The sequence below is a fragment of the Camellia sinensis genome, chromosome 7 (genome assembly GCF_055761805.1).
Source record: "Camellia sinensis isolate YWXY chromosome 7, ASM5576180v1, whole genome shotgun sequence".
Taxonomy (NCBI): domain Eukaryota; kingdom Viridiplantae; phylum Streptophyta; class Magnoliopsida; order Ericales; family Theaceae; genus Camellia; species Camellia sinensis.
In genome coordinates this window covers 169773334-169845422 of record NC_138967.1, presented here as the reverse complement: position 1 = coordinate 169845422, position 72089 = coordinate 169773334, and the positions used below count along the sequence as shown (strand labels likewise).

The 72089-nt window shown below is 34.2% G+C and overlaps 3 protein-coding genes and 2 long non-coding RNA genes across 17 annotated transcripts; 1 reads left to right on the top strand and 4 right to left on the bottom strand.

Moving 5' to 3' along the window:
- Positions 1-17000: 17000 nt before the first annotated feature.
- LOC114294039 (aspartate--tRNA ligase, chloroplastic/mitochondrial) lies at positions 17001-30489 on the bottom strand. Of its 13 annotated transcripts, none has more exons than XR_014334798.1 (6): positions 30081-30489; positions 29876-29997; positions 29188-29286; positions 28999-29110; positions 28331-28388; positions 17001-17246 (listed from the first exon to the last, which is right to left on the bottom strand). XR_014334798.1 is itself a non-coding variant. In XM_028238134.2 (5 exons), exons 1-4 carry the CDS (start codon positions 30091-30093, stop codon positions 28999-29001), a joined length of 315 nt encoding a protein of 104 aa, XP_028093935.2. In that variant the 5' UTR covers positions 30094-30489; the 3' UTR covers positions 17016-17246. The 13 variants fall into 13 exon arrangements, 4 of the variants coding, with proteins under 4 accessions (XP_028093935.2, XP_028093934.2, XP_028093937.2 ...); XR_014334797.1 differs by having other exon boundaries at positions 17013-17246; positions 28999-29079; XR_003640333.2 differs by lacking the exon at positions 28331-28388 and having other exon boundaries at positions 17003-17246.
- Positions 30490-37279: 6790 nt separating this feature from the next.
- On the bottom strand, positions 37280-42036 carry LOC145795438 (uncharacterized). The gene is made up of 4 exons (XR_014336392.1): positions 41515-42036; positions 41257-41369; positions 39009-39089; positions 37280-37466 (listed from the first exon to the last, which is right to left on the bottom strand). It is a non-coding gene; the product is annotated as an uncharacterized LOC145795438 (long non-coding RNA).
- A 7592-nt stretch (positions 42037-49628) lies between these two features.
- On the bottom strand, positions 49629-54320 carry LOC145795437 (uncharacterized). The gene is made up of 4 exons (XM_082879766.1): positions 53905-54320; positions 53610-53798; positions 52354-52539; positions 49629-49906 (listed from the first exon to the last, which is right to left on the bottom strand). Exons 2-4 carry the CDS (start codon positions 53787-53789, stop codon positions 49736-49738), a joined length of 537 nt encoding a protein of 178 aa, XP_082735892.1. The 5' UTR covers positions 53790-53798; positions 53905-54320; the 3' UTR covers positions 49629-49735.
- Positions 54321-55937: 1617 nt separating this feature from the next.
- LOC114294034 (omega-hydroxypalmitate O-feruloyl transferase) lies at positions 55938-63952 on the top strand. The gene is made up of 3 exons (XM_082879764.1): positions 55938-56072; positions 56160-56618; positions 62940-63952. The coding sequence occupies exons 1-3, from the start codon at positions 56022-56024 to the stop codon at positions 63798-63800; spliced, it is 1371 nt and encodes a 456-aa protein (XP_082735890.1). The 5' UTR covers positions 55938-56021; the 3' UTR covers positions 63801-63952.
- Positions 58851-59288, bottom strand: LOC145795436 (uncharacterized). Its single transcript, XR_014336391.1, has 2 exons — positions 59171-59288; positions 58851-59020 (listed from the first exon to the last, which is right to left on the bottom strand). It is a non-coding gene; the product is annotated as an uncharacterized LOC145795436 (long non-coding RNA).
- Positions 63953-72089: the final 8137 nt, after the last annotated feature.

Here is a 72089-nt window from a genome sequence, read left to right as displayed (position 1 = left end):
CATAAAGGTTGCCGACCACCTGCCGGCCATCAAAGGTGGTCTGCCAGATATGGAAAGTGGCCTACCGGCCACTGATGCACAGGTTCATCTTGCTGTAACAGAGGACAAACAGAGCATATACAAGGTATTTTAAAGGATTGTCTGCACAACTGACCCCTCATTTTCATGAACAAATCCAAGGAGTAATAAACCTAAGCCACAATCCACTAATTCAAGCAATTTCATTGCATGATGGCTTGTGAATCCAAGAGTGTAAGTTCAATAAATGCAAGAAAAAAACATAAACCTCCTCCGTTTCATGAAAGATCAAGGGAAGCGGTTGACCTTGGAGACTTGGATAATTTTATCACTTGCAAGTATGAAATGGTCAAAGTTCCATGTGTTCAATTAACGTCCGATTGAACACACCAAGACACAATCAAATTCTTATCTTTGCACAATTTTAGTTTTAACTTTTAGTTACTTATTTTAACTTACCAACCATTCTTTAACCAATTAAGTCCATTAGTGAGTTGAGTCCTCTAAAAGGAAAGGAAGTGTCAAACAAGGGGTAGTTTAAGGGAAGAGAGAGGTGTCATGCTGTTGATAATGAACCCCCAAAAGAGGATTAAACCATTAAGTATGGACCTCAATCTCAAGCTTAAACAATCCCAAGATTGAAACAACCCTCAAAGAAAACAAAGAGAGAAGAAATGAGGGAGGTTACAGAGATTATACGTGTTGGAATTAAGTGAGAAAAACACTAAAATAATGCAATCAACTCAAACAAGTGGTGTCTAAAGGCCTAAAACACCAAACTTGTGAGGACTATTACATTACAAGCATGCAAAACAAAGCTCAAACACAACAAACACTTAAAAATAGTCTTAAAACAGGTCTGAAATAGCCCTAAAACATTCTGGAATTAAGCTAACAAAAGCTAGAAAAATAAGCTAAAACATAAAGCATGTTAAGCTAGTAAACAAAACACAAGGAGGGTAGGCTACCCCCTCCACTTTTGGACTTCAAAACATGATTTTAGCCACTGAAATAACTCTAAAATTCAGTATTTAAAAGCTCAAAAAAAGATAGTAAAAGAATGAGAAACACAAGGATAAAAGCCTTGAAAGTAAGGTGTAAAGAAGGGTGAACCACTCCTCAACTTTTATTGGCCTTAAACCACAAGTTTCAGCCCAAAAATATAAAGTTTTCATGACCCAAAAACAGTAAGAAAAGATGGAAAATAAGTGGTGTAGAGATGGTGCAAAAGCAAGAGAAGATATACCTCTTGAAGAGGAATAAACCCTTAAGTCATAATCCACTAATTTCACACTCTCAAGTGTTTTAAGAGCTCAAATTCAAGCTCAAATAACCTCAGTAAGAAGCTCTCTAGGTTTGGTTTAGTGTGTTTAGGCAAAGTCTACGCAAGTTGCAAGAGAGAGAGAGAGAGAGAGAGAGAGAGAGAAAGTTGTAAAGAGAGAGGATATTTTTACTCTTAAAGTTTTTCTAACCTTGAAATATGAGAGATAGATCATGTATATATAGAAAACATGAGCCCTAGGTTGAAAATATCTATTCAAAAACAGCTGGAGCAGTGTGGAAACAGCTGGAGGAAAATATTTGCAAAAAATCTATTTTTGGTCACCAGTGGTCGGCTTGGACACCAGTGGCTGGCAGGTGGATGGCAGGCCAGAAGTGGTGGCCGGTAGGCCAAAAGTGGTGGTCGGCCATCCACAAATGGTGATTGCCAGCTACCTGCCGGCCACAAGAAAAATCTGCTTCTAGGCCCGATTTTAAATGGGCATAACTCCTTCATCCAAACTCCTTTATCCAGACTCCTTTTCAGGTCATTCTTGAGTCAAAATTAAAGCCCCAGAAGTCTACTTTCCAATGGTGGCAACCTTAGATATAAATTATAAGTGTACAAAGAGATATGCCTATGTTAGTGAAGGTTGCTCAGTTTTGGTCTTAATCGGATTGATGCCTAACTTCAAACAGTCATATCTCCCTCATCCGGACTCGGCTTTAGGAGATTCTTGAGTCTAAAATGAATCCCAGGAAGTCCACTTTCCAATGGTGGTGGCCTCACAACTAAAGTCTAAGTGCACAAAAGAATAGGCCTGATTTAGTGAAGGCTGCCCAGTTCTCCCTTATGGTTTCACACCCAACTTATTCCCCAACTAATTTTCTTCCCTCTCCTCCAATTTTCTTCAACTCCAGACCTATAAATAAGAGGTTTAAAAATGTTTTTAAAAGAGTTCACTTCTCTTCCATTTATTTCCACTTTGTCCTTGCTCAATTTACTGAAAAGTGCAACATTTAACGAAATGCGAGCCTCAGAACATCGTAGAAACATTTTCAAAAATATTTTGAAAGAGAGGATTTTAAGGTCTAAAATAGTTTTGGTCCAAAGTGGGGTGTAAGGTTAGGATTTAGAAGCTCTTCTTGCTGAAGAAATAGAACATTTGCATAGCACAACTTTCATCATCGAGTGATCAATTTGCAGCGCCCAAGTCTTATAGGAGGTCAAAAATGGAGTGTCTACAGTTTCCCTTCTTTGACAGAGCTCGATGTCATGAAATGACGTAAGTGAATGTCAAAGCTCAAAGATGACCCATTTTGACAAGGCCGTAAGACTTGGGTAAACAAACAAAATGCAGATGCAATTGATTGAACCTGAGGGTTGCCTACGTATCCCTTTGCAAGGAATCAAACCAGCGTAGTTCAGGGGCAGAATGTAAAATGATACACAATGCAACAAAACAATGTAAATGATATACAATGTAATGAAATAATCAAACCACAAGCAGTGCAAAATCACATAAATACCATAAAGGGATGGAGATGCAAAACCAAACTATGTTTTATATAGAAAAGAAGTGGGCACAACCAAACGATGCCTAACACAGGCTAAGTGCCTACATTCTCAATACTGGCCTCAGCGCAGCATGGATGCTTACCCATAACAGAACTATATTTCAACGTGAAAGGGATGCGAGCACGCGCAAGACTATGTTTTTCGTAGAAAGAGAAAGAGTACAAGTAATTGGGTGGTATGATATAAGTGAGGACTGACCTGCTGGGGAAAGATAATGATCCTAAATGCTGAATGCAACAAGACAAAGTACAATGCAATGGATGAAATGAATAAGGCGCAGGCCGAATCACATCTTGCCTAGAAAAGGCATGGACACAAAACAGACTACGTCTAACACATAAAAGGTGTTGACACCCTCAATACTGGCCTCAACGCAGCATGGATACTGACACATGACAAATCCATGTTTTAACAAGGGAAAGGTACGAACACATGCCAAACTAAGCTTAACATGGAAAGGATGCAGGTGATAAAATGAATAATGCAGTAAATGCATGCGATATATGTTATATGCAATGTAATAGACAGTTAGCTGGGAAGTGAAAGTACCTTTACAGGGGCAATTGAAGATGACTCACCTTATGCTGCTGGTGATCTTCATTTTCTTCTCAGTTTTAAAACTTCCTCCTTCATCTTGCATTTCCAAACCACAGGTACTACTTTTCTCCTTGGCTATGTTCACAACTTTCCTTATTCTCCAACAGGGTGATAGATTATGTTGGTTCAGTATCCAGAATTGAGGCGCATACAAGCTACCTCAACCTATGGGGCTGCCATACAGATTTCAAGCCGATGATACACCCTTGGGTATTTAAACTAGACTTTAGTCTCAGAAATCCCGAACCTTTGCGTTCTAGGCCTCGGCCATTCGAACTCTAGTTTCTACCGTCTTAGTTAATCTCCTAGGAACTTACCGCAAACACAGGCAGGTGGCTATACCAGACCACCAGAAGTCGTTCGGGCACGGAAAACATCAAAGGAATTACATCTTTAGAGGGTTTAAGGTCTCCTAGATCAGTGAGTGCATAAGACAGTGCGGGGGGAAGTGCACAAGACAGCGCTATATAGGTGCACAAGACAGTGTGATGCAAGTGCACAAGACAGTGCGAGTGAGAACGAGTGCACAAGACTGTGCGATGCACAAGATAGTGCGAAATAAGTTTAAAATGCACTAGACAGTGTGATTGAGTTTGAAATGCACCAGACAGCGTGATATAAGTGAAATGCACTAGACAGTGCGATATAAGTGAAATGTACTAGACAGTGCGATTGAGTTGAAATGCACTAGACAGTGTGATATAAGTTAAAATGCACTGGACAGTGCGATATAGGTTGAAATGCACTAGACAGTGCAAAGTATGTTTGAAATGCACTAGATAGCAAGATGTAAGTTAAAATGCACAAAATAGTGCGATGTACGGTGAAATACACTAGGCAGTGCGACAGTGCGATTGAATTGAAATGCACTAGACAGTGTGATGTAAGTTAGAATACACAAATTAATGCACGAAATATATGCGAATGCATAAGACAGTGCGAGTGAGGTGCACAAAACAGTGCGACGCAAGTGGTGCACAAAATAGTGCCATGCACAAGACAATGCAATGGTGGACAAAATAGTGCGATACAAGGTGAATAAGATAGTGTGATATAAAGTGCACGAAATAGTGCGATGCAAGGTGCACAAAATAGTACGATGCAAAGTGAAATGCACAAAATAGTGTGATGCAGGTGAGCGATGCATGGTATGCAAAGGAAAATGAGCAGTATTCAGAGTAATGCGTCACGTATCTTATGAAATGAGTGTAGGGCAACTTGCCACAACTCATTGAAATGCAACACAAAGGGAGGCAACTCGACAAAACTCTGTTAAGTGCAGAACAAAGTTAAGAGCAAGAGCAACTAATCACATAGCTCAACTCAACCAGAGTGTATAAACATGTAAGCATAATCCAAAGCACATGTATTAATCAGTGGGAATATGGCAATCCCAAGAGAGTCTTGAAATGGTTGGAGACAATTTTCGAAAGCTAAATCATATCAAATCAACATGGAGGTAAACTACCCTAATCTAGGGGAAAGTGCTCGAAAAAAGGCTTTAAGTGGGGTGAGAGAAAGGTTGGATTCATGCCCCTTGTTCAGTTGATAACCCGATCAGATATACTGAAAATTGCGCCTAGTGTTCAACCATTGGCCACTATTTCAACATTATGCAAGCACATGTAATGGGGATTATCAGACCCTAGAACAGCTGTCAACTAATCAGACTCATGCTTCTCTTCTGACATATTGAGAACTTACTCCAGTCCCCTCCGAAGCAATGACAGATTCCTCATATACAATTTGCAATGATCATGAATGCGATGCCCCTTGTATGGGCACTCTCAGCTTGTTTATGAATTCCATGCATGGACTTTTTTTGAGTTTGGAGCGAACATTTGTGTATGGAATTTTGACCATGCCACTCTGTTGAAATTTGAGTGACCAACACGCTATGGTGACTTGATAAAGAGTGATTTTGAGCGACAAACACGCTGTGATGACTCGATGAAGAGCGTCATGCTATGGTGACTCGATACAGAATGACAGACAGAGACAAACACCACGCATGACACAACAGAACTCATAATTGACCCAAAAGCATAAAAGGATACAAGATAACTGATCATTCATAGTGCCCTTAGTATTAATTATGCTCCTTTTAAAACTCAATTTTGCAAAAACCCGAGCTTTGATTCTTTTTTGCTTAAGATAGAGATTCTACTAATAAGTTCAAGTATTGAAAATTGCTCCACTTGTTGATTCAAGTTAGTTCTTTCTTACCCAACACAAGTAGATGATATACATAGTAGTCGGTGTAGCTAATGGATTGATGCGAAGCTGATGACGTGAATTGGGCAAGATGATTGAGTTGAGATGGATGAGACGAATATGGTTAAGACCGAACTTCAAGATGAAGTTGCCTACGTATCCCAAGATGGCAATCAGGTCAACGTAGTGCATGGCTAAGCTTCACTCGAGTATTGACACTCTCCTTTTACGTTCTGACTTTTGGGGTTTTTAACCTTGTGAGCTATATTTGTTTAATTTCTCATTTTTCATGCTCTAACTTTTGTCTAGGTCGCCCTTTCGGGTTTTCGACCTAGCGAACCTCTCAAGGATAGCGTTACAACACTTGTGGTAAATTTGATCAATAGTCCTAACACTGGAACTGGCTTCGCCTTGATTTGAGCTTGGTTCTCTATTCTCTAATGTATGTCTTTTTCCTTTCTTTCCCCCCATTTTTAGAGCTGGTTCTTCTCACAATGTGGTTCTTCCTTGCATTGGCTTCCCCGAATTCAGACAGAAGTTCCCTTGCTCACAGTTGATTGGATTTCATTCCAATAGATGTCCCTGGCTTGATGGTTGAGTTCTTTTCTTTCTTTTTTTTTTTCTTTTTTCTTTTTTTCTTCCTTTTGTTTCTTTTGTTTTTTCTTTTTCTCTTTTCTCTTGTTTCTTTTTTCTTTCTTTTTCTTTTTTTGTTTTCTTTCTTTACTTCCTTTCTTTCCCTTTGAAATAATGAAAACACCAGGGGAGAGATTATATGATTTGTGAGTTCTGAAAGCCGTCTTGTACTTGTAGGTCTGAAAGCCGCCTTGTGCTTGCCAAAATTATTACCTAACGGCGAAGAGAATCCCCAGGACAATGTAAAATACCATGCACAAACCTGAACCTATCTTCGCAAGTTTTGCAAAAGAAATAGCTTAACATTTTTGAAATCATGAATGGCTTTGCGCCGATAAATCAGAATTCACTCAAACCATTCGAGGGATCCTTTTCAACATTCGAGCTTATTAACAAAATCTCATTAAAAAAACAAACTATAAGCCTTTTTCTATTTGCAAAAGGTCACACATGCATCACTATAGGCACAATAAAATGATCAGAAACTTGACTTTCACTTTATTATAAAGATGAAGACCTGGGGGTACACGAGAGCGACTCAAAGGAAAAGACTCAACTGACGCAACAACGCAAGAAAAGACAGAAAATAAAACTCATAACAACTATTTGCAGGACATAACTCAAAACAAAACAAGCATTTTTTAGACAAAAGGGGTTTTCTTTTTTTAAGTCCATCTGCAGAATTTCAAAAACAACTTCAAGTAGCCTATGGAAAGGTCCAGACCTGCCTTCAATTTAGCAATACATATCCACACCCAGAAGGATTGATTTCAAACTTTCAAACTGAGTCTCCCAGATTGTATCTCACAATTATGTTGTCCCCATACATCTTCTTGGCTGAAATAATTGCTGTTTCACACCATGCCTTTAATTTAGAAGATCCTTCCCAAGTACTTTTAATAATTACCCTAGCTGAGACTAAGATTCATCATTCTAACCACCAGTGCTGGCATCACTGCTTCATCAAGCTTGAACTCACCAAGATCGAGTAAACTTTTCATTTCTTCAAAGATTTTGTTTCTTTTGCTCAGATCAGAATCAGAAGATTCAGGAATGAACACAATGGGTTTGAGCTTAGTGGCGGGTATGCTGTGTTGGCTAGGGTAATGGTTGGTTGGTGGCAAGCTGTGTATTGGTTTTATGTTATAGAATGGCAATCCATTGCGGTCAGGGAAAGGGTTATTGATAGCTTTGGGATTTTCAGGTAGGATGATGACATTTTTGTCAATCAGGTCTTGAATTTCATGGCGAAGGCGAAAGCAATGGTCAGTGTGGTGATCGTACTACTAATGGAATGTACAATATTAGGTAGAGTTGTGTTTAGATGGGAGAGGGTTAGGGAGAGGTCGAGGATTGAGCGGTTTGAGATACCCTTTCTCCATCAGTACCTTCAATGCACAAGTTAGGCTCATATGGAGATGGGTGAAGGTTTGCTTCGGGGACGAGGAAGCATTAGGTTTAGAAATGTTGGCAAATGGGTCGACAGGTGTTGGTCGAGTATTCCTAGGCTTGGGACTGGGATCAAGATGGGTGTTTCTAGTAAAGCATCCCTTTTCATTGCTTGTCCCTTGATTCAAAATGCTCTCACCCTGGGTGACAAAAGTGTCATCCACAGTTTTTGTAATAACTTCAAGCACTTGTTGCTTGTTCAACCCTTTGACCTTCAAAGTCTTAATAGCCCACCAGAGTTGTGCATCGGGATCAATACTTGTCCCGGCTTTATTCTTGCCACTTGCTTTTGCTTGGCCAAGGAATTGGGTGGTTATATCAAAGCGAGGCCCATTTGTTATTGATCTGTCATCACCCACACTTAAGATAGTTTTGGGTTGGCCCTTTTCAACTGCAACTCGCCCCAAGATTGTGGAGCTTTGTGACGGGATCGAAACCCCAAATCTTAAATCTGCCATTGTTCCTTGAAGGTTTTCAATCATTCCTAACATCTCAGCAGTAATGGTTTGGCACCCTTGGCGTACCTGAACTGGATTGGGTGCATCTATCATGCACAAATCAGTACTTTCTGGAATGAACACCTCAGGCTTGGATAAATGGGCCGATGTGATGTATATGCTGGGGTTGAAGGTAGATGAGAGTATATGGATAAGGTTAAGGTAGGCAGGAGATATTTGGTCATGGATGAGAAGTAGGTTGGTGGTAACATTGGGGTCTTGAGGTGGAGATATTATCTGGTTGTCGACTAGATTTTGAACCTCATAACGAAGGCAGTAGCAACGATCGGTGCCATGACTGCGTTGCTGATGATACATGCAGTACTTGGTGGGGTTATGTCGGTAGGTAGTGGGTCAGGCAGAGGTTGAGGATAAAGGGCTTTGAGATTCCCTATTTACATCAGGACTTTTAGTACGCTGGTTAAGCTCATATAGAGGGGGTGAAAGTTCTGCATTGAGCTCGAACTGGGCTGGCTGTTTGTGGGTTTGTATTGGCAAATGGGTCGACAATTTTAGGAGTGGCGACAATAGTTTGATTTCAGTGGGTTTGGGAATAGTGCTACTAGAAAACACTATCCTTGTTAGTTCACTTGTTCTGGGGATAATCCCTCTATTGAATGCACTCTCAATCTGAACCCCTAATTCATGCAAAGTTATGAAAGTGAATAGTGGAGCAACTATTAACTTCTGCAATATATTAGGTTCAAGATTATGTACCACTATCCGCACTTGATCCCTCTCAGAAGGTCGATCTGTCATTTGTGCTGCCTTTGCTTTCCACCTTGCAACAAATTCCATAAAAGACTCTGTAGGATTCTGGTGGGTTGCTTCAAGCTCTTGAATGGTCATTTCAATTTGGGTATTGTAAGAATACTGATCGACAAATGCCTCAACCAATTCTTCCCAGTTCTGCTTCACTGTATCCTCTAACTTGGCGTACTAAGTGGCCGTTATACCCGACAGGGTTCTTCCATATAGAGAGAGTTTTTGAGGCTTAGTCAGACCCGTCAGTTTCAGAACGTCCAAGAAAAAATGGATATGTACCATAGGATCTCCAGACCCGTCAAAACGGTCAATGTGTGGCATTTTGAATCTGTTTAGGAGTCTTACGGCAGTCTCGGTGTACCTATCTTCAATGTCAAGAATGGAGTTAATTTCCTATGCCTTTTTGAATTGCTTCTCAAGGTTAGCAATTTTTAACGAGATTGGGTGGAGCTCATTAATATCAAGGGGATAAAACCTCTCATCAGGCTACACCGGGGGTTTGAAAACTCGAGCTTGAGCTAACCATTCTTGAGGATTCGGACTTTGCAAATCTTCAGCTAGTAGAGATGGATCAAAGCTCGGCTGGGGGCCCAGGATTGGATGTGTAGTAGATGCCCCAGATGGGCGTTGCGTTTCAGCATTGGTCTCATCCTGCATGGCAATTCCTTGGTTTAACGCCTCTATCATGGCCACAACTTCTTTCGAACTTTGAGCCATCATGGGTCTGCTGAGTTGGATGGGTGTAACCTAAAAACTGACTAACAAGGGTTTCGACCCGGTTATAATTGATGTAGCTGAATTGGATTAGTTTAGACAGGCTTGACTGGATTGGGTGCTTTAGAATTGGTCTTTTGGCATTAGTTAGATCTTTTCTGAGTTGGCCTTTTGGGGGTCAGATGGACTGAGCCCTTGCTGAATAAGTTGTTTTTTTGGGATTAGATGGAATGTGATGGGTTAAGGTAGGTACTGCTCCTTCTCTAGCTCAGACAAACCTGGCATTAAGAAACGAATGCCTCTTATCAGATCATGATACTGGGTATGCCAGTCAAAACAAAGAAAGATATAATTTTGGCCCTGGTTCTGGTTTTGTTGAAAATTCACCCATATCAAACACAAACCCCAGGATTTTGACCCAAATCTGTTTCTGATATGATCCTCAAGTTTGAAAGGAATCGTCTCAATATTAAGACTCTCCGAGGATTGCATCATACATTCCCAAAGAGTTCATATTTTGCACAAAAGCACTCAAAACACCCCTATGAGAGGTTAGGGTTACCTTGTCTTAGTTCCATCAGGAACTAGGGTTCACTATTCAAACAAAGTGGTTTTCACGCAATCCTGTATTTCAGGTAAGTATCCTGTCATAGTTTGGAACAGTCTCTATGGCTTTCGATATGCAACTAGGCTAAATGGTCAAAAGGGTACCTCGGCAAGACTACCTAATACACTTCTCGAACCTAACACTGAAAAGTGAAAGGAGGATCAAACAGTACATCGGTAGTCCAGAACCAAGGGTTGTGTTCTTATCGTGGTAGAGCCCGCGACCGGTCAGCCTTTGGCAAGCTTTTAGGCAAGCCTCAGGCAATTTGTCCAGGAATAGCAGATGCCAAACACAGTGATTTAGGCGCACCAATGCAAATGCAAATGCAAAGAACATATAAGTGTAGATAAAATTTCATATCATGAGTTCGAGTAAAGTTCTCTACTTTCCCTAGCGGAGTCGCTAGAAACTGGAGCTCGATTTTTTCGCGCCCCCTATTAGAAGCTCTACAGTTCGGACTCCCACGGTTCTGAATCTAATTTCACAAGTGCAATGTGAAATCGATAAACACTAAAGAGTCCAAATTCGGCAAATCTTTTGGAAAAATCAATTTTGAATCAAATTATAAAAAATGAACTGTTTTTCCAGATACAGAGTCCCCATCTAAATATTTTATTTTGAAAAAATTTAGGAAACCCATGACTCGTGCCAAAAGCCACTTGTCCGTCATCACCAAGATTGTCTCGGCTCGGGAACTTAGGTACGAGAGGGGAAGGTTATGAATGCATTTGAGCACCCCTGCTCGCCCGATCAAAGATCGGCCTCTACTAATCATGATACGAATCTTATGTACATTATATGCTCTTGTTCCGGTTTATTAGGCTAGCATTACCATGTGATGCGCGCATACAAGATATAGACTAGTTTGCCTGAATTGGAACAATTCAATTTCATGTTTGTTTTTCAAAAAGGGTTTGATTTTGCCACTTGACAAAGTGGGCTTAAAGTTTGGTGAATTTGCCATTTGACAAAGTGGGCATAAACGTACATTTATTGAATCATCCCAATTCAAGCAACAAGCCTTCATCCATAGGCATTCAAGCAGTTTAACAAGTAAGCACTTAGCCTTATGGCAAGCATACTAGTCATGGCAGTCACTTACACTCATGCAAGTATGCTAAAGCACTAAAAACTCACCTAGTACTCCAAGCTAAAAGAAAATAAAGAAGTTAGAAAAATATGCATGATTCCTAAGTATGCAAGATGGCTAATGCAAATAAGCTCGACTACTTAACATGTTATTTGCAACAATTTCATAGCATGCGTTTAAACACATATTCAACGAGGTATTAAAACGACAATGCAATTAGAATTATGAACCAAGCCTCGGTGCATGCAAGACAAATGAATGGATACAAACATGCGATATGCTAATTGAAACGTGATGCTCCTAATCTAACCATCAAAAGTGGATAAATAAAAGGGAGAAAGATGTGGGATTGGAAGACATACATGTTATTACATTATTTCGCTCTCACGAAGGAGAGTCTGAATGAATAAACTAAGCTAACTAGCTAACTAATTAAATCTAAAGATAAAGCTAATTAAGCTAATTATTACAAAACAAATGAAATAAACTAGCTAGGCTACTTAACTAATTATTACAACATTTGAATTAACTAACTAGTTAACTAACTAATTAAATAATTACAACACAAGTGTAATTAAAATAAGTAATTAAACTGAGAAACTAACTACTTCGCCTCGGGAAACGAGGGATGTGTATGCACATGCTCAGATTCCACTCGAAAAGACCACTGTTTTGCTCCGGAATGCCTCTGTTTGCATAGTTGAACATTTCCAGAACAACTTTGTTTCATCTTACCAACACTCTGCTGAGATTGGCATCAGTGGCCAGCCGGCCACTAGTAAAGGTTGCTGGCCACCTGTCGGCCATGGAAAGTGGCCTACTGGCCACTGATGCACAGGTTCATCTTGCTGCAACAGAGGACAAACAAAGCATATACAGGGTATTTTCAAAGATTGTCTGCACAACTCACCCCCCATTTTCATGAACAAATCCAAGGAGTGATGAACCTAAGCCACAATCTACCAATTCAAGCAATTTCATTGCATGATGCCTTGTGAACCCAAGAGTGCAAGTTCAATAAATGCAAGAAAAAAACACAAACCTCATCCCTTTCATGAAAGATTAAGGGAATCGGTTAGCCTTGGAGACTTGGATCATTTCATCACTAGCAAGTATGAAATGGTTCAAGTTCCATGTGTTCAATTAATGTCCGATTGAACACATCAAGACACAATCAAATTCTTATCTTTACACAATTTCAGTTTCAACTTTTAGTTACTCATTTTAACTTACCAACCATTCTTTAACCAATTAAGTCCATTGGTGAGTTGAGTCCTCTAAAAGGAAAGGAAATGTCAAACAAGGGGTAGTTTAAGGGAAAAGAGTGGTGTCATGCTGTTGATAATGAACCCCCAAAAGAGGATTAAACCATTAAGCATAGACCTCAATCTCAAGCTTAAACAATCCCAAGGTTGAAACAACCCTCAAAGCAAACAAAAAGTGAAGAAATGAGGGAGGTTGCAGAGATTATGCCTGCTGGAATTAAGTGAGAAAAACACTAAAACAATGCAATCAACTCAAACAAGTGGTGTCTAAAGGCCTAAAACACCAAGTTTGTAAGGACTATTACACTACAAACATGCAAAACAAAGCTCAAACACAACAAACACTTAAAAACAGTCTTAAAACAGGTCTGAAACAGCCCTAAAACATGCTGAAACTAAGCTAACAGAAGCTAGAAAAATAAGCTAAAACATAGAGCATGTTAAGCTAGTAAACAAAACACAAAGAGGGGAGGCTACCCCCTCCATTTTTGGATTTCAAAACATGATTTTAGTCACCGAAATAACTCTTAAATTCAGTACTTAAAAGCTCAAAAAAAGATAGTAAAATGATGGGAAACACAAGGATAAAGGCCTTGAAAGTAAGGTGTAAAGAAGGGCGAACCACCCCTCAACCTTTATTGGCCTTAAACCACAAGTTTCAGCCCAAAAATATACAACCCATAAAGTTTTCACAGCCCAAAAATAGTAAGAAAAGATGGAAAATAAGTGGTGCAGAGATGGTGCAAAAGCAAGAGAAGATATACTTCTTGAAGAGAAATGTACCCTTAAGTCATAATCCATTAATTTCACACTCTCAAGTATTTCAAGAGCTCAAATTCAAGCTCAAAAAATCTCAGCAAGAAGCTCTCTAGGTTTGGTTTAGAGTGCTTGGGCAAAGTCTATGCAAGCTACAAGAGAGAGAGAGAATTGTAGAGAGAGAAAATTGTAGAGAGAGAGAGGATATTTTTGCTCTCAAAGTTTTCTAACCTTGAAATAGAGAGATAGGTCATGTATATATAGAAAACATGAGCCTTAGGTCGAAAATATCTATTCAAAAATAGTTGGAGCAGTGTGGAAACAGTCGGAGGAAAATATTTGCAAAAATCTATTTTTGGTCACCATTGGCCGGCTTGGACACCAATGGCCGGTAGGTGGCCGGCAGGCCAGAAGTAGTGGCTGGCAGGCCAAAAGTGGTGGTCGGCCGTCCACAAATGGTGATTACTGGCTACCTGCCGGCTACAAGAAAATTCTGATTCCATGCCCGACTTCCAATAGACATAACTCCTTCATCCAGATTCCTTTTTAGGTCATTCTTGAGTCAAAATTGAAGCCCCAGAAGTCTACTTTTCAATGGTGGAAGCCTTATATATATTATAAGTGTACAAAGAGATATTCCTATTTTAGTGAAGGTTTCTCAGTTTTGGTCTTAATGGGATTGGTGCCTAACTTCAAACAACCATATATCCCTTATCCGGAATCGGCTTTAGGAGATTCTTGAGTTTAAAATGAAGCCCAGGAAGTCCACTTTCCAATGGTGGTGGCCTCACAACTAAAGTCCAAGTGCACAAAAGGTAGGCTTGATTTAGTGAAGGCTGCATAGTTCTCCCTTACGGTTTCACACCCAACTTCTTCCCCAACTAGTTTTCTTCCCTCTCCTCCAATTTTCTTTAACTCTAAACCTATAAATAAGAGTTTTAAAAAGATTTTTCGAAGAGTTCACCTCTCTTCCATTTATTTCTACTTTGTCCTTACTCGGTTTACCGAAAAATACAACATTTAACGAAATGCGAGCCTCGGAGCACCGTAGAAACATTTTTAAAAATATTTTGAAAGAGAGAATTTTAAGGTCTAAAATAGTTTTGGTCCAAAATGGGGTGTAAGGTTGGGATTTAGAAGCTCTTCTTGCTGAAAAAATTGAACATTTGCACAACACAACTTTCATCATCGAGTGATCAATCAGTGGCGCCCAAGTCTTATGGGCGGTCAAAAATGGGGTGTCTACACCATGGAATCCAAGTTTAATTAAGGAGAATTCAAGTTTAATTGGTGGCTTTATGGAGTAAGTTGAAACAAAATATATGTATGAACAAGATAAGCAAGAAAGTGTAATAATTAGTTTAAGAACATGACATGCATGACATATTTCATGGAAATTTCCTTCATATATTAGAGTTCTTGCATGGTTCATGAAAATTGGAGAGAAAACTTCCATGATATTGAAGTTTGAATTCATAGTATACATGTTTTATAATTTCCCATTTTAATTGAAGTTTTGATCCTTCAATTGACAAAATTAAGTTCATAATGTTTTTACATGCATGGCTTCATTCTTGCTCATACAATTGAAATCTTGTTTAGTTCCTCAAATTTGAGAGAAAATCTCATGGATTTTGATTATGGAACTCACGATTGTATGGTTTATGATTTTAGATATTAAATTCAAGATTTGACCTTTTGCATAGAAATTGAGTTTCAATTTAAAGTTATGATTTATTTAAAGTTATAAATGCTTAAATCAAGTTGTTTTTATGGATTTTGGGCCTCGAAATACATGGGAATGGAGTTGGTTTTTGAAAAAATTGAGTTCCAATTCAAAGCAAATTTTCGGATTGAACAAACCTAGAACCGCACGTGTGGCTTGGAGTCCCGCACGTGCGGCCAAGGTCCCCACACGTGCGATTTTCAGGATGGTCCTGGTTTTGTTTTCGCTCCATTTTTCTACCTTCCAGGCCTCTGTTTACATGGTTTTAAAGTGTTTTTCATTGCATTCGCATCTCATGAACACGAATGAAATAAAGAACAAAATGTTAGAACTGAACGAGTGGACAACAAATAGAACCGATTGATTGAATGAACTATGTATTGAGTTATTGTTTTTGAATTTGTTTGTTTAGGTCAGATGCCGCATCTTTAGTGCATTTTAGCACGTGTTTCAAGGAGTTCATTGTGAGTAACAATGTTGTAAAGTTACGTTCAATTATAATTATTTTCTGAATGATTAACTATATTGCTTTCTGCAATGATATTGTTTACTGAATGAATGTTTGTCTTAATTTATGAACTGTACTCGTGGCATCCATAGCAACTAACTATTACTGCTACTGCTACTGTTATTGTTACTGCTATTGCTGCAGAGATCTCTGTTAGTTCCAATTTTTAAAACTACTGTTTACTGTTTGATGGCCATCAATTTACTGTTCGGTCTTCTAAGACCTACTGTACTATTTTGCTATTGGACGTATCACATATGATTGTTATGATTACTATATGACAGATATGATATGAAATATGAGATATTGATCGAACAAATGATCTACTGATGCAATTGACTGTTTTAAATATTGAAAGGACATTCATTCTTAACCCTTTTACACATTTGTAATTCACTGGGCATTAGCTCACAGTTTAATATATATATGTAGGTGGTCAGGCACCGGGGCAAAGTTAGCGACATCGACCTGAATCTATTTTGTCAAGCCAACCTATTGTGCCTCACCGCGAGGTTCCGAACCATTATTGTCAAGGCTTTTTTGGGTGATCTATTTCCACCATTTTTGAATGTTATATAAAATCAAGTGAATGTTGTATCATTTGTTTGGGCTTTGGAATTTAATTCCCTAACATGTTTTTTATTTAGTACTTAAATGTGTTTTGGACTTATATGAATGTTGGTATATGCATTTAAGTTGTTTGTTCATTTAAGTCCTTACAGCTCTTTGGACAAGATGGTTTAATATTTACAGGTTTCCGCCGGCCCCTCTTACTATATAATTGTTATTATTGTTAAACAGGCCTTTGGTAATCACAGATTACTAGCCAGTTACAATGCTAAACCTTTAGGGGTGGGTTTAGGTCATGGCACACCCAAAACAAGGTAACGCATATTTGACTATTCAACTTTCCATTTCACGAAATCGAAAAAGACGTCAATTCTCCATTCACTCATAAATGGCTTTGACGATCCATCTTCACCATGTGTGACTTGTCATGCAGCAAGGAACACGTCACCACTTGGACCCACCTCAGATTACGTGTGGGCCCTACTTAAATGTGGGCTCAAAGATGGCCCAAAATAAGCCTATAAAACCAAAATTTCCAACATGATCAAGATTTAACTGATGCATTGTAAGACTTACATTTAAAATGAATATAAACTTGTCACGACCCAAACTCGCCCTATAAATTTAGCGTCATAACCGGCCAGTAATCTTGGGATTACCAAAGGCCTCTGAACAAATTAAACAAAATATAGGGGCTAACAGAAACAAATACAAACATATAATATCCATAGAGTTATGCAGACATACATGGAACTAAAAATTTAAAAACTTATATTTACATATATATAATGTCATCAGAATGTCAACCTTATGTCATTATATATACAGGTAAACCAAAAGCTTGTCCAAACAAACAAAAGAAAATAACTTAAACTTGCATCATGCCCATAAAACTCGACCACATAACATTTTGGAACCTCCACGGGAGGCATACTGGTTGGCTGACTCAAACAGATCTCCAGGCAATCCTCACTGAGCTTGGTCCCATGCCTGATCACCTGCATACATAAACAATACAGTGAGCTGGAGCTCAGTGAATATCAACAGAGCAAAGGGTTTATGAATGATGTCCATCACAGATTCAAAAATCAGAGTTCATATAAAAAACAAATTTAGATTCACATACTTATAGAGATTTCATAAGCAGTTATATGTGGTACATCTATTAACTATCAGATCAGATTGGTCATAGACCCATATGTATAATCGGTACCGATGACCTTAAAGGTCAACATCTATGTGCACATATAACCATGGTATTGTTACCCCCAGACGAGGGCCACGTGAACATAGGTCTTGGTATTGTTACCCTTGGGTAAGGGCCACATGAACATAGACCACGGTATTGTTACCCTCGGGCAAGGGCCACGTGTATATTGGTCATGGTATTATTACCCCCGAGAGAGGGCCACATGAACTAAGGATGCCACAATTACATTTCAGAAAACTGAACATTCATTCATGATTCACAAAATAACATTTTAAAAAATAGAGCTTATCATATCAGTTAGTGTTAGTAATGGGCGCCCATGTGGCATGACCATTTGAATTTAAATTTGAATCTTATCCAAATAGGTTTTGAAATTGAATTCAAACCTATTTAGGATAACCACTCAGGATACAGATATTATCTCCATTACTGATATGGATAGATAATAATAACATATTATATATCTGGTATATGGGTTATGGGTGATTATGAGAGAAACAACGTATGATCTGAGTTTTACCCATATACTGACTCTCTCCCAAAAACAACGATCAAGTCATTTGCACTGTGATTTGTGTGGGTGATATTCAATCTGTGATATCACTTCACTGCTGGGTTGGTTTATCAGACCCTGGAAGCACGTGATTTATCCACGAGGTTCTATCATCAAAAAGGTATGATCTAAACATTTTATCCGCTGCATGTTTTATACTTTGATTTACATTGGTATCAGAGCCATTGATGGATATTTTCGTGTTTCCTTTAATCATGTGTATATTTTTACATGTGTATGTTTACATTATATACATGAATGTTTGTAAAGGAGAAAAAAATCTACTTTGATTAGATTAAGAGTATAAATATTTTTTTTATGTTCATTAATGTCTTTTTTCATACCATAAACGGTTTTATTTTGAAAAAAGAGTCCGGTAGTACAAAAATCAGACCAGAAAACACCCTGGAAGGCGGTGCGTGGTATGCACGCGCCACCTGACGCCGTGAGCCGCAGCCACGCGCTTCCACGCGCTGCCACGCGCCCACACGCGCCAGATGCCCTACAGACGCACCTGCATGCGCCATCACGCGTGCGTCAGCGGCGCTGTCCACGCGCACGCCGTCCGCGCCTTGCACGCGCGCGGCGTACTGGAGCCGAGCGCCGAGCCCGTTTGAGCTGTGCGTCGAGCCGCACCCAGCCGCGGGCCGAGCCGCGCGCCGAGCCGCGCCAAGCCGTTCCTTGAGTCGACTCGCGCCGAGTTGCGCTGAGCGGCGACGAGCCGAGGCGAGCCGTTTTTCTCGCCTGGCTTGGCTCTAAGGCTCTGTTTGTTTGTTTTTAATTCTGAATTGCGTTAATTGGCCATAATTTATTCGTTATTGCTTTGTTTTAAGCATGGTTGGTACTGTTAGACTCAGAATTAATTTTTCTATATTTTGTAAAATTTTCTTTACGAAAATAAAAAATATTTTTTCTGTGTTAATAATTCATTTTTTATGTTTTAAAATGATTCTGGTATTGCATAAATAATTTTCTGGGGTTGAAATTTTTATTGTGGACTTCTGAAATGTTTTACTATCTACTGGTAATATTGTCTCAGTTTATCAGTTTCTGGATTTTTTTATTTCTATTTTTATGTGTGTTTATTAGTTATTTAAAATTCCAGAATATTTCAGAAAAATTATAGAAAATTTCAAAATGATGTACACTTTAATTATGGCATAATTTGAATATTTAATACAGTATATTATTATTTTTTTTAGAATTTCTAATATGTTGTAATTAGAAAAGCATGATTAGTTATTTATTTATTTATTTGAATTCCATTATTAAATGAATATAGCATGAGTTATTTGTAAATTTACATTAAGATGCTATTGTATGGAATTTATCATGCTTTGTATATGCCATAGTTAGTGGGAGGTTATTCGGTTGAGAGAAATCTTTGTAGATTAACTCCCGAAAACCAATATTTTGTGCATAAATTAAACTAAATTTTGGATAATTGTCACTTGTGGCGCAAGAGATGATTACAAGCATAGCGGATTTTCAATCTTGCGACTTGTGTAATATTGTCACTATTTAATTTAGATTTTTGCGGCAAAATTATATTATGCTAATCAAATTAATCCCAATGCGAATTTCTCTCTAAATTGATTTAGCTTATGGAAGTTAATTTGGTTGACCTAGACTTAGTAGAGATGTTCAAATGTGAACAAACTAATCCCATTCTTTAGATGAGCAAAAGTCTTGGAGACTTTAGGTCAAACCTTAATTGAGCCAAAGTAAGGAAACATGACTCAAAGTCGCCGTGGTTTTGTTGCCTTGTTTGGCACAATAAAAACTAATGTGTGCGCTATGGTTAGCAGCATACTACGTAGTTTTTGGTTGGCGAGTTTTGGAGTTATGAAATTAGTAAGCCCTCAATAGATCAGTATTTGATCTTGACTAATGAACTGAGCGGATTGACTTTGTAATTTGATTTGTAAATAATGTTACATCATTGGATGAAGTAACATTCAAGAGTCACGTCATCCAAGAAATGTGAGCTTAAATAAATTAGTCATTAAGTGTAAGACGAGTAGCCAGTATGAGCAGTGTTTTGCTCTCTACCCAATTATTGGGAGTGGATTGAGTGAAATTTCATGCACTATAATAGTGTGCGTAGAAATATCACGTGAAGTGAAAAGATTAGCGCTTAGAAGCTGCAAAATCTATTAACACTAAGTGAAAAGATTAGCGCTTAGTGGCTGCAAAATCTATTAGCATTGCCAACTTGTCTAAGTTTGGACACTTACTGTTTCCACACTTGAGTGTAAGACATGGATGAGGTGCTTCTTTGTGTGATTCCTTTACTAGGCTAATGTTTTAACATTTACCACTAAGCGCAAACGTTGCAGCATAGTAATGAAAATGTCAAGGCCGACAAGGTTGTTATGACTCTAAGAATTTGACGCATCGCTTGTGAGAGCATTGTGTTGAAATTAGACTCTTTAGCCTCATTCGCGCTTAAGTTACTTCAGGAGCTGCCGTAGGTGATAGCTTATTCTCTCCTTCTTGTGGATAGTAGAATTAATTGCAAGTAACTATGAAGCGAGAAATAGATATGGCAAGAGGAGTATCGTCATCTTTCAATTATATGTATTAAAGTGTATGGAGAATAAAATTGACTTGAAGGTGTAGGGGATTAGCACTTACTAGTTAAATTTGCGACTTAGGCGCAGTTGATATCTCCATGACATCCTTTTATGATCTAGTGAATATGAATTAGTCCTGAGTCATTACCTAGTTGGGCCTAAACCTTTTAAAGTTATCTTCGAGAACTCATACATTAAGATGATTGGAATTAGTTTATGACATTGGTCATGAACCGGTGGCTTATTATACTTAATCACATTAATGAGATGATGACATGATGGTTTGAGTAGGCCTTCTCGGGCCCACTCGCTTATGACATCCTGCTCTCATGTAAATGTGTAACTTTGTTCGCAATGGGTGCGCACAAGTAAGTAGGAAAGCCGTACAAGGTCATTTGATTTGGCGCATTTAGTCCATTATAATATTTGTGACTAGATATGTGTAAGGGTATGATAGCTAAGCCTCAATCTCGACACATTTATAGATCACGATACGCATCTGAGTCAAGACTATTTGATCTCCCATAAGTCAAAAGTTTTGAGATGATTTTTGACATTGCACATATGAGGTTGAGATCAATTAGATAACAGCATTCATGCTTTTAGTTTTGACCAAGGTGGCGAGTATCTATTTGAGTTATTTTTAGAAAACTCTGTGAAGAGAGATGGATGCTTAGAAAATTGATTATTCCTAGTACTCAACAACACAATGGTGTAGTAGAGATAAGGAATTAAATATTGTTAATGTTAGGTGGATAATGGCGCAAAATGTTTCCCAATTGGGAATTGCACTAGTTTGTTGCCTATATCCCTAACTAAGTGCCCTCCATATCAGATTTTACACTCCATTTTGAGTAAGAGGTTAGCAGAGAGCTATCTATGGGCGATCTGTAACCGTTAAGTAGCTTATCTTTATGTTACTTCTCATAAGATTGTGAAGTTAAGACCTAGGGTTCTATAGCGCATCATTGTGTGCTGTCTTGTAAACACAAAGGGTTGTGTGGCGCATTATTGTATGCGGTCATGCAAACCCTCCGGGTCATGTGCATATAGGTAAGCAGCTTTGTGGTAGTGTAACTAAGTCACATAAAGTTTTATTAGTAAAGGTGACGTGAATAGAGTTTTCGGAACTCTATAAGATGGAGAATTCCAAGCATAGCGCTCTATGTAGCCTAGTTGAGAATGGAAAGAAATTTCTAATATCCTAGGGACAGTGGGAGCGATGTGCCTACTAATGGATTACTCCATTAGAGAAGAATACTCTACATTCTTAGTTGCGTGGTAGCGAATGTGAAAATTTTCCACATCATCACTGGGTGATTAAGAGGGAAACATTCATGATTGCTTCGCAAGATAATAAAGAGCCTAGGATAATGCCCAAGGCTCTAGTCCCCTATTTTTAGAAAGTGGATCAATGTTGTGCAGTTTAAGACAAAGTCTTTGAGGATTAACCTTTTTATAATTTGGTTGACTTTCCATTATGACGCAAAAAGTTGTGCGTAATTTGGATAATCATTGTTAAGGCATAAGGCTCGCTAGATACCGAAAAGTCGCACCATTGAGGAAAGTGTAGACCATGAGAAGACTTCCTCCTGGGGAGTGAGGTTATTTTGACTTAGGCTATGATTGACATAAGTTCGGAACATTGATTTGTGGACATTGTGACCCAACTTCTCGTTGGAGAATTGGATAAGTAGATCCGTAGGGATTTATCTTCTGTTTTTTTATGGTGAAAAGTTAGGTACGCAAAAAGGTTGCTAGTTCCAATAAATCTTTTACAGCCTAAAACAGTTTTCCAAATAGTGGTTCTTAGATTTCGTCAAGCCATGATAGGCCAACGATGATCGATGAAGACCACTGAGGCATGATCAATAGTCCAAAAAGAAGTTTTTCCTTACTTAGTCATTATGAGCCAGGAATTTATAAGGTTGTCGCCACCTAGGGTGGGTAGTCCTCTATTTTAGATATGATGGACATGGGTGATGTAATTTATATGCTCGGATGTACGATCCTTAGGGATTTCTTTGGAAGAATTCATGTTTTGTCTTCGATGACTTACATAAGGAATATCCTAGAACGATTCTAGATGCAAAATTACAAACTTATTGACTTACCTATCAGTAAAAGCCAGAGCCTTAGCTATTAAGTGAATCCTCAGATTGTCTTTGGGAGAAACAGATGACCTATATTCCTTGATCTTTTCTTTGTTGTGGAAGCCTAAAGTACGCTATGTGGGCGTATTCGGCATGATAAGTGTTATCTTTGGTAAATGGTCAACTGAGTTGTTTAGACATTGACCTTGCTCATTAGACTGTGGATAAAATGCTTTATTAGAAGCATATTAATTTGCTCCTTGTAAGATTCAATGCGCTAGTTGGGCGCATCTGCGCTAGTTGGGCGCATTAAGAATGAACGCAAATTGGTCACCAAAAAATATCTTTAGAGAGGTTATTGCGCAAGAGGTAGTGATCTTAAATCATTTCATGTGAGGCGCACATGGTGGATTCCGTTGTATATACTTATCGCAAGAGGTGCTGATAAGGCTTATGTTTGGAATCTATAATTGCGCAAGCTGTGGTCAATTTTTTTTTTAAAATCGATCACTTATTTTGAGATGATGGGATGTTGACACTATTATGGTTTGTGTCATAATGATTAACAGATAATGATGTCAGCAGGCAAGATTGGTTCACTCACACGAGCAATCGCCCTTGGCGCTTGGGAGCAAGCAAGGATGAGACTGGCGGTTTATTTTTATTTGGAGCCAAGAGAGGCTTAAATCATCCACTATGTATGTCGCCTTGGTTATAACCAAGATGAGGTCGTGTTAAGGACCAAACATGGATGTTAGTACCCACTTTCCATGTTGTGCCTGTTATGATTAGCCAGACGCGAGATCTCATTTGGCGCCTAGAAGGCGAGCAAATAGAGAATTCGGGTTAGGCGCTAGAAAGTGACTAGAATAATATCTGTACGGTGTATCAAGTATGACGTCACTCTTTATGGAAGAGTTACTCCACCGTAGCATGTATTCATACTATATGTGCTTAGCGACCGAGTAATAAGGTAAGAGAATGGATCCCTGCTTCCTCACCGTGTGAGTCTTACGTGTCATTATTGATATGACTTCACTATGTATCCTTTTGTGACTTTTGACTATGTCATAAGGTAAGGGATTGATGTTCTGCTACTTTGGTATGTTGCCTGCGGCCATGTATGATTCGGCCTTAAGGGACATCACTGGGAAAGCGGTCAATCCTAAACTAAATGGCATGAGGGCAAAGGGAAGATCATCTAGTATTACACCACCGTTGTATATTCACTGCCGACAACTCACATCGCTCTGTATAAAAAGCGAATTGAGTGTGGATATATTGCAAGAATTGAGAGGGTCAAACATGCTCTTTTTGAGGGATTAGAGATGTTTTTTGGACCGGTGTAATTAGATGGGTCTGGGGTATATGAGATACTATTTCTATTCTTTTTGGGTTGATGTCTCTATGCTGGCTCATTTTGAGTTTCTAGTATAGAGCTCCCACATGCAGGTGTTCTCAGCAGTCGCACGGTGCAGTGGCTAGTATGAGATTGTTTATTTTTGGGAGATTGAGATAGAGATGTGGCAGTGTCATGCCAACTCATGTGCGAGTGGGAGATGTTAGTAATGGGCGCCCATGTGGCATGACCATTTGAATTTAAATTTGAATCTTATCCAAATAGGTTTTGAAATTGAATTCAAACCTATTTAGGATAACCACTTAGGATACAGATATTATCTCCATTACTGATATGGATAGATAATAATAACATATTATATATCTGGTATATGGGTTATGGGTGATTATGAGAGAAACAACGTATGATCTGAGTTTTACCCATATACTGACTTTCTCCCAAAAACAACAATCAAGTCATTTGCACTGTGATTTGTGTGGGTGATATTCAATCTGTGATATTACTTCACTGCTGGGTTGGTTTATCAGACCCTGGAAGCACGTGATTTATCCACGAGGTTCTATCATCAAAAAGGTATGATCTAAACATTTTATCCGCTGCATGTTTTATACTTTGATTTACAGTTAGAAAATACTTATAATCAAACATAACTTTACAGAGTTGTTACTTACAGATAGCTCTAGTAGCAGAACATGTCACATGAACAGAACAGATTGATCAGGCGGGCAACAACATATGACCTACACAAACACCTAACGGGTACACATTGAAACACACGCTCGAAAAATACTTAACTCATTTCTTTTCTATTTTGGTGTGTTTCTAATCCTTATCCTCATTATTATGTTTTAATTCAGGCTTAAGAAAGCTTAAGATGCAATGAGGATGCCAAAATGTAATTTGAAACACTGAGTCAAATTTGCTGAAAACAAGGTATTTGCTCGAGTGTAACTTTGGTCACTCGAGCGGTCTGTAAAACTCTGCAATAGTACTGGTTGCTTGATTTTTTATGCCCGACGGTCGCTCGAGCCAAAGACTGAATAAATGTAGGTTCGCTCAAGCGCACACTTTGTCGCTTGAGCCATAATGTAATTGTCTGGAAAATTTCTAGGAGCTCGAATTTTAAGCTCGAGCTCAACTTCATACACTCGAGCTAAGATTCAAAAATAAGGGTGGTCGCTCAAGCGCAACTTGTTTCGCTCGAGCTAACCTCCAAACTCTGCAAAACTACTGGGAGCTCGTATTCTTCGCTCGAGCGCAAACTCCATCGCTCGAGTGAAGCCTACGAATTTTGAAATTTCCAGATTGCACTCCCAGCTTCAAAACTTGATTTCAAAGCACCAAAACGCATCCTTTTGGGCCAAAACTTGATAAAACATTTGTAAACTCATAGGACTTCATGAATTGAAGACCGTTTCGCCAAAATCAAGCCAAAAAACAAGTGAATTATTCAAAAGCAAACTTGACATTTTGAAAACATAACATGCAAGTAATGACTTGAAATTTTAGCTTCCAAAACATGCACAAATGGAATGTTTAAGTACAAAACCACAATGAGCTCTCATAATATAACAAAAATAAGCTCTTGCTTGTAAGAATTTGTTGAAATCAAAACTCAAAATCCATAAATTATGCATGCATGTATGTTATGATCTTCTTTCCTACTTCATTAGCTTAATTCTTACATTTCCTAGCTTAACTCTCTTGAATTCATGCATTAACCAACTCAATTACAAGACTAAAGGCTTAAATTCTTACCTTAGGTGCTCAATTGTATTCTAGATGTTTAATTGATTGAGTTTCCAAGTCAAATTCTTCAACTTCCTCTAATTCTCCTCAAGCTTGAATTTAACCTACCCCTCTCTCTCTCTCTCTCTCTGTATATATATATATATATACTAGCGTATGCTCATGATGCCTGAAGGCACGGTGTAAATAATGTTGTGATCAAAATACAGTTGTAATTCATACGTATCATATTAAAATTTATTATGAAGTCTGTAATTTTTTTGACAAAAATATTGAAAAAATATAAAGAAATACTATTCTTTTTAAAAAATTATAACAATTTTGCTTGTATCATAATTTTTATAAAACTCAAATAAAATAATAACGAAATAACCCAAAACTCCGGTAATGCGGCTCATAGAGAAGCATCGGAATACTCCCATTGCCGGTAAACAAATAATTATTCTGTTGTTTATACCCATTGATATATATAATACTACCAAATAAATAATTATTATGTTGTTTAAGAATTTCAATTTAGTAGTTTGTCCAACAAACAATAAAACCTAAATAAATTAAGATTTTAAAAATAAAAATAATAATAAATACAATATTTTGATTTCCCAAAAGTCGTGAAATTTTTTGACGTCTTCCTGGTTGGTGGTGGGTCACCCAAAGCTCTTTCTTTTTATTTTCATTTTTATTTTATTTTATTTTATTTATTATTTTAGACTTCATTCTCTATCGCTTTTCCTGCTTGCTTTTTCCATCCAACCAATCACATTCCGCCTGCATGGTCATCGTTTTGATGAAATAATTTGAAGCTTACAACAACTTGAAAGTGCTCAAAAAGTTTAATTATCCTTGGCAAACGACCATAATTTATCTGTTAATAGATTCTAGCACCTTTAGATTTTAACACCTTGAAACTACTGATTTATCTGGTAATAGATTCTAACACCTTCAGATTTTAACACCTTCAAACTATTAATCTATCTGGTAATAGATTCTAACCAAGCAAGTCCCCAGGGTTGGTTTGGAGTTTTAAAAATGTATATCCGTATCTAAATTAATTACAAGATTAAAATATAATTAAATTTAAAAGTATTGATTTAAAATGTAATTTATCAAATTTATTGACTTTGAAATGAATTTTGTAAAAGTACCCAAACATAAATAGACCCCAATAAAATTAAAGTAAAAATTGAAAAATATAATTTATTATAAGAATTTGAAGTCAAAATTCTATTAATAAAAAAACTCTTGTTTTCAGCTTTTAAACAAATCACACCACTCCCATTATTTCTTCTCTTTCTCAAAATTCACTTTTATGATATTTTTTTAAGATAATCCAATTTGAACCTAATTTAAATTTTGAGTTCAAATTTATCTACACACACACAAAAAAAAAAAACATTTTCTACATAAACATAACTCAAACTCAATTTAAACTCAATTTTCATACAAATTTAAATTCACCATTTTTTTTAACAGAGCTCAATTTAAACTCCATTTAAATTTTGAGTTTAAATTTATCCACAAAAAAAAAAACCAACATTTTCTACAAACATTTTCCAAAAAGAGTGGATTTGAAAAAAAAAAAAAAAAAAAAAAAAATTAAACCCACTTTCTAGTGGGTTTGAAAACCAACTTTTGCAGTGGATTTGAAAACCAACATTTTCTAGTGTATGCTCGTGTCTAAAGGCACGGAGGAAATTATATTGAGTTTAATCTTCCCCTATCTAATCTTTTATGTAGTACATGAAAAATTTATTCACAAAATAATTTTGGAGAAAATTGTTCCTTTCTTATAGCATCACTATTATTCTTAAAGTTATCAATCTTTCTTGTTCTAATTGAAGAGGTTGGTCTCATTTGAACTTAGGCTAAAATTAGAAAATAATATAATCTCTGTGATTGCAATATTAACAAACCATCTCTAATGTTTAAAAAGAAAAGGCATGGAAAGAAAAATCATACACTGCCGTTCACCCCCATTGTGCAAAATTGAAGTGTATCAAAGCCCAAAGTTTAGCAGGAAAAATGTCTTAGTTAGTTAAGTAAAATGTATGATTAGCAAACTCATGAACATATTACACTTAAGTTTCAGTGAGATTACAGTATTAGTTAGTTACAACACACATTTCACTTTTCTAAGCTCTCAGACTCTTCATATTACACTTCTCTCTTGCTAAAGCTTAATTATAAACCAATCACAGAGAAACAGAAAAATAGAAAGTAAAAAAAAAAAAAAGACAGATGATTAGATGAGTAGTCTTAATTCCAGTCTAGACGATTCCAATATTAGATAACTATCTGTTGGACTGAGGCCATGGTCCAAATAATGTTTAAGAGAACTCAGAAATATAGACAGATGAGCAGTAGTTGGACATTCTAGCATTAAAAAATCCTTGTGTTCATCAATAGTGCAGAACAATGATTCAACCTAACCAATACAGGTTTAAATTATGCATGACATTTACTTCCAGGCCAACAGTGAATAAATTATCCCAAAATGATAGTAATTTGTTGTTATGTTAGATATAAGCTAGCCGTTCATACCATGTGGAGGAGCACCCATGTCTAAAGCCTCCAAAAGATAGCCAAATTTTGCTTCAGCCTATAGACAAAACAAAGCCCATTTTACATTTGGGTCAATAGTTTCTAGATTTAACATCCGACTATTCCTTTCCTTGGGGGCAATAAGTATTAACACATTAATCTAAGGAAATTCAAAAGTTCCAAGTGGTGTCCAATTGGAACTCACCTTTAAATGGTAAATATATGTGGTTGTATCTATCATTTCAAAAATATTTTAACTAAAAAGAAAATAAAAATCAGAAAATAGTGTGCAAACAACAGTGATCTACCCAAAACTTGCGAGGAACTATTTTCCAAAGTGCCAGCATCACATGTGTTTCAATTCAATGTAGTGTGCACACCACAGTGATCTAATATCTTGAAGAATTGGTCCATGCATGAAAATATATTGATGATTGTTAGTAGTACAATGAAAATTTTGGCCCATAGAAGTATGAAAACCATGATAATATTAATATCAGGTAATTCAAAAGATCTACGTACAAGAGGATACTTTCTTCAATTTGGTACTTACATATTGCAGGTAATTCATGGGAATATAAAAATAATTTACAACGTAAGAGATAAAACACAACCCTAGTAATTAATAATTGAGCAACCCAACCAGTATTCGTTAAGTGTCTCCTCACCTATTCAGGAGAAATGCCAACAAATTCCAAAACATTTTCTTGAATCTCATGCTTATAAATTCTCAAGCTTCCTCCACCAATCTGATAGCACCACAGCAATTAAGTATTGCACCTTTGAATTTCACATGTTAAGTATTGGCAAAAGATCAATTTTGCAACTAACAGAGAATAAAGTACATATTTATATACCTCAACTTCGTTGTAAACCATGTCATAAGTGAAGGCACAGGCAGAGGACAGATCCTTCATATCTTCAGGGTTTGAGGCAGTGAAAAGGTGATGCAAGGCCTGCAACGGAACAAAATTACCATGATCTTAACAATTATAAACCATTTGAAGAAGCAATTTGTCTCCCACTATTTCACTTTTTGCCTCCCTTTATCTCTACTCCCCCTCATCCTACACCCATAGACCCTATCTATTTTTTAATTTATGTAACAAATATTTTTTGCACCCAAATAGATGTGGCATCCACCTAGGAAACTGCTATATATCAAAAAAATGTTTAACAGAGACACATCCATATAGAGGGAAAAGAGAGATTTATTTACCTAGAAAAAGGTTCTTTATTTGATAACCTTTCACAACCACTCCAAGCACAACAAATTAAAATAGTTTACACTAAAGTAAAATTCAATAATTTCATGGCTTTTCATAGAAACCCATATAAACATAAACCAGAGTAGATACTCATAGAAACCAATATAAGAGAGAGACAGAGAAAAAACATACCATTTGTTGGATGTCAAGAGTAGATGGTGGTCTCTGCTCACAAACTCATTTCATGGAGAATATCTATATTTATATATTTATATACATTTATTTGAATATATATGAAATCTAGTATATGCTAGAGAGACAGAGAGAGTAAACTCACGGAGATGAGTGGAAAGTGCCAAAGCCGGAAATCAAAACCCATCAAATCTGCAGAGAGAGTAAACTCTAGTATATGAATTTCTACGGATTTCTGTGGATTAAACCCATCAAAAGCCATCAAACCTATCAAACCCATTTCAGAAATCACAACCACAACAAATTAAAATAGTTTACACCAAATTAAAATTGGAGGCTTACAGTTTTACCATCTCTCTGCATTTGCTTTGGGAAGACATGGTGGCCAACTCATCAAACCCTCGACGGTGGAGGACGATATGAGATCTGAGATCTGGGAGGGAGAAGAGTGGCTGTTGGTGGAGATCGGAGGTGACGCAACGATGGAAGCGAAGTGACAGTGGAGAGGAGGGAGAGATCTCTAAGGAGAGAGAGAGAGAGAGAGAGAGAGAGAGAGAGTGAGTGAGTGAGTGAGACCTAAGAAGTTGGAGAGAGAGAAAGTGTGCAAATAATGTTTGGGTGCAGGAAAGAGAGAGGATTGTTTTGGGCTGGATGTTGAAAATATCACAAAGCATCTTTAGCCCTTAATGATTAAAAACAAGTCATCTCAGCCGTTGAAATAAAATGTATCTCTGATACATTTTGAGACAAATTCAAAAATCTTCCTCTCTTATTATATATATATATATATATATATTTGAGCTCAAGAAGATGATAGGAAATGTTTTGCTAAGCTTGCTTTCACATATTTATAGGTTAGATTAACTTAAGCTAATTAAATAAGATTGGAGCTAAGCTAGTTTACTTTAATAATCATTTTATTCTAATTATTTGATTCTGAATCGAAATCCAATTAAAATTACCATAAAATTCTAAATAACACATACACGGAGTCAATTTCGCGTTCGGATCCCGATAAGGCTTTTCAATTCGCATAATGAAACAGAAATACAGACAGATATTTCTACGATCGACAGATTCAACAACATATAACACATATAACACACAATTATGTTTCCATCATAATTACTTATTAGGCATTCTTAAGTAAGGTTTATTAGCTAATCACAGATCGGAGTTGTTACAGAACCATACAATGATCTTTCTTGAGATATTTCCATGCATGAGTTTTATGTACATAGCATTGTTCATTTATTAATGGGTAAATTACTCTTACACCTCTGAGGTTTAGATTTAATACATATTATCCCTTGTCGTTTGAGAAATTACACTAACCCTCTATCACTATAATTATTTAAACATAATGAAAATACTGAACTCATGCACTCTTTCTTTTGTTAATTTGCTTTACTTTCTCCGTATATTTTTTTTTTCCTTTACTTTTTTTTTTCAATGTAATTTCTTTTGTTTTTCTATTAGGAGTTGTTACCTTTTATATAAGTAGCGGGTCTGTGAAATGAGACTATTAATTATAGGGGTAAGAATGTAATTTTTAAAACGTTAGTAGTGAAATGTAATTAGATCAAATCTCAAGGGGTGTTAGCGTAATTTACCCTTTATTTTAATTAGTTAAAAAACAATGAATGACCCATCTAATATAATTTGTAATTTTTTTTTTTGAAAAAAAAACGTCACCTAAATAATATTATATGATATTCAAAAACTACCTAAGAATTGTTTTAAAAATAGTAGATAGGATTTGAAGCAAAGGTATAAAAAAGCGGAAACATTTAAGGTCATGCATACTGATTTAGGACAAACTATAAAATGGAAAATATATGCAAATTCATAATTATTATATAACTTAAAAAATTACAAAAATGGCACATAATATGAAACACATACCATGAAAGTGTATTGGCTTTCCACCAAGTAAGCTGTTGACTGCTCACCCAACGCGAATGCAACAGGTGGTGTGCTTGCTTTCACACATTTATAGCTTAGATTAACTTAAGCTAATTAAATAAGATTGGAGCTAAGCTAGTATACTTTAATAATCATTTTATTCTAATTATTTGATTCTGAATCAAAATCCAATTAAAATTACATAAAATTCTAAATAACACATAAACGGAGTTAATTTCGCGTTCGGATCCCGATAAGGCTTTTCAATTCGCATAATAAAACAGAATTACAGACAGATATTTCTACGACATATAACACATATAACACACAATTATATTTCCATCATAATTACTTATTAAACATTCTTAAGTAAGGTTTATTAGCTAATCACAGATCGGAGTTGTTACAGAACCATACAATGATCTTTCTTGAGATATTTCCATGCATGAGTTTTATGTACATAGCATTGTTCATTTATTAATGGGTAAATTACTCCTACACCTCTGAGGTTTAGATTTAATACATATTATCCTTTGTCGTTTGGGAAATTACACTAACCCTCTATCACTATAATTATTTAAACATAATGAAGATACTGAACTCATGCACTCTTTCTTTTCTTAATTTGCTTTACTTTTTCCGTATATTTTTTTTTTCCTTTACTTTTTTTTTTTCAATGTAATTTCTTTTGTTTTTCTATTAGGAGTTGTTGCCTTTTACATACGTAGCGGGTTTGTGAAATGAGACTATTAACTATAGGGGTAAGAATGTAATTTTCAAAATGTCAGTAGTGAAATGTAATTAGATCAAATCTCAAGAGGTGTCAGTGTAATTTACCCTTTATTTTAATTAGTTAAAAAACAATAAATGACCCATCTAATATATTTTGTAATTTTTTTTTTTGAAAAAAAACGTCACCTAAATAATATTATATGATATTCAAAAACAACCTAAGAATTGTTTTAAAAATAGTAGATAGGATTTGAAGCAAAGATATAAAAAAGCGAAAACATTTAAGGTCATGCATACTGATTTAGGACAAACTATAAAATGGAAAATATATGCAAATTCACAATTATTATATAACTTAAAAAATTACAAAAATGGCACATAATATGAAACATATACCATGAATGTGTATTGGCTTTCCACCAAGTAAGCTGTTGACTGCTCACCCAACTCGAATGCAACAGGTTGTGTTCTTGCCCCTTAAGATGTCAACAGACTGCTATATGCATTTAAGGAGGTAGTTGCTGAGGAAATAACTGTACTATGTTATTTAGGGGTGGGCGTGGGTCGGTTGCGGCCACAGAACCTTTAATCCGCCATCCGTCTGCTAGATTGGCGGATTGGAGAAAATCAATCCGCATCCGTCCGCCAATCCGGCGGTTTGGCAGATGGATGCGAATCGGTTTGGCGGTTTACAATTTTATAAATTTTTAACATAATTTAACTTGTGCACTTCCTCAAAAAAAAAAAAAAGAAAAAAAAAAGAAAGAAAATATTACAGTCAATGAATTAAAAAAATATTACAATCACTGTATGCCTTATCTAAAGAAAGAAAGTTTAAAACTTTAGAATATCACGATCACTGCATGCCTCATCTACATATTACAATCACAGTATGATTCATCCACATAAAGTATTACAATCTGTGATTCTTAAAATATAATAACAATTCAAACCACCAAAACCATGAACAGAACAATAGTAGAGATTGTATGTCTCTGTATTGTTACGTCTATATATGTTTTTGAAAACAAAAACCAACTAGCATATATCATATTTTCTATTTATTATTTGTAGAATTAGATTTAAAAACCAAAAAATATAGATAAATAATACGTTTATTTTTTTCAATTCAAAAAATATATTCAAGTTGAAATTTTTTTTTCAACAGAATATTTAAACTATTTTTCAATTGAAAATACAAACATAATATTTAAACAAATTGAAATCACAAAGTCTTATAAATTACTAGGGGTGCTCGCGATTTGGCGGTTTGGCGGTTCGGTTGCGGCCAAAGAAATCTCAAATCCGCCATCCGTCCGCCAAATTGGCGGATTGGAGAAAATCAATCCGCAACCGTCCGTTCGTCATCACGCATCCATCCAAAATGCAGCGGATCGGATCGGTTCGGTCGGTTTTGACGTATCGATATATCCGCTGCTCACCCCTAATGTTATTGTTAGGATTAGGACACGGGTCGGTATTGATATTGAGCCATATGTACCTAATTAGAATTAGGTAACACGGTTAAGAAATTTTTCATGTAATCAACTATGAAAAATAATCTTTCTTGGAGGATTTCCTCCGGTCCAGGTTTTGGGTTAGAGGATACTGTTTTGATCTATAGGGCCTATCACGGATCTTATTTCGATAATTTAAATTGTATCTTTTTGTTGGATAATTTGTATATTTCGTTCACACAAAAAATTAAATCGATCCGATAATTATAACTTGTTTAATTTTTCACTAAAAAATAGAAAATAATTGTGTTTTGAAAAATAAACCATATACTTTTTTAGTAACAAACATAATAAATTGAACAAATTACAGTTATTTGATCGATTTAATTTTTTTTGTGGACGAAATATACAAAGTGCCCAGCAAAATGAATGGTTTGGATTATCAAAACGGGACCGTAGTGGGCTCCATGGACCCAAACAACACCCTTCAATCTAAAATCTATATTTCGTCTACAAAAAAAAAAATTAGGTCGATTCGATAATTGTAACTTGTTCATTTTTTCACTAAAAAAATAGATAATAATTGTATTTTTAAAAATAAACAATACATTTTTTTAGTAACAAATATAATAAATTAAACAAATTATAATTATCGGATCGACTTAGGGTTAGTTTGGGGTGTCCTAAAAAAGTGTACTTTTTGTCTTTTTACGAAAAGATATGCAGAAAAGTAGAGAGGTGATGTGATGGAAAAAAGATAAAAAGATAAAAAGATTGATTATATAAGTTATGCCAAACGAGGCCTTAATTTTTTTTGTGGACGAAATACACGAAATGCCCGACAAAATGAACTATTCGGATTATTAAAATGGGGCCCGTAGCGAGTCCCATAGACCCAAATAGGACCCTCTAGTCTAGATTTTGGACTGGAGGGTGTTGTTTGGGTCCATGAGACCCACCACGGGGATCTGTACTGAAGAGTGTTGTTTGTGTCCACGGGGCTCATTACGGGTTTCGTTTCAATGATTCGAACCGTTCATTTCGGAAAACACTTTGTGTATTTGGTTCCCAAAAAAATTAGATCGGTCCGATAACTGTAACTTATTTAATTTTTTATTAAAAAGTAGACAATAATTATGTTTCTAAAAAGAAACCATACATTTAGTGTCAAACATAATAAATTAAACAAATTACAATTATCAAATTAATCTAATTTTTTTTTAAATAAATTATATAAAATACTTAACAAAATAAATCATCCAAATTATTAAAATAAAACTTGTAACGAGTCCTATTAACCTGAATAGTTCAAAGTTTAGACGAAAAGAGATCCTCCTCAAACCGTCGGCACCAATTATAAACCGAGTTGTGAAAAAAGAATTTTATTGCAATCAAACCAGTCTTATCTCGAAGGAGCTCAGAACTGATATGTATTATGACTTTTTATGGGTAAATTACACTTTTGTCTCATTTTTATGTCTGGTCATTTTTATGTCTGGTCATCTTTGTTTTTACTTTAACTCTTATTATTACTTTTTTCCTTTCTATTTTGACCCTTCATGATTCAAAATTTTTTTATTTTATTTTTAAAGTTAATTTTTGTTTAAAATTAAATAAAAAATACCACGTTAACTATTACATGACATAAAAAATATATTATTATATTAGTGTTTAAATTTGTGTTAAAGGCGTGAGTTATATTATAATATTTTTATGTTGCATAGTTGTCAATATATCATTTTTTATTTAATTTTGAACATAAATTAACTTTTAGAATAAATTGAAAAAAACTTAAAATATGAAAGACCAAAATAAAAGCAAAAAATTTAAGAATCAAAATGGAAAAATTATCAAACATCAAAAGATAAAGTGTAATTTAGGTTTCGTTTGGGAAGCCATGGTTTGAGCTTTTTTGGCTATTTTAGCCACAAAAAACAAAATAGGCTATTTTAGCCATAACAAACAAAACATCACATCCAACCCATAATCATTACATTCTTTTCTTACAAAAAAAGTCAAAAAAGTCAAAAAGTCCTTCTCAAACTAAGCTTTTAAGCCCAGGCTAAAATAGTCAAAAAAACCAAAAAGTCAAAAAGCCAATTCACTTCCCAAACAGAGGCTTATTGAATTTTCTATTTTACTAAAAAATCATATAAATAATATCCAAATAATAATCTGAGAGTTTTTATTAATTTTCCAGACGCAGTAAAGCCTCAACATCTGACATATTTCTGTTTTTTTTTTTAAAGGACAATTCTGATCTAGAGTGGGACACCACATATATTTTACCCGTCTGGCATGTTAAAATCTATTTTTTTGCCGAGGTGGCGTAGAGCTCTAATTAGAACTTCTGCGGTACAGTTCTAATAAGCTGTCCAACAATAAAAAAAAAAAAAATAACAAAGTAAAAGACAAAAAAATGAGAAGAAAAAAACAAATTAAAATTTCATTAAAGGTCTTTTTTTAGAGGTCTAAATCATTTTTCATTTTTTTATATGCAGAACATGTTCAAACCACACATACACATATGCTATGTAACAATCCGCAAATGGTGATTGTACTAATAAAATTTAGGATGGTGTGAATAAGTTTATTTTTTGATTTTTTTATAAAATATGAGTTGAATATGAGTTGGGTTTAAAGTTATATGATAGAGAAGTGATGTGACTTGAATAGAATAGTGACTTTTTAACTTTTTGACTTTTTAGATTATGACAAATAAGATCTTAATGACTATGGCTTGGTGAAATAGGGTCATTAGTAATATTATAAACCCATTCACTACTATAAATATAGATAAAGATCACACTTTTTTAGTGTGATGTATGTTTTTTAATCACACATTTTAAGTTTTATTAAAGTGTGGTCTTTAGGAGTGTGATTAAAAATGGTCATTTTTAATCACACTTTTTAAGTGTCATTAAAAAATGCTTTCATCACATCTTTTAAGTGTGATTAATAATATTTAGATCACACCTTTTAAGTGTGATTAAAAACATTTAGATCACACCTTTTAAGTGTGGTTAAAAACATTTAGATCACACCTTTTAAGTGTGATTAAAAATATTTAGATCACACCTTTTAAGTGTGATTAAAAACTTTAGTTCACACCTTTTAAGTGTGATTAAAAACTTTAGATCACACCTTTTAAGTGTGATTAAAAACATTTAGATCACACTTTTTAAGTGTGGTTAAAAACATTTAGATCACACCTTTTAAGTGTGATTAAAAACTTTAGTTCACACCTTTTAAGTGTGATTAAAAACATTTAGATCACACCTTTTAAGTGTGATTAAAAACTTTAGATCACACCTTTTAAGTGTGATTAATAACTAATAAAACCTGTGATAAAAAAAAAAATTGACATATTTAAAGAATAATCAATATTATTTTTGCACGCGCATTTGAATAATATAATACACACTATATACTATATTTTGAATCACAACCATATATTGAATGAAATAATATCATATATTTCATAAATGAAAGTTAAATGTTTAAAAGTATATACAAAGAAATTAATAAAAAAAAAAATTAACTGTGATTACATACATTAAAAAAATAAAAATAAAAAACTTGAAAAAAGTAAGTTCTTGAATTCTTTGACCATATTTTGCATCTCTCCAAGAAATTTCTGACCTGAAAAATAAAAAAACAAATTAATTTAAAAACCGTCAGAAGCATATGAATAAACTTACTAATTAATTTATAAACTTACATTTAGATCTCACCAAAAACTGATGGTTTTATTGCACACACATGGATTTGGGACCAAATGCATCACACTAGTTTACTCTGGATATAAATATTGTTATCTTCTTTTAAGCAACAGTCCAAATAAGTGGAACCCTACTTATGAATTTCCAAACCATTTCACTATATAAATAACAATCCTTGATAAGCTGCATCTAATTGATTATGACATGTTAAAGACTAGCTCAGAGGATGGATACCTAATTCCCAGGTCCAAACACTGTATATACATACATACACAAACACACATATATGGAATATAGGTTATGATGATAGAACTATGGCAGAGTCCGCAAATAAAAATATTAAAACTCTGGAAACAGAAATGCTATATCTCCATTTAGGATTTTCATGATTAGGAAGAACAAGAAATAGAGAACTCATAACTATGCTTCTAATCAAATACCAATCTTCAGTGAACAATTGTTGGATTTAGCTAATCTTCTTTGCCCCAAATGCCAAAAACCTAATAACAAATTGGTTATATATATATATATATATTGAGATTATAAAACTAAAATCTAACTACAGAGGATTGATTTCTGACATAACATAATTAACACGAAAAAATAAATAAAGTAAAGAGAGAGAGGTGATGAATCTGTCTGTATACATAAATATATAAAATATACATATATAAATTTTTTCCCCCTCATTTTTCTTTCTTGAATCTGCCTTATACATGAATCTGCCTTATATTTTCATGAATCTGCCTTATATTTTCATTTTGGATTTCATGGTTTGATTGAATTTCATCTTCTTATCACATCTTTTATCTTCAATTTTGGATCTTCTTTTTTGTTGTGGTTTTCTGATTTAGATGGACTTGTTATCAAAGGGGTTCTGATATAGGAAATGCATTTTTCTACTTAAAATCAGCATCTCCTATTGCTTTTCTGTGGCTGTTTTCTGTTTCCAGCATTACTTTTCTTGTTTAATCCGCTTCTAGAAAATCTTCTTCAATTCAATAGGCATCTTATCCTAATACTCTAGAAATTGAACTGCATTTTCCACATCTCCTCCAAATCAGCATCTCCTTTTGTTTTTTTTCTGAATGTTTTTATGTCAACCAAGCACATAAACCAGAGAAAGCATTACACCAGAGAAAGTTTTTGTCAAGGAAATATTTTCTCCATGGATGTGAGGTCGGCACTACAACAGATCAGTCAAATACCTATTATGAATTTCCATTTTCTCCAAAAACCAAATCTCCAAAAACCCAAAGTTTTTGTCAACATTTATACTGATTGGGCCAATCTTTAAATATTTCACTATTTTCCCGTGACCTTTCGCCCCTAAATGTCAGTTTTTTTTTATTCTACCCTAGTTGATTAAGAAATTTCTACTAAATTAACATAAAAACATAATATACTAACACAGCCTACTAATCCAATAAAATAAATTAGTAGAACGCACCGAGCTGTATACCTTGACTAGGATTGATTTTGATCCACATCGATGTTTTGTCTTCATTTGCATCATATTATTCACATTAGCTAGTGATTGTTCCTACACAATTGAAACACCAATAAAAACAAGAAAATATAACATTATTAAGAAGAAACTTAATTTTTGACAATCAACATATATAAAACATTTTACCTTGAAGTTAGTCATTCACTATAATTTTTGACTATACCAGACATGGAAAGTCATTCACTATATCAGTTTTCTCCCTATCCCTTTGTATTGGTATTGAGACATAAGTTTTTAAATAATGAGTAGGAAGGGAATAAGTCAAAATGGAGTTGGGACACATTGTTCATATGGAAGAAATTAGATGGAGGCAGAAGGCAAGGGATTTATGACAGGAATATTCAGTCCTTTCACAAATTGACTAACACCCATAGGACACAAAACTATGTAAAAGTTTAGAAATTAATGGGGTGGAGAGGAGGGAGGGGATTAAGAGCGAAGTGATTCAGTTTTATGAGAGGCTTTATGCTGAGACCAATCATAAAAGGCCTCGTCTTGATGACTTGGCTTGGAGAGGCAGTTTACTGAAAAGGAAGTCATGGGAGTCTTGGAAAACTATTTTCTTTTTACTTCTATTTGAGAAGTTTAATTTAAAAAAGTCGAATTTGTAGTTTGAAAAATTATACCCAGTATAGTCCAGTATAAAAAGCACAATATTTAAGTAAAAACCATTGACAGAATTCTCACAATTTTAGGTCTCCATTTTATCATTTAGTGGCTTTGCATCACCTCTAGTAGCCAAGTTGTACTAATTTTACAGCAATAGAAATTGAGGGAAATTGAGTAATACTATTCACTTCTTTTTTTAAAATAGAGAATCATTTAGGGACATCTAAGGAAGCATGGGTTTCCAACATGACAACCCCTAGAATCAAGCAAGGGAACATTTTATACATAAAACATATATACACACTCTTCTTTGTACACTTAATTTCACATAAGTTCTATTTGAGAAGTTTTTGTTCAAACAAGCTTTTTTATTAATACAATCAAAGTAAAGAAACAAGCTAAATTTGTAATTTTACATGCTATAACCCAAAATTATAATACATTGGAAATAAGCACAATGTTTGAGTGAAGTTCATTTAATGTGTTTACATTGCAGGTTTCAATTTTACCCTTACATGGATTGGCATTATCTTTGGCCAACTAGTAGTAATTTTAGAAAGACATTGAGGGAAATTTAGTAAAACTATCCATTGACTTCTGAAAATGGAGAATAATTTAGGGACATCCAAGATGGAGCTATGAAATATATATCACATGGGAGTAAAACTGTGTTACATTAAAAGTTAAGTTGTCTTTATGAATGTATTGACATCTACTTGTAGCCAATGTTATTGTCATTTTAGCATACATTCTAGAATTCGTTTTTTAATTTTTAATTTATTTTTAAATAACCAAAATTTTTTTCTTTAAAAAAAAACAATCCTTTTTTTTTTTTTTTGTGTGTGTGTGTGTGTTGTAACGGCTGTTATATATAACATTTTTATTTCACCAAACTTTTCATCTCCTTGGTGATTTCTCACATATAACATGACAACTTTCAAATAGTCATTTACTTTATATATATATATATATATAGACATATTTAAGAAAAGCTCACAAGAAAACAATATAATATAGTAAGATCCAACCACTCAGCATTTTATCAAACACCTAAAAGGCATAAATAACATGTATATAGTTTTCTTCTCTACGGGACAATAGAAACAAAGTAGAGATATATAGAGATACCTACACAAACATAACCAGCCAAAGACAACAAAGAGAAACAAAGACAAGCAATCATCATACACATAACACAAATCATCTTGATATGAAGACACGATTTTGGGTATATGTTAATATTTAGATACATACAAACATGTGCAAACATCACAGAGAGACGAGGAAGAGAATCACCCTATACGAATTTTCTATCCAACAAAAACCTAGCAAAAATCTTGAACAAAAAGAATGGTCAAAGTAAAATAGGAGCCATTAGAAGTAAAAATCAAAATTACCTGAAAAATTGGCAATGGCAACAAAATCATAATTTTTCGATCAAAACCCCCAATTAAAAACCCTAAATTTTCAATTTAAAACTTAACTTCTCAAAACTTTTTTCCCCCCCCAAATCACTAGACATAAACATGAAATAGAACAAATGGTGATAGAAAAATCTGAACAAAATTTCAAAAGAAACAGAAAAATCTACCGTCGTTCAATCAACACCTCTTGACATGGTGGTTTCGAAACCCTAGCTTCGTAGAGAGAGAGAGAGAGAGAGAGAGAGAAGCAGCAGCAGTTTACCATAAAAAGAAAGATAATCTGCAATAGAGAGATGAAATCGAAATCGATGAGAAGAGATGATCAAAATCGAAATAGAAATCGAAAGCAAAACAAAAGAAAAATGAGTGATCACTTTAATAGAAATCAACAAAGACAAGAGGAAGGAAAGGAGGAAGCAATGTACCAGGAAACCCTTCTTCGATGAGACGAACCCTTCTCCTGATTTACCCCGGCAATATTTGCTTCCATCACATTCAATCTCTCTCTAATTTCTTCCATCTATTTAGAAGGGGAACCAGAATGTTCCACCGTCTTAATCGCAAACGCACACAGTGCTTCACACGCACAGTTATCAAGCCCTAGATCGCCCAAACAATTCTGAGTAAAAACCACCAAATTTTCATCATCAATGGTAACAATAGCTACAGACATCAGGAAATCAATGAGCAATTGAAACCCTAGAAGACAACGTTTTCTAGAGAGCTTCTCTCTCTAACCCATCTTTTGAATTTAACTTAAATGGAAGTCCATTCTATTCTCCCTTTTGATGAAACCCTCTGGGTTTGTTTTCATTAGAAGCCAAAGCCTTGTATTTTGATTTTTTTTTTTTTTTTTTTTTTTTGGGGTGGGCTGAAGAGCTAGGGCTTGTGATTTTATTTTATTTTAAATTTTTTGGTATTCTATTCTGATTAGAGGAACACAAAATAGTTATTTTGGAAAAAAAAATTTCTAATATATATATATTTTGGTGATTGGCACCCAAAATTTCATATTGGCGCTTTTTTTTTTTGTTTTTTAAATCCTACAATTCACGACATGCACTGTGCGTCATAAAAAAGTAATATTTTTAATGGTAGGCGATGTGTGCGTCATAAAAAGTGCAATACTTTTAACGGCAGGTGTTATGTACGCCGTGAAAAGTATTCACTTTTCACGGCTGGCGTATGTGCGTCGTGTGTAATTGATGTATTAACGGCATGTCATATGCACATCGCGGAAACTTTTATTATTTACGGCGTGAATTGCAAGCCGTAAAAAAATTATCGTTATTACCATTTATGGCCTACGCAATAGACACGCCATGGTTGGAAAAGTATTTACGACGTGCAAAAAAAGTAAGTCGTAAAAGTGAGAAACTACGGCGTACATCTATTATATGCCATTGATGTGGTGCCGTAAAAAGTCAGTTTTGTTATAGTGCATAAAAAGTCAGTTTTGTTGTAGTGGAGGAGGGCAGATACGTGAGGCGTGAGAGAGAAGAGACACAGAGGCCAGAGGTGTGAGGCGTGAGAGAAGAGGAAGGGGGAGGTGAGGTCATGTAGGATGAGGTTTGGTGGTCAAATCTGTGTGTGAAAGGTTTGGTGGTCAAATCTGTGTGTGAGAAGAAGAACTGATATAGCTAAGGCGCCAATATATCTATTTCCCTCTAAAAACCTTTAGCAACTAAGCCATTTATTTGGTGACAAAATTATTTCATCACTAAAAAATAAAATTATTAGCCACGAAAATAGTTTTCTCACTAAATAATATTAAAATATTAAAAATTATTTGTGACGAAAATATATTCGTCATTAATAATTTTATTATTGGTGACCAATTTTTTCCTCACCAAAAGTTTGAAAATTTTGGTACCATCCGAAAAATTAGCGGGAAAATCTTTACTGACAAAAAAATATAAATAATGACGAAAAATAATTTCGTCACCTAATTTTTTTATTATGTATGCAGATTGGTGACGAAATTTTATTTTTGTCTCTAAAAATGGTACATTTGGAGACGAAAAATTATTTTCTTCACTAAAAGGTACGTCTTTTGTTACAAAATTTATTTTCGTCATTAGTTTTCGTCTCCAATGACACTTTTTGTTGTAGTGATGGGTGAAAAAGTTCCGTGTCTAGAGCCTCATTTTCTAGTAGTGAGTCATCTCTATCATTCATGGGTAGAATAGAGGCGCGGATTTGGGAATTGTATATTTTATATAAAAATCAAATTGAAATATTTTATACAATCACACCTATTTAGGGAGTGTGATTAAAAAGTAGTAATGTATATATAATCACACTTTAATTAAAATGTGTGATTAAAAAATATATATATAATCACACTTATTTAAAAAGTGTGATTAAAAAGTAGTAGTGTATATATAATCACACTTTAATTAGAAAGTGTGATTAAAAAATATATAAATAATCACACTTTAATTAGAATGTGTCGTTAAAAAATATCTATATAATCACACCTATTTAAAAAGTGTGATTAAAAAGTAGTAGTGTATATATAATCACACTTTAATTAGAAGGTGTGATTAAAAAATATATAAATAATCACACTTTAATTAGAATGTGTGGTTAAAAAATATCTATATAATCACACCTATTTAAAAAGTGTGATTAAAAAGTAGTAGTGTATATATAATCACACTTTGATTAGAAGGTGTGATTAAAAAATATATAAATAATCACACTTTAATTAGAATGTGTGGTTAAAAAATATCTATATAATCACACCTATTTAAAAAGTGTGATTAAAAAATAATAGTATATATATAATCACACTTTAATTAGAAGGTGTGATTAAAAAATATATAAATAATCACACTTTAATTAGAATGTGTGATTAAAAAATATATATATAAGCACACTTGTTTAAAAAGTGTGATTAAAAAGTAGTAGTGCATATATAATCACACTTTAATTAGAAGGTGTGATTAAAAATATATATATATAATCACACTTAATTGAAAAGTGACATAAAAAATAAATATTATCACACTCAATCAAATTAAGTGTGATTAAAATATCAATCTAATTTTTTTTATCACACTTCTAATAAAAGTGAGATCTTTTTTTTTGTCAAAGTGTGATCTTTAACTATTTTTGTAGTAGTGATTTATTTTACTTAAAAAGTTATTTATAAATATTAATATAATTCAAATTCATTCCACACAAACTCCAACACATTCATTCAATCCCATCATACACACAAGTTCTAAACCCAAATTGGGCATTTATAGGGACTCTAAAAAAATTATCAAATATTCTACACAATACTCACACTATATAAATATTACGTATAATATTTAATAATTCATTTAGAATCTTTAACATTTTTTATATGATTATAACTCTTGAGGCAAATAGAGTTAGACCATTGGTCAGTTTATATATATATATATATATATATCATTACGAAATCAAGGGTTGGATTTTATTTTATTTTATTTATTTAACTACAAGTATTTTCCCCTTGTATATTTGTGGATGATGTTTCTCTCCAGTTTAGTAATTAGATTGGAAGGTCCAGTCAAAGGGTCTGCGAATTTACTCTGAGCCTAACTTACTCTATGCCTACCTCAATGACTGAAATTGTTCATCTTCCAGTGATCGCCAAATTAATCATTCATACAAAATTCAAATTGATTAAATATAGATAATTTCATAACTGAATCATCTTTATTTTTAAAAAATTCATAATAGATAGTATAATTGGTAAAAAGATAGCGTTTGATAGAGTTTTAGAATTATGACTTGAGAATAGAGTTGTATTTTGAATTTGTGAGTTTTGAAATTATGATTTAAGTGTAAAAAATTTATTTGGTTATGAGTTTTGAAAAAAAAATTGAATTGAGTTTGAAATTTTTGATGTGACATATGATATTTGATTTAAAAATTTACAATTCATAACCAAATATATTACCCAAAATTCTATTCAGAATTCATAAAAAAATTTTAAAAAATATCAAAAAATATTTTTTATTTAAAATATAAAAATAATAAGTGTTAAAAAAATAAAATAAAAAAAATATTGTTCCGATCAACCGACTGAACGTCTGAGAAGACGTCTGAGAAAATGACCAAATAAAAATATTTATAAAAATAAAAATAGAAGTGAAATTAATTTTTAAAAATTATAACTAAACATCACACTTAAATAAGGTATAAAATTAAAGTTTGAAAACTCTACCACAGAGAGCCCTCTCCAAACCCGTACACGTGCAGGTTTCTCTGCAAACTCAGAGGCTTAAAACAATTAATGATATCTTTTTGAGCTTCTTGTGGATGTGAGGACCATCGGATTCGGCAGGGACATGTGGCGCTTTGGTGGAGGATTTTTCTTTTCTTTTTTTTTCTTTTTTTTTTAATTTGAACTAAGGTTCGTAGAGTATATTATTTATACAAAAAATTAATTTAATCAAAAATTCGCAATTCTATGATTAGATTCAAATTATTTTACAAAAATTATCAAGATAATATTAGCTGTATATTTCTAAAAAAAATAAATGTGCTCTTGTTATAAAATTATGAATTTCCAATTAATTTATTTTTTTGCATGTATAGTTTATATAACGAACCCTATAATGTAAATGGTTCAAATCATAAAAAAAAATCTCAAAAAAAGGCCTCTACCAGGACATCACAGATGGCTGTTGTAACTTAGCATCCCTTGGTCCGAAAAGCCTCTAGTGAAGAAATTCCAATCTTGCTACAGTGACGTGTCTATTCCATTCAACTAATTCCCAACGAATTCCATTTGTGAAATTTTAATAATATAGTATAGACTATAGTTCGCACTTGACATCAAACTATTTAATTTTATTTTTATATCTTGACACCATGTATGAGCCAAACACACACTAGCTAGATATATAGTTGCCAGTTTCGATTACCACGACCATTCAATATGCTAGACATCTCTCAGCCCTGCGGCTTTAAATATGAAAAATAAGTGCTCAACCTACCAACATTTCCATCTGGAGTCCATCTATTTGCACAACCACCCTTTCACAGAAAACGATCATACTACAATAACATAGAACAGATCACCAAAAAAAGATCAGGGGTGGTTCAATCATAAAGCAAGTAAAGTGGTCACTTTAGGGTCTCGATTTCAACAGGCCCCTAAGTTATAACTTTTTATTTTTTTTTTCAGACTTAAAAAAATATAGTCCTTAAAAGTTTATAAAAGAATCTGTTAAAATTGATGTATTATTGATTGAGATATATTACAAATGGTGAGGGGCTCCTTATATAGGAGATGTAGGTGTAGTGGAGTAGGTGAAGTGGAGTAAGTGTAGTAGGCGGAGTAGGTGATGGTAGGTTTTAACAGCTCCCCGCAAACTCAAGGAGGATAGACACAAATCAACTTGAGTCTGGAAAGAGTAACAAAATAAGAAAATACATAAAAATAAAAGAGGATAGGAGACACTGTATGGTCGTGTCAGACCGTTGTAGCAGATAATGTCTGGACAGTTGACGAGGTCACATCGGACCGATGGAGAAGCTAACCGGAATCAATGTCGGGACAGTTTTATGTGGTCATGCCGGACCGTTGTAAAAGCTAACCGGAATCAATGTCGGGACAGTTTTATGTGGTCATGCTGGACCGTTGGAAAAGCTAACCGGAATCAAATGTCGGGACAGTTTAGGGGGTCATGTCAAACCATTGTAGAATACACTGTATGATGGTGTATATAGGCTGCCCAAATATATACATGTATAGATATATCGAGCCCTCAAAAGGCGCGCCCACTGCATCAAAAGTCGTGCCCGACAGAATGCATCGAACGACGAGCCATCAAAAGGCGCGCCAGACACGCGGCGATGCACGTGATCGACAGAGCGCGTGTCGTCCTCTTCGTCATGGTCTTTATAAACCGAAGCGGAGGCTGCGTAAACCAAACCAGTCAGAAACCTCTGAACATTACCATTCTGAAACACTTTGTAACATCTGAAACACTTAGCAACCCAAAACATGGCCTTGTCTTCCCGTGGTCTGCTCACTCTCTTTCCAGACCTCAACCAGTCCATAAGAGAGATAACCGGTGCGGTGGCCCTTGAACCTCAACCAAGCGCCTCTGGTTTTGCTCCGTTGAACTTTCCTATGCGGTCTGTGGAGCAAAAAATGGCAGTGCAAACTGATATTGAGGCCAATCAGTATACTTTGAAGTCATGTGTGGAGAACATGACGGCGGTCACAAACTTGTCGCACCGGCTGCAGAGTAGGACAAATGAGGTGCAGCAGTTAAACGCCCAACTGGCTCTGCTCCAGCGCATGTATAAGGATGCGCGAGCAGAGATAAGTGTGCTAAAGGCGGAAAATAAGGAGCTGAAGCGGAAGACCACCGTTATGTTTCGATTTAGAGGTTCGCCATATGCTGCAGTGGAGGAGTATGGGGGAGTGAACGTGCTCGGCGGCGCGGGAAACATAGAGGCAGCACCGTCAAGGGCCGCCCAGGACGGAGGCAAAAAGAAGAGACCGGCGGCAGAGTAGAGAAGAAAAATCCCGCCGGTGGATGTGGTTGTTTTGTTTGTTTGTTTGTTTTTGTTTTTTTTTTTTTTTTTTTTTTGTGTAAAAGTGTGATCGGGGTTGTTCCCTGAGATGAATAAAATATGGTTGGTTGTGTGCGTGGTTTTTTTTTTTTTTTTTTTTGTGAAAGAAGGAAGATAAAATAAAATAAAGAAAAGGGTATAGTGGGATCAGACGGCGTGGTGTGAAAGTGGAGAGGGTTTGAGTAATAGAATATAATAAAAAGATATATATATATATATATATATATATAAAATAAAGAAGGTGGGGAACAACATGATAAGGGTGTATTTTAAAATGATAAATAAAAAAAAGTTGAAGACAACATGATACCGGTGTGTATGGATGTGATAATGAGAGTGAAACAAACTTGGTGGGTGTGATTAAATAAATAAAAGAAGAATGGGTGTGCTTTCCTTAGTGCTCTTCTCTCTGCCTTCAAAGTCGAGATTGTTCTCTCCAAACGAAGGCTCAACATTCAAATCATTGTAGTCCTCTGAAAAGGTTCTAACCCTCACCCTAGTTCGAGGTTAAGGTCGATTCACTCCGGGTCTGTTGGGTCTCCGACTTCGAAGCTGAAGGTAAGATGATTCAGGGTTCGGAGGCGGTGGTAGTGGTGGTGGTGTGGTGGTGGTGTGGTGGTGGTTGATTGGAGTCTCTGCAAAGCGAGAGACTTGGCGCGAGTTCGAACGCCGAGAGAGGACTGAGAGACTAGCTCCATTACTGCTATGTCACCAGTGAATCTGAACCCTAGGACGAGGCTGATGAGACAGCAGAGGCCGTGGAGGACTAGCCAGAATACCGCTGCCGGAGATTTGGATCCGCCGTCGATTGAAGGCTCCAACGGCGGTGATCCTCTGAAGCTGTTGCTCCGGTGGTTGGTGTAGCTCTGCTGGAGCGCCGACAGCTTCATTTTCTTTCTCTCCTCCGACAAAGGGTTGAGGAATCCGCGCAGATGGTGTGAACTGGTTTGAAATTGGGATCTGAATTGGGTGTTTGGAGAGAGAGAAAGTGAGGTGCCGAGAGGGAGAGGGAGGTTTGAATTGGTTGAGATCCGGCGGGCGGTCAAGGCAAGGTTGCCGCCCGCTGGAAGGCGAAGAACACCAAGATCTTTAACCTTACTCTGATATCACGTTAAAATTGATGTGTTATTGATTGAGATATATTACAAATGGTGAGGGGCTCCTTATATAGGAGATGTAGGTGTAGTGAACACTACAAAAAAATTGGCTTTTTGCGACGGTAAAATACCGTCGCTAATACTCTTAATGCCGTCGCAAAAACTTTTTGCGACGGCAAAATGACTTTTTGCGACGGCAAGAGGGGGGTCGCAAATGGAGGGGTTGCAAAAGAGTTTTTGCGACGGCACTGCCGTCGCTAATGTTTTTGCGACAGCATTTTTTCCTTTTGCGACGGCACTATGCAGTCGCTAATAATGTTTGAAATTTCTTGACTTTTTGCGACGGCACTATTTTACCGTCGCTAAAAATGTTATTTGAGACGGCAAAAAATACTGTCGCTAATAGTCTTTTTTTTTGCAACGGCAAAAACACTGTTTTTGCGACGGTGTGGTGCCGTCGCAAAAAGTATTAAAAATATGAAATTTTTTTTTTTTGCGACAGTGTAATGCCGTCGCAAAAAGTATTAAAAAAATAATAAAATTTCTATTTTTTGCAACAGTTTAGTGTTGTCGCAAAAAGTAAAACCTGTAACAAAATCAATAAAAATAATACAATTTTCTATTTTTTGCGACAGTATAGTGCCGTCACAAAAAAGAAAAAAAAATCCTCCGATAAAATTATTAAAAATATTAAAATTTCTCCATAATAATATAAAAATTCCTGTATAAAAATAACAATTTCTTCATAATAAAATATTCTTCTATTCATAATTACACATCAACAAAATTATCCCACTACATAATGTTTCATAATTATCCTCCGATAAAATTTAAAAATATAAAAGAAATGAAAAAAATAAACACAAAATAAATGAATATAAATTACTTTTTTCTTCATTTATAAATTCACGATTCAAACAAAACAAGAGTTCACAAAGGTAACCAATGATCACTACTTAACTCAGTTTTAATAAAAATCTCAGAATGGGGAATTATCCTTGGATTTACATGCAGCCTCCACCTCACCATCTCCATATGCTGCAAAATTATCCTCAAAATCTCCATTTGGAGATAATTCACCCTCCTCTCTTTCAATTTTGAAGTGCCCAATCACCTCATTTGAAGATGAAACTGGCCTTGTACAACCACCCTGTAGCATCAAAGATGATCAAGGATCTTACATTAATAAACAATAAATCAATATTAAAGATCAAGACCATCAATATCCCAATCACAATATTGTCATTCATAAGCAATCCAACTTGTATCAATAGGCCAAGAGAGTGTCCTACTGTCAGGACTTGATGGAAACTTGCGGATTAATAGCATTTCAACAATCTTAAGTTATAAAGTCAGTGTTTCGGTGAAAGAAATATCTAACTTTCTGGCTTAATACCTATTCAGTTGAAACTAGAAAGATCAAGGCAATATCATGTGATTAATGAGTGATCATAAAAGATATGTGTATATGTGTGTGTGTGTGTGTGTGTGTGTGTAGAATTAGTTGCAGAGTTAGAAACTACTCAATTGGTGTGTAAAAAGGAAGTGATGGGGAAGGGAAGTTTAGGGATTCAAATATTTTCTAGGCTTTAGGCCAGAGGGTCATTCACCAATATTTTTTTTTTTTAATAAGAAAAATTCAGCCTAGAGACTGTAAACTTGATTTCACAATCTCCCTCTTTTTTCAGTGTTAAAATTACATTAATATATATATATATACCAAATGACAAATAGCGAAACTTAACCTACACCAACCCTCGGAAATCCTCAAATACAATCCGATGCCAGTTCCTGAAAATTTAAGCCTTAGTTATTTTATCTGTAACTCTTACCTTGATATCTACCAACTGCATTTGTTTGCCCAATTTGATGTAATTAAGTACTTCATTGAAATAGGTAGGAAAAAAAGACATCAAAGTAAAATACAAGTAGCCAAAACCAATAGCGCTCGACCGATTAGAGTTACCCTACTCAATAACCAAAGAATGCCAATTTCATGAAATTATTGCTAGAAACTATACTCTGATTTTTAATTGACAACATATTCCTTCATCTCATTACCACCAGTTACCAACCAAGCTTGATAGGAACTTAATTGCTCAGGTGGATTACTTTCATCTCCAGTTTTGGAAGGATTTGAATCCTTGGTAGTAATGACAGTTGCACCACCAACTGGACTACCATTACTTTCTCCAACACTAGCTGCACCACTTTGTGAAATTTGATTTTTAGCCTTTACAACATCTTCTGTGTCCTCTGCCCCCTGAGGCCGACAAGGAACCCCAATAATCGGTTCCAAGAAGGTTGTCCAAATCTTCATAACTTTATCCAGCTGTTCACTTGTACAAATTTCACCACAGGAATATTTGATGAGCTGGTAAAGGTCTTCATGGATGTCTGAATCAGGATATTAAAATTCCATATATGGAATAATCGGTTGTTTTGATGGCATGTGTGAGATTACCAAGATCTGTTTAACACAAGATCTGTTTCTTAACCTGCATATCTTCATTAGGTATTCTTGTTCACACTTCCAATTGCATATTAATTAGATTTGCACTTGTCATTTAGTAGTTCTAACCCAAATGCTTTTTTCCTTTAACAGCTATATATGTAATGGATAAATATGCCAGCTATGAATTCAAAAGAATGAAGGCGATAATATTTTAATCATTTCTGGTAAATATGTTCCTTATCTTAGACCATAATTTATGTTATTTATTGGTCCCCACATACCCAATCTTCATTTTTAGCAATCTTTCTTCTTGGATGATACAAGTATTGCAGATGCAAAGCTGCCATGGTGACCAACTGTTTGATGTTGCATATATGAGTGCTAAAGAGTTCTTAAAGAATAGAACGTTACATAAAGAATAGAACGTTCCAATGCACAAGAGTTTAAAGAATAGAACGTTATTGGAACAAAGCAAACTAGTATTACAAACATAATTCTATAAGGAAGTTCCAGTACGAACGAATTCTTTAAACATTTTTTAAGCTAGTTTTGATTCAACTAGATCATTTTTGATCCCGAGGGGGAGAAAAACATTTCAGAGGAGTACCCTTACATACCATCAAAGGTACACATTCAGGTCAACTATCAAAACTTGCCAGCAGATAATGAAGCATAAACTTTGCCATATCCTAAAGCAGTGGTTTGACACTGGTAAACCAAAATCCCAACCAGGCAATGGGATACACGTGAAGGATCACCCCCAATATGTAATTCCTAAATCCAGGAAATGGACAGAGGGCTGCATTTCTATGTCTACCCCCCTGATTTCAATGCATTCTATCATTTTAATCCTAATAAGTTGTTGTAATAGTGAGGGGATGAAATTGTGATCATTCATTGTGTCTTGCTACTAAATTGGTCAGGATGATACTTATCTACATATTGATACTTACAAGCTAATTCTTTCCTTGCCAATATCATTTCCATTACAGTAAGGGTAAAACATTTTGCTCTTCATTTTTTTTTCTTTTTTTTTGGGGGGGGGGGGGGGGGGGAGGGTGTATAAACAACCATGATTTCGGCGGAGCTGAAGAAAAAATACAGTGCCACAACATCTTGAAGCAAATATAGTTGATTCTCACCTTTCCTTTCTTTGGAGCATCTGAATTTGTTGGAACCACCTCTTCCGTAAGCAAAGGAGTTTCCACTGGAGTGCTATCCTTAGCAGTGTACTTGATGGGAAGATTTCCTTCCTCAATGTCGAAGGTACCTTCAGGAGGGGGTTCAAGCATCTGATAAACATAGGTGTATAGAACAATTGCACCAACCTAAATAAATAGATAAAAAAATGTATTACATGTGTACTCATTTTCTTTGCACAGACTATATGAAAAATACAAAATGCACAGACAAAATTCTTAAAGATATGTAGACACCTAACAAGCCAACAAGAATTCAGATTTAGGAAACCCTATGAACATAGATTTTAAAAAGATACAATTAACCTATATGCAGATTCATAGGTACAATTTCAAAATGCTAAATAGTAAAAGCAAATGATAAATAGGGCATTTGTAACTCTACAGAAACACCTTTTTTCTTTTTATTTTTTATATTTTTTAATCTTTCCAATTTGTAGTGACATAAAAAATAAATAAACCAGACTTCCACTTATGGGACATATATAACCTAATGATGGAATAAGTCAAAAATGTTTCTGCATAAAAAATACATTCATGCAATTAACAATCTAAATCATATACGTGAATACCAAAGGAGTGATTCTTCTTCCCTCCCCTTGTTTCCCATGTCCAAGACCAAACTGTTAGTTTATCCTCAATCGATTCTACCATTTTTTTTCTCATGAACAAGTGGGGACTATAAAATGTTTAACATACTCTGATTTAGATGGCATCCAAAATTGGCAAGAAAGTGCGAAGAGAATAGATGTTATAAAATGTGAAGTTCCTTGTCAATATATTATTTGACAGTTATTGTGATATTTTCTGTCTAATTTTGATAGTTATTGTGATATTTTCTGTCTAATTTTGAACAAAAATTACCTTTGGAGTAAAGAAAAAATAAACTTTAAGATTGAAAAAAAGACCAAACATAAAGGGCAAAGTGTAACAATGTTTAGATTGATGAAATTAAAAAAACTTGGGTTTAATTCACTACCAACCCTATAAAAATTTAATTATTTTTCGCAATTTTCCCTAAAATTTAACAATAGGCTTTAATCGAACCCTGAGTTTTTTTTTTGGTTTTTTTTTTTTCTTGGGATCAACTGTTTTACAGACCAACACTAAATTAATTTAATTTAAGAGCCAAAAACTAAGGGAAATTAAGGGAAAAAACAATGGGGTTTGATTTGAATAAAAGCAAATGAATGAGAGACCTGTTTGGCGACCAATTGTTGTTGCTCAAGAGAAGGAACTTCACAGCCAGCGGACTTCAAAGGCAACATAGGAGCAACCAAGTAGTCCAGCAATGCCTGTACCACATCCTCTGCTGAACCAATCTCCGATTGTGATGATGATGACTCTGAATCCATGACCTCTGAAGCTTTTTCAACCATCAAATCGACCTTATTAAACAATCCAATCAAAATCACAAAGAAGATTAGGGTTTATGACAATAGTAGTGGTGAAGTAAAAAATCAAAAGAATCGAGAAAGGGTTAGTCAGTGTTACCGATCAAACAAAGCATGACCCTCGTGGACTCCATAGAGAGAGACAGAGAGAGCAAGTTGGGACAGTCGTCTTCTACTTGAGGGGTTTGTGGCAGACAGTTTGGGATACGGAAAGTGTTCTGCTGAGTGGACCAAGTGGCGTACACTTACAATGAACCTCAATGCTTCAGGTTTTCAAAAGTTTTGTTCATAGAAGTTCCTTGTCATAAAATGTGAGAAGCTGCTTCACATGATTAGAGAGAGAGAGAGTGAGAAAGTCGTCGCCAGTCCGGCCCTCGTTGTCGTCGTCGCCGCACCACCACACCACCGCTAACTTGCTTGCCGTTCGTCGCTCGTCCAGAGGGGGAAAAAGCTCGCCGTTCGTCGTTTGGGGATTTCGAACATTTAGGGATTTCAAACATTTAGGGCTTTCGACCCAAATGCGAGCGCCAAGATAAAAGGGATAAGAGCGGCAAATTTTTTTTACTTTTTGCGACGGTACATTTTATACCGTCGCAAATGATAAATTATTATAGCTAAACCGACCCCGTTTCAATAAGCTTTTTTGGCGACGGACATTTTGCCGTCGCAAATGGACCACTATTTGCGACAGCCAACTCATGCCGTCTCAACAAAATTTTTATTTGCGACGGCAACAAACGCCGTCGCTAATACTTCTGTTTATCCGTGTAGTTTTATTACCGACGGTAAAACGCCGTCGCTAAAGCGCTTATTTGCGACGGTTAAAAATGCCGTCGCAAAAAACCATTTTTTGCGACGGGAAGCGCACCGTCGCAAAAACTCCCGTGTTTTATGCTCCATTTTCTTGTAGTGGAAGTAGGTGAAATGGAGTAGGTGGAGTAGGTGTAGTAGGTGGTGGTAGGTGTAGTAAGTAGAGTAGGTGATGGTAGGTTTTAACAGAATCTCCTCTTATAAAGATCTAAAACTAAATTTTTATACAAAATAGTGTCGATTCTTATGATTTCTTCATTTCTAATTAAAACTGCTACCATTGCTCTCATAGTTTCACAAATGTTATTGCTACACTACATTACTCCTGTCATGAATTCTATAAATGTATAATTTTCTAAAAAATATCATTATTAAAAGTCCCAATCCTAAATACCAAAAGTACTTTTCATATCGAAGGCCCATGACAAACCTCTCATTTAAAAAAGAAAGGGTAAATTAGCAATAGGTTATAATAGTTAGACTTAATTCTTATTTTCTATTAAAAATAAGTCATAGTAAAATCATCGATAAAAATAATTTTTTTGACGATTTTTTGCATATGTCGTTAAAAATTGATAATTACAGACTTTTTTTTGTCACGATTTTTATAACTTATCGCTAAAACTTATAATTAGTGACGTTTTTCGGTGACGAATTTTTCAAACTGTCGCTGAAAGTTAAAAATTAATGACTTTTTGTGACGATTTTTTTAATCTGTCGCTAAAACTTATGATTAGTGACATTTTTGTGACAATTTTTAAATTGTTGCTGAAAATTAATAATTAGTGACTTTTTTTAATAATATTTGATAAAAAAATGTTATTAATTCTTATAGAACTATTGAATAATAAATTCGCTTATTAAAACCTACAAGTAAGCCTCTCTAAAAAAAAAATTCAAAAACTTTTCTTGATTAATGAGTCCAATTGTAAATGCTAAAATATATTTTTAACCAAATTAAGCTCTAAAAAAATTTCTATTCGTACAAAGGCTAAAAAATCAAGAAGAAGAAAAAAAAAAATTGGTTGACAAAAGGTACTAATAGTAAAGGTTGTAGGTAAACTTTCAATAATTTATGTACTAGAAAATTAAATTTTAAGTACAAATAATTATAAAAATTTGTTAATTATTTTTAAAATAAAATTATACGTATCAATTAATGTAATAACAAATGATGTGATATAATTTTAAAGATTTGAATTTTTATAATTTGTATAATTAGTATGGCTTATAATTTTAAATTTATAATGTTATAACATATGTTAGTATATTAATTGATATATCAATTAGTATATAGTGTTATTTTAAATATAAAAGAGCTCTCCAATTAAGATTTTACTTCTCATTGAGGGTCGGGCCTAAGAACGGTCCCACTGTTTCATCTATATAAGATGAACATATACTAACATGAAATTGCCAAGCAAGTCCAAAGTTGGTTTCTTCATAAAAACTCAAAGGGTAGAAGATCCAACTAATCTCTGTTCTCTGTTTGGCTTTTCAATAATCCCTATCCAAGCATTAATGCTAGCTCATCTTATTGTGCAGGTTAATCCAATGGAAGCAATATGTGAAAATGGAGGATTCATACCTATTAGCAAATCAGAGCCCATCTTTGTTCAACCCGAAACAAGCTTAAACACCAATCAAGGGTTCTATTTTCTGTCCAACCTCGATCAGAACATCGCGGTGATAATCCAAACAGTGTATTGTTTCAAACCAGATGAGAATAAGAGCAGTGACAATGTCGGTGACGTGATTAAACGGGCCCTGGCTAAAATTTTAGTCCATTTTTACCCCCTCACGGGGAATTTGAGGGTCAGCTCGGATGGTAAGCTCATCGTGGAGTGCACGAATCGTGGCGTGCCATTTGTCGAAGCTGAGGCAGATTGTAACATGGATGTGCTTGGAGATATAACTGTTCCTGATCCGGGGATGTTGGGAAAGCTGGTTTACACTGTTCCTGGAGCCAAACACATTTTGGAAATGCCTCTGCTTACTGCACAGGTAACAAAATCATGCATGTTTTATGCTTTGAAAAAATGTTAAAATACGAATTTCTTATCAGATTTTTTTTTATCAGTAAATATAAAGTAATGAGTTCAATGTGTATTTATTAATGAGTTTCACCATCTTTGTATTTAGTGATGAAAAAATCAGATAAGAAATTTGTTTATATATAATTTTTCTCAAATACTTATGCTACACGTAAACTTTTTGGAGCAATACTATACATAATTTTCTTTTTATTTTTATTTTTTTGCTTCTAGACACAAAATAATAGGGTCGCATCAACAAATGTATTCAGTCTCATATTTAGAAGTGAGAAAAAGATATAAAAAACATGATTATATGGAGCATTTTATGATGTCACTATTAAAAAAGATAATGTCGCGCGTATTCTATCACAATATATGTAATGGGCAGAACTTATTTCAAATTTATATATGAACATGAGAGAACTATTTGAACGCGTGAGATCCACCAGATATCTCGTTTCAATGATTTGAACAATTCATTTTGTGAGGCTTTTCGTGGATATCATTAAAGGAAAATATTAGGTCAATTTGGAAATTGTAACATTTTTATTTTGTCATGTTTGTTTTTGAAAAAATAAACAAGTTTATTTTATTTTATTTTTAAATTAGATCATCTAATTTTTTAGAAACAAACACAATGAAATGAAAACAAGCACAATAAAATAAAAATACCTACAATTATCAAACCAATATAATTTTTTCTATAGATAATATATACGTATGGACTTATAAAATGAACTCTTTAGGTTATCGAGGCATGATCGATGCCCGAACAATTCACTTAAGTTCAAATACGTGACATAATCATAACTATAATATTTTGTAACAAATACAAAAACACACAAATAGACTTTTAGGAGAGTTAAATTAAATTTCCTTTTTTGTACATCATAATAATAACATTTCATTTTTTACATCATGATAGGGTGTGCACTCATACAAAAACTTAGAATTGTACTTTGAGTTGACGTTTTGGTGATTTTTTTTATCTCTTTTTATGAAAATATGTTTAAAAAAATAGGGAAAATAAATTGATAATTTATAATGACTTTTTGATTAAAAATCTTGTTTCTCAAATAAGGCCTTTATTAAAACGTTCATAAAATTGTGTGTTTAAAATAAGATTTCATTTTTTTAAGTCTTGCACTTATTGTATGATTCAATGAAGTAGAGTTTTTAAAAACACTACTTCAATATTTTTATGAAACAAGTTGAATTTAAAAAAATAAGTAAAAAATGACTTGAAATAGAAAAAGATAAAAATATAACGAGGCCTTTAAAATATGACTTCAAACTCAGAACTATATTTTTATAAATGAAATAAAATTTAAAAATCATGAAATTAAAAATAAGATACCAAACCACTCTGATTTGGTGAAACATTCCCTTGTGATGTGGGGGCAGTGGGAACCAATGGGATTGGTACTAGAGCTAACTTTTGTGGCTTTCTAATTAATGTATGTTCTTGATGATTTGATGCTCAAACTATAGGTTATAGCTCGATAAAAATAAAAATAAAAACAATAGGTTATAGCTATATTTGAACAAGCAAAACCATGGGGAAAATTGCAAATAAGTGGAAAGATAAAAAAAAATATAAATAAATAAAAAATAAAAATAAAAAAATAAAAATAAAAAATTGCATATCAATATTTTGGGATCTTTATTCACATATAGTTAAAAAAAAGGTTAATTTTTTTATAAAAAAAAGAATTAGAAATTCTTTTTAAAAAAATTATGTTAATTTTTTCACTTATCACGTCTGCCTTGTCTAAATGAATCTAGAACAATTTAAAAAAAAAAAAAACAAATTCACTAAAAAAAAAAGTCAAATTTGAATTCCAAGAAAAAATAATGTAACATATTTCTTGGTTCTACTCAATTAGATAGATTTTTTTTGAACTATACTCAATTAGATAGATTGAAAAAAAAAAAAAAAAAAGTATGACTAAATATTAACAAATGATATACATATAACATGACAATATTATATAATACATATTTGTTTCAAAAAAAAATTATATAATACATAAAGTTCTTTGTTGATCGTACCAAAATTAAATCCGATAAAGAAATATGATTTTTATGTGTGTTCAACAAAGCCCTAGTTTTTATATTGTAATTTGTCAAGTAAAATAAAGTTGCAACTCAGTTGGGTCCAAATCTAAATTAAAAAATATATTATCAAAGTCTTAAAAAATACAATTTCCCCTATCTATCTATTCATGTGTTCATTTATCTGTCCACTGTCGCCGTTTGCTAGAAAATTTCCCAATGAGTGACATTTGATAGTAATGTTGAATCAAAAAATAAAAAAATAAAAAAATAGAAAAAAATTAACTAAAGGCGAAAAAATTAACCAAAAAATCACTGCCTAGTTTGGGAAGACTAAATAAGTGCATTTTTTGACTTTTTTTGTATTATGTGTAGAAAAAGTAGAGAGGAGATGTTGATTGATGTGACCCAAAAAAGATAAAAAGATGAAATAAGTGCACTTTTTTGGCAGTAGCCAAACTAGGCCTAAATAAGTAAATTCCAAACACCCATTGAATATATTTGAAAGCTTGTTAATAAATTTTATCCTAGCAACTTTACATAACAGGTATTAAATCTGAAATTGTAATTGCAAAACTATAAGGGCATGTTTGATTGGAAGGATTAAAGCATGGGATTAGGATTATTAATCCGTGGGCCCAATCATCCTATGTTTGTTTTGACATTTTGATTTAGGACTATTAATCCAATGGATAATTAATCCAACAAATTTGTAGGATTATTAGTAATGGGGTAGGGGTGGGATAGTTAATACCACACTAATTTAATAGGATTATTAATACCTCACTATTAGTATTGTGAATCAAACATGACCTAAGATTACTAATAATTTTTTTGAGGAAACTATTACATTCATTAATAAATCAACTAAAACTAATTTAGATAGTTACAACTTGTAAATCAAAAGTTTTTTTTTTTAAAATTTTAAATTAAAGCATCTTAGATACCCAAAAAAAAATTAATTTGAAATTTGGTTGAAATACTAAGAGCTTATTTGGCTAAAAAAAGTACAAACTTTTAGTCCCAAACTAAAATAATTAAAAAACCAAAAAAAAAAACAACTACAAAAAATCAATTGCCAAAAACGACAACTAAATTGAGGAAGATGCTTGGTACTGTGTGGCGATCACAATAGCAATAAATCTATAGAGTGTATTTGTTTGAACGGACTGGATAAAGAGGGATTGTAATCTATTGAATTGTTACTCCTGAGATACATTATCCCCGGACTATTTGGTTGATCTAGATTTGTATCTTATGTTTGTTTAGTCATATGATTAGATGTCTGGATTGGATTATTTTATTGAATCCAATGTTTGATTGGATAGATTGGATAAGGATAAATGTTTAAAAGACTATTTTAGCCATTGTAATTTATAATTTATATTTTTTATATTAATATATAATTTGTAATTTGTAATTTATAATTTATAAATGTTCAAAAACTAGGGAAAAATGTAGTAGCAATACTAAAAAAAATTTAATTTATAAATATTTTTAATTTTTAATTTATATTTTTAATTTAATATATAATTTTAATTAAATTTAATTTATAATTTATTTAAATTTAAAAGATTATTTTTCCCTTTTCCAATTTAATTTATTTAAATTTAATTTATAATTTATAAATATTTAAAAGACTATTTTATCTTTTTTCAATTGTTTACTAAGTAATATTATGACGGTAAACTGGACATTTCATACATTAGTCTCATGGGATACAAATCTCAAGGAAATAATCACCCCCAAGGATTATTTAGTCCCTTATACGAGGGATATGGAGTCCAGTTGGTCTCTATGCCTGACAGACTAAAATTGTATCAAACGATGGACATCTCCCCTCCAGTAAATTCAAATACAAACAATATTTAGTCCTCCTAATCTTTCCAAACAAACACCCCTAATGGTACTGCAAACCAATTAGGCTGATATTCACACATTTTGGGAATAAATAGAGCACTTCAATAAATATTATTTATAAGTTCAGTTTGGTAAGAGATTTTTTTAATTAAAAAAATGTTAAAAAATTAAAAAACTAATAAAATTCAATCACATTAATAAAATGTCACATTAAATTATACCCATTAATTTTTTTATTTCATAAAAAAAATTAAAAATCACTTAAAAAACTAAATTCCCAACGCATCGTCTTCAAAGTAGTCTTCGATGATCAAGCCACGTGGGCTTAGGGACCACAACACATTAATTGCTTTTCCTAAAATATAATTATTCAGTACCACAACTTTTTGAGAAATAATTCGAATTTTTATGATTTAATTGTTCGGAATGTTTTAAAATGATGTTATTTTGTATATAAAACGACATCTTTTTCAATATATTCGAGTCATTCAGAATTTACATTTCGAGTTACCATACATTTTTTTAAAGAAAAAGTCACTTTTTAACTTTTTAATTTATTTTGAGTCATACTACCTCTCTATTTCTTTATACATTTTTTATAAAAAAATAAAAAAAAATCAACTTTTAACTTATTTCTTAAAATAAGCGAATATGCCACAAGAGTGTTGAACTAGAAGCATGTTAGAGTTTCTAGGTAAGTCTTATTCTGACGATTAGAACCGTTTATTTTGTAAAATTTATATATAGATGTAATGAAAAAATATAGTAATAAGATATTTATAGTCATATAATTAATTTTTATAATTTTTTAAAAATCTAAAATAATTTATTTTTAAATTTATATGTGTCTTCTTTTTCTTATTCTTTTCTTTCCTTTTAAGACAATATGATAAAATAATATGCCTATGAATATCGGATCACTCTAATTTTATTTTCTTTAAATGCTTCTTTATGAAAAGCCTATTTTTAATTCTTCTTATTTTTTTCTTTTTTTTTGTAGTGCTTGCAAATTTATTCTTCGGTAAATTACAAATATAACCCCTAAAGTTTTATTAAAATATGAATCACCCCCTATGATTTTGAAAATTATATTCTACCCCTTGAAATTTCTAATTTCATAACAAATTGTCTTTTTTATTAATAAATCATCAAGTCAATTAACAGTTTTTAATAATGCTAAAATATGTTTCAATTAATAATTTAAGTAATTTTATTATTATATAGGAAAACAATTATGAATTTTATTTTTTCAGTTTATTTCATTAAATAAAAAATTCTAATAAAGAGGTATTTATAATTTTTCAAACCACATAAATTAATTTATATATTAAGTAAATCTCAAGGATATTTTTGTAATTTACCCTTATAGATGTCGGTACCTTTTTTTTCCCCGTGTTATGGATATATATATGCACAAGTATGGAGAATATTTACTTGTTTGATGAAATATCTCAATCATACACTGGTTTTTTTTATTATCCTCCCCCCTCAAGCTGTACGAAGTAGGTGGCTAGGACGACTAGCATCCAAGTCATTGTCATGACTAGCGTTAGGAGTTAAATGCAATAGGGTCGAGCCACAAGCAAGGGAGAAATGTTAGAGAGCTTTAAATCTAGAGTTTTAATTTGAGCTCTAGTGATGTGTTAAAGTAAAAAAAAATAAAAAAAAAAAACAAAACACAAACATCACATGAGGGCGGGTTCCACCTTCCCATTAGAGCTATTAGAGCTCTTATATTAGAGTTCTAAAGTATTTTTGCAAGCAAGGTGCGGGAACTACTATTATTGCATAATATATTATTTTATTATTATTGCTTTCATCTCAAAATATTAATTTTTTATTTTATTTTTTATTATTTTAAAATATTAGTTTTTTTTCAAAAATTAAATATAAAAATAATATAAATTTCTTATTTTTTATTTTTTTTTAAATTTATAAATAATCTTCAAAAATTAAGTACAAAAATAATATAAATTTCTTATTTTGCTCTTCTTTTAAATTCATAAATAATATAAAAAGTACAATTATAACGTTGATATTCTCCAAAAAATGTACTATCAATGGATAATTTTGAAAAATCAACTTTTTGAAAAGTACAGTAATTGTACTATCAAAAAAAGTTAAATTCTCCAAAAGACATCATTATTTTGAGACGGAAGGAGTATCTATTCTAATCCAAAATCATAATTTCACCACTTTTTGTTTGTTTGTATTATTATTGTTTAAAAATGCCATGTACAATTTTGTTTAAGAAAAGAAAATTGCTCTAAATTTAAATGAAAAATGAATTTAATACACATTTTAAATTTTAAACCTTTTTAATTTTATTTTTATTCTGAATATGTAGTATTGCTGATAGTTATTGAATTTATAGGTGACAAGGTTCAAGTGTGGAGGTTTTGTGCTAGGAATGACAATAAACCATTGCATGACTGATGGAATATCAGCCATGGAGTTTGTCCATTCATGGGCAGAAACAGCAAGATCCAAAACCCTAACCCTCCCACCGTTTCTCGATCGAACCATACTCCGATCAAGAGAACCTCATTCGATCAAATACCCTCACAAAGAATTCCAAGAAATAACTGACACATCAAACATGTCCACCCTCTACCAAGAAGATCAATTGGTGTACAATTCATTCCAATTTAATCAGGAAAAAATAGCCAGGCTAAAAAAGACCGCCATGGAGGATGGTATTATCAAAAACTGCACGACCTTCACCGTGCTTACAGCTTTGGTCTGGCGTGCAAGAACCAAAGCCCTTAAAATGAAACCAAACCAGCAATCCAAGCTTTTATTCGCTGTCGATGGGAGATCCAAACTCAACCCGCCATTGCCAAAAGGTTACTTTGGCAATGGCATTGTTCTGACGTGTTGTATATGCAATGCATCAGAATTAATAGAAAAGCCATTGAGTTTCGCGGTGGAGCATGTGCAGAACGCGATTAAAATGGTGACAGAAGGGTTTATTAGATCGGCGATTGATTATTTTGAAGTGACTAGGGCAAGACCTTCATTGACCGCCACACTTTTGGTTACGTCGTGGACTAGGTTGGATTTTGACACCACGGATTTTGGGTGGGGGGAGGCGGTGCAATCAGGTTGCGTGAACTTGCCGGAGAAAGAAGTGGTTTTGCTGCTTTGTAATGGAAGAGATACAAAGATCACCACTTTGCTTCTGGGCTTGCCTATTACTGCCATGAAGACCTTTCAAGAGCTTATGCAAGTTTAGTATAGTAATATTAGGGTTTGTGACAGAATGCCATATATAAAATGTTCATGTATGTCAAAATAATTATGTTTAAAAGCACACATTATAGAAATATTTGTTATTACAAGTATTTTTGTAAAAAATTGAAGGAAAATCTGTGTTCGTAATTTGAATTCTTGACTCTCACTAGGTCAAGTCACAATTGAATAATTTTTTTTTTTTTTTTTGGGTGGGGTGTGCGGGGTAAAAGATTGATTTGCAAAATTAAGGTACATCCATTTGCGATCGAAAAATATATAATTTGATTCAATCAAGCAACAGATGAAGAAGGATATAGATATTAAAATGTTTCATCTTTCTAATAAAAAATGAAAAATGGATCGGATTGGAACCGTTTGGAAATGGGGAAAAAATCTTATTTTTTGTGACGGTACATATTTTTTGTCACTAAAAGATGTATATACCTCAGCAAAAAATTATTGTGTTGCTATAAGTATAATTCGCATCATTATAAATCCATTGCTGAAATTATTATTTGCAATAGCATTTTTTGCCCTCTCGAAAGTTTAACAAACTATATAAAGTTAATTATTTGTGACAGTTAATATATTGTTGCAAATAACTAATTTTTTTATTTTTTTATTATGTATTATTATTATTTTTTTCTCTAGTATGAGGTGTATCAAAATTGAATTGCTTATAATAGCAATAAACAGAGCTCATGGACGCAGCTGCGAGGTAAAATAAAAAACATTAAATAAACAATGATTATAGTCCCTTATTTAAGTGAGAAAATAAAAAAATTAGTTGTATTTTTTCACTGTTATGTTTGAAAAAGAAAACAAAATATATGAAATATATAATATAATAATTAGATTTGTCTTCTCTCAAGTTGAGATCTCAATTTAAGAGAGGGTTTGCACATGGTAAGTCTATTTTCAAATCAATTCCAATGAACCAAACCGTTTACTTTTATAGACTATTGAGTAGAATATTCATGCAAAAAAATCAAAATGGTTCGACATCGATCGGTATTTATATATTTGAATAATATTTGTTTTAAAAAAATGGAGGCAAATATAATTTCAAGAATAACCATTCATTTTTTGTAATATAAATTTGATTCAAACATATATCTACCAATGTCTGATTATTTTTATTTTTTACATAAAATGTTAGAAATTTTAAAATTTTATCAAATGTCTCACATAGGTGTGGGACCTACAAATATTTTTGAAATTTCTAGCATAGCTTAATATTTTACTCAACAAATCTTAAAAAGTTAATATTCTGGACCATCAAAATGGACCCTAAGATGGACTTTACAAATTCCTCAAATTCTCTCGTGTTAAAATTCCAACATGAGAGAAACCAATCCGATTTGTTAATCTAAACGAATTGTCAGAGCATCTCTAATGATAAATGCTATAATAGCATTGCCATTGCCTAATTATGGCAATGAATAGTAAAAAATGGATAAAAAACATAGCTTGTTCAACTGTCATTTTTGTTATTTTTGCGCAGAAACTGGTATATCTGGATGACCAATTGACCAGCCAGACGTCCAGTCAATCGCTTAAACACACTAGTTTCTATATTTCTTCTGCAAAAATGGCGAGTGAGAGAGATGGAGGGAAGGTGGGACGTTTTGCTGGGAGGTAGGAGGAATGAGGAAGGTGTTTCTTAATGATTTGGGACAAATAAGGGCTATCGAAATTTGTATCAAATTCAACACAAATTTTAACCTTTCTCAAATATAGCAATTGTTATTTTTTATTACAATCGCGCTACATAGCTCGAATTGGAAGCCCCAGAATCGTCCGAAATCCCAAAACGACGTCGTTTTGGGATTATTTTTATTATTATTATTTTTTTTCCCTTTTTCCTTCCCGTTTGTTTGAAGAAGAAGACGCAGAAGAAGAAGAAGAAGAAGGAGAGAAGAAGAAGAACATCATCATTATCAACAACATCTTCTTCATCACAGCATCATCAGCCAACATTTCCCCTCCTCCCCCCTTTAGATCTGGATTCAGATCTTGATCTACTAGAAAAAAAAAATAAAAATAAAATAACAACAATCAACAACAACAACAACATCTTCATCAGCATCACCATCATCAACACATCATTTTCATCTTCATCATCAACCACTACTACAAATATAGACAAAGATCACATTTTTTTTGTGTGATGTATGTTTTTTAATCACACCTTTTAAGTTTTATTAAAATGTGGTCTTTGGGAGTGTGATTAAAAAGGGTCATTTTTAATCACACTTTTTAAGTGTCATTAAAAATGCTTTCATCACATCTTTTAAGCGTGATTAATAATATTTAGATCACACATTTTAAGTGTGATTAAAAATATTTAGATCATAACTTTTAAGTGTGATTAATAATATTTAGATCACATCTTTTAAGTGTGATTAATAACTAATAAAATCTGTGATAAAAAAAAAAAGAATTCGACATATTTGAAGAATAATCAATATTATTTTTGTACGCACATTTGAAGAATGTAATACACACTATATACTATATTTTGAATCACAACCATATATTGAATGGAATAACGTCATATATTTCATAAATGAAAGTTAAATGTTCAAAAGTATATACAAAGAAATTAATAAAAAAAAGTTTAACTGTGATTACATATATTAAAAAATAAAAAAAAATAAACTTGAAAAAACTAAGTTCTTGAATTCTTTGACCATATTTTGTATCTCTCCAGGAAATTTATGACCTGAAAAATAAAAAAACAAATTAATTTAGAAACCGCTAGAAGCATATGAATAAACTTACTACTTTTGTAGAGACTGTTCTTGTCTTACAAAAGACAAAATCGGACATTTTCTTATCACACTGACTCTTCATCCCCTGCAATAATAGAAAAGAAAAAACGAATTTGATTATTACTAGTATAAAATTTTGTATTACTATATATAAATATGACATATATATGGAGCATGATTGAACAATATATATAAACACATATTAGTAAATCATAGCCTTGAAAAGATTTTATCAAAAAATTATTATAGCAACATATCAACAGAGAGAGAAAACCAAACTAAATCCCAACAAAAATTAAAACTCAAATCAAGGTGGAGAAAGAAAAGCAATTAATATACCAAGTCAAGGTGGGTCAACTCCAAAAGAATAAACAAATGAACAATCCCCCACAGTTCCAAGTGTTGAGCAATTCCACTAAGATTTTAACAATTATATACTGGTGTATCTATTTTCAGATAAGAAAAAAATATAAATAGAGAGTGGATAGAACGAGAAGAAAGAGATGAAATGATGAAAAAGAAAAGAAGAAGAAAAGAGCACAAAAGAGAACAAGTTTAAAGGAGGGAAAGCCTGGAATAGTCATATAACTACCATGACCCAAATTTAGTTTTCAACTTAACCAGAATTAACTCATGGTAATTTGTACATACACAAAGCAAAGTCGTGAATACACTATCATGCATAATAGTCATAGAAAAGAGAGAAGTGCATATTGTATCATAGCAAAGTGCGTCTGATTAGGCTTGCCTTTCATGCTAACCTAGTTAGGATAAGAGGGTTTTGCTAGGATGCAATATGTACTTTTTTTTTGTTGTATCATGTGTTGTGCTTTTCATGATCTTTTCATCAATAAAATTTTCTTTTGCTAATTAAAAAATAAAAAATAAAATGGATAACCGTCATAACGCTAATCACACTTTTCAAACAAGATAATAATAAACACTGAAGATATAATTTCTATTAAATGTTTGAGGACATGCTATCTTCAAAAAACACATAAACCCACCTTATGATATCTTAAAAATCATTAAAAAAAAATATTTATTCATCATGGTGAACATATAATTTATGAAAACATTACTCCATGATGTATGAGGAATATTTTTCAACCAGAAACTCATCAACTACAAACCCTGAGATGCGGATCATCAAAGGCACATTTTGTTCAAAATGGGAAAGGAGAGGGGAGAAAAGAATATTCTAAAATATACAATTCATCAATTTAAATTACCAAGCCTCCCATTTCAAATCACACTGAACTTCCCATTAGAGAACTTGAATCTATTTGAAGAAAGATTGCAGAACCAAAAATTGCATTTCCTCTAATAAGGTTCTCAACCAGAGAAAGCATCATCAATTAAAATTTTAAATAATTTCTAAATTAAGCTTTGTGAAATGATAATAGTGTCATCCATAAGGAACCAATCTACATACCTATCAAAAACATAAATAAATAAAGAACAAGCATGAAACGCAGCGAAGGACTACCTAAATCACCTACTGCCTAATCAATTACTTAAATATTGAACTACCAGAACATATGAGTGATAAAGCATAACAAATCCAAATTGCAGATCACCTTTCTCTGTATTAATAAATAACGATCTCCATAATAATAACAATTGTAGAACTGAACATTAGATTCGTACCTCCATGACCATCATAAACACCAAAGAACGATGTGGAAGCATCTAGATCAGGATATGCAGCATGCTAAAAAAATGGAGGGAAAAAAAAAAAAAAGAGTAAGAAACCAATTATAAAAATAAATAAAATACAAATTTGTAGTATTAAACCCAAATGATGGAGATGGTATCACACAACTTCCACATGTAGGAATTTACCAATTCTGACCACAAAAACATCAATTTGCAAAAACATGGCAACTGGAATGAAGCCTCTACAACTATCATGACACTTCAAGGAAAGAACAAGACAAAATTATTGATTAGTTTAAAGTACCCATCTTTTCATTATATCAACAAGACTTGAGCCCTTCTTCCAAAAAATCAATGCATCAAAAATTTTAACAAAATATAGCCTATAGCGACTTATAATTTTCATCCCCATCCCAAAAGGGTTTGATAGAGAGGTTACCAGTTACCTAGTTCTTGTGTCAAATTATCATGTCTCCCTATGAAATGGTTACCTCCACCATGTATGAACAGTTGACAGATATATTATACACACACGAAAAATTAATTGATATGGAAGAAAGAACGAGTCTGGAAAACAATTCATAGCCAATAACATTTTCAGTTTTATTCGAATTACATGATAATTGATAATCTCAATCCAGCCACAATACTACCATGGTTTTGATAATGATATAGGCACTTTACCAAAACGGCCATAAGTTAAAAAAGATTATAAATTGAACGTATTAATTTTTTTTTTGGTTAAAAAAACTGTCAATATATAGAAAAAATACATATATTTACTTCCTGAAAAAATATCATAAAGTGCACAACTCATAAGAAAATATATAGAACCATCTAGTTTACAAGGTAAAAAGTCTATTTCCCAAGAGAATGCATCTATTCTCCTCATATGGGTCAAGGATTGAACTATATTGTTCTAGAGTCTAGATATACTCATAGTCAATCTATTTATATATGTACCCCACAAAAATTTTGATGAGAAATGCTGCAAGCAGAGAGACTCACAAACAAACAAAGTTTTATCTTCTTAATGTCACTTTCTAAATAAAATGGTTTAGCCTCCTATACTAGTCCAAATTAAAAAGTCAAAATTATAAAGTATCAAGACCAAAAACAAGAAGTGTAAAAAGGATCACTTACTCCACAAAATTGAATAGAAGTTGTCTCAACATGAGGACCTGCTAGTGATATGTAATTCTTCACCTGTCTTAAACAAGAAAAAGGAGAGGTGTAGACACCCCATTTTTGACCGACTTTAAGACTCAGACGTCACCAGTTGAGTGCTCGGTGATATTGCATATAGTGCTCGTTCAGAAGTTTCAGAGTCCCGGCTGCAAGCCTTGCCTCCGGACTTCCGAACTCTTTCGTGCCTTGCCTCAATTTGCGAACCAGGCTCTGTTTTCTCTGTTTTCTCTTCCTGAAGGGAGGGAGAGGTCTCTTAGACCATCTCTCAGTGGTCGTAGGCTACGTTTCGCGATCGTAGGCCATTTTTCTCATTTGGAGCCCGGTTTTTGGTTTTTCGGAGCCGACGGCTGTGTGCCTCGGTTCGGGACCACCTAACTACCTCCGTTTGCTCTGATTTTTGGTATACACCTTATTTCCTCCCTTTTGAGGGACACTGGGGTCCGAGAGACCAACTTTGTGGTCAAACACCGCCTTCGGTGCTTAACAGCCCATTTTCGGGGCCTCGGGCCGCGCGTTTCGGTCCCCGAACCTCCGTTTTGCATCCGTTTTGGTTCATTTTTGGTGGAGACCTTATTTTCATAGTTAGGAAGCTTGTAGGAGAGTGGGAGGCCAGCAATTGTTCCAAAAAACCAGTTTTATTTCTTCATCGCTCTCCGACGCCTGTTTTCCTCACTTGAAAGCCAATGTTGACCACCCTAGAGCCACTTTCTTGAACCCTAAACCCCATATTTGTGTTGTACACACCTGGGAGGCCACCAATATTTGGTGGCCGACCAGTAATTGTTCCTGACCCTTTTGACCCCTCTAAAAAATGGTCTTTTCTCTCTCCTGGTTCACTTTTTCTGGGTTTCAACCACATAGTTGTGTTGTGCAAACATGGGAGGCCACCTTTTTGAGGTGGCCGAGCAGTAATTTTGCTTGACCCCTTTGACCCTTGGTTGGTCGGCCATGGGAGGTGGTCGGCCAACCACCTGAACCCCCAAAACCTGGCCGGCCATGACCCCCACTCCCTGTTCCTTCCAAGTGTGACCTCTTTTTTCCCCCAGATCCTGTATCCGGGGGGGGTGCTCTTTTGGGGGGAAATTTGAATTCATTTTCCCCCCTTTTTCCTCCCTTCCTTTGCCTATATAACCAGTCCCTCAGCTGCATTTTGAGGGGTTACAAAAATTTGGTCTTAAGCCCTTGCACTCAATCTCTCTCTCCCTCTATTCCAACCCTCAAAACCACCTTGCTCCTACACCATTTCTACACCACCTCATAGCACCACACCTCCATCCTCCATTCCAGCAACTTGAGGCTGCTTTCTAGAGGTGAAGAACTCCCAAACTTGGCTCAAAAGTTGTTGGAGCATTGGTCTACAAGGGTGAGTCACTTTCTTCCCTTTTCTAGTTTTTTTTGCTTTGTATATAAGCCTTAGTTTCTTGTATTTTTGGGCTCCGACCCTAACTATAAATAGTCATATTTTGAGCCCCTTTTCATGTTTTATTAAGGGTCTTTCTCTGCTTGAGGCCTCCTTCTATCACTTGCTTCTTTAACTCTCTTTTAGGCCTTATTTTTGCATGATATTTTAGGCTTATTTGTGAGCTGTTTTTGACTTTTCAATAAACTGTAAAATAGCTTTTTTTGATCCCCTCTCCAACATTGGTGAAGGGCTCTCCTCTGTTTGAGGCCTCCTGCTATCACTTACTCTTTTATCTCTCTTTTAGGCCTTTTCTTGCATGATAGTTTGGCCTTATTTGTGATTATTTTTGTGGTTGGATGTAAACTGAAAAGTGACTTTTTTTGAGCTCCTCTTCAACTTTGTTGAAGGGCTATTTGCCTTTTGGGGCCAGCTGCTGTCCCTTTGTGTTTAATCTCTCTTTTGGGGCCATTTTTGTATGATAGATTAGCCCTATTTGCATTCATTTTTGGGACTTGTTATAAACTGGAAATATGCATGTTTTGGGACTTTCTTGAATCTTTCTTCATACTTCATGATCAAATAATGCGTGTTTTGTATAGCTATAGGGCAATGCGTATGCCTAGTTTTGTGTTTCGGGGCCACTCCATGCATCGGGTGCCATGTTTCCATGTTTCGGGGTCATTTTGCATCACATTTCAGTGCTGAAACTTGCATGTTTGTATGCCATATTTCGTGCCTTGCCATGCCTTGTTAGAGTGGCATTTGTGCCTTAGGATCGGTCCTCGGTTTGCGTGCATGCGTGCACATATTTCGAGAGTCTCATTTTTTATCTCATGGCTACTGATTTGAGTGTGGCCGAGGTCCACTCATGTTGGTGTAAGCCCATTGTGCATTGTATATGCCATTTCATTTCACAGCATTGCGTATGTTAGGTTGTATGTTAGCGCATTGTGTATGCCATGTTATCTCGTGCATCGTGTATGCCATTTCATAGCGTTGTGCATGCTAGGTTGTATATTAGTTGCATTCATGCATGTCATGCATATTGCATTGTGTTTGGGATAGGAGTTAGCCCGAGCACGGGAAACGAGGGACGTTTCGTACTTCGAGTGACGGAACATGTCTCAATTCTCAGTTACCGACACTCCGGATTATCCATGATGGAGTTTAGGTCTTGTTGTGTTTATATGTGCATTCATTTCATATTGAGTCGTGCAATTCGACTCCTCGGCCATCATGCATCGATATGCGTGATTGGTGGCACGAG

Excerpts from the sequence above, each read along its gene's own strand:
- LOC114294034 (XM_082879764.1), top strand. The coding sequence starts at position 56,022 with ATGAAATTGCCAAGCAAGTCCAAAGTTGGTTTCTTCATAAAAACTCAA. Across the intron at positions 56,073-56,159 it reads TCTTCATAAAAACTCAAAGG|GTTAATCCAATGGAAGCAAT; the intron begins GTAGAAGATCCA and ends CTTATTGTGCAG. Across the intron at positions 56,619-62,939 it reads TGCCTCTGCTTACTGCACAG|GTGACAAGGTTCAAGTGTGG; the intron begins GTAACAAAATCA and ends TTGAATTTATAG.
- LOC114294039 (XM_028238134.2), bottom strand. Across the intron at positions 29,287-29,875 it reads GGCACTTTCCACTCATCTCC|GCCTTGCATCACCTTTTCAC; the intron begins GTGAGTTTACTC and ends GTTCCGTTGCAG. Across the intron at positions 29,080-29,187 it reads TGGTTTACAACGAAGTTGAG|ATTGGTGGAGGAAGCTTGAG; the intron begins GTATATAAATAT and ends TGGTGCTATCAG.
- LOC145795437 (XM_082879766.1), bottom strand. The coding sequence starts at position 53,789 with ATGGTTGAAAAAGCTTCAGAGGTCATGGATTCAGAGTCATCATCATCA. Across the intron at positions 52,540-53,609 it reads AACAATTGGTCGCCAAACAG|GTTGGTGCAATTGTTCTATA; the intron begins GTCTCTCATTCA and ends CTATTTATTTAG. Across the intron at positions 49,907-52,353 it reads ATGCTCCAAAGAAAGGAAAG|GGTGGTTGTACAAGGCCAGT; the intron begins GTGAGAATCAAC and ends TTGATGCTACAG.